The 72089-nt window shown below is 37.9% G+C and overlaps 3 protein-coding genes across 4 annotated transcripts; 2 read left to right on the top strand and 1 right to left on the bottom strand.

The window, feature by feature from the left end:
- The first annotated feature begins 23933 nt into the window (after positions 1 to 23933).
- LOC104086103 (pentatricopeptide repeat-containing protein At3g06920) lies at positions 23934 to 28790 on the top strand. Its single transcript, XM_033653379.1, has 3 exons — positions 23934 to 24250; positions 25126 to 25239; positions 25975 to 28790. The coding sequence occupies exons 2-3, from the start codon at positions 25215 to 25217 to the stop codon at positions 28710 to 28712; spliced, it is 2763 nt and encodes a 920-aa protein (XP_033509270.1). The 5' UTR covers positions 23934 to 24250; positions 25126 to 25214; the 3' UTR covers positions 28713 to 28790.
- Positions 28791 to 46776: 17986 nt separating this feature from the next.
- Positions 46777 to 48625, top strand: LOC104090802 (uncharacterized). Its single transcript, XM_009595985.4, has 5 exons — positions 46777 to 47130; positions 47462 to 47568; positions 47684 to 47831; positions 47933 to 48127; positions 48235 to 48625. The coding sequence occupies exons 1-5, from the start codon at positions 46915 to 46917 to the stop codon at positions 48463 to 48465; spliced, it is 897 nt and encodes a 298-aa protein (XP_009594280.1). The 5' UTR covers positions 46777 to 46914; the 3' UTR covers positions 48466 to 48625.
- A 336-nt stretch (positions 48626 to 48961) lies between these two features.
- On the bottom strand, positions 48962 to 52938 carry LOC104110711 (DEAD-box ATP-dependent RNA helicase 42). Of its 2 annotated transcripts, XM_070186136.1 has the most exons (5): positions 52422 to 52938; positions 51291 to 52310; positions 50737 to 51032; positions 49767 to 49970; positions 48962 to 49464 (listed from the first exon to the last, which is right to left on the bottom strand). In XM_070186136.1, the coding sequence occupies exons 1-5, from the start codon at positions 52900 to 52902 to the stop codon at positions 49333 to 49335; spliced, it is 2133 nt and encodes a 710-aa protein (XP_070042237.1). In that variant the 5' UTR covers positions 52903 to 52938; the 3' UTR covers positions 48962 to 49332. The 2 variants fall into 2 exon arrangements, with proteins under 2 accessions (XP_070042237.1, XP_070042238.1); XM_070186137.1 differs by lacking the exon at positions 48962 to 49464 and having other exon boundaries at positions 49802 to 49970; positions 50793 to 51032.
- Between the last annotated feature and the right edge of the window lie 19151 nt (positions 52939 to 72089).

Raw genomic sequence — 72089 nt, 5'->3', positions numbered from 1 at the left:
AATGCAGTAAAAGAAAACCCACTCGACTCCGCAACATCCATAGTATAGAGAATACGGTGACACTCCTCCAAAAAACCCTGGGCATCCTCTGATGCTAATCCACTAAAGGTAGGAGGGTGGTACTTCTTGTACCTCTCAAGTCTGAGCTACTCCACCTCAGAAACTGTTGCCCTAACCTCGGGCTGAGCTGGAACTACCGGCTGCATCGGTAAAATCTCTGGAACCTGGTCGACCTGAACTCACTGCTATGGAGTATCGACGACGGGAGTCTATGCTCCTCCCTCGGCCTGAGATGTGGCAGGAGCAAGTGGAATCAATCAAGCCTGAGCTAAGGTCCTGAACATACTCAGAAACTGGGCTAGAGTCTCCTGGAGGGCTGGTGCAGCAATAGGTACCTCAGGTGTCTTCCCTCCAACTGGAGCTACTGGGGGCTCATCTGTAGCAGCTCATGTGGGTTCTCTGGTTGCACTATGTAGACGTCCTCGGCCTCTACCCTGGCCCCGGACCCGGCCTCTCACAGCTCTAACAAGGGGTGCGGGTGCCTGGTCATCAGATCCGAATGTATGTGTCCTCAACATCTGTGAGAGAATAGAATACAGAAGTTTAGAATTTTTGATGTTAACAAATTTTGCACGACAAGGAATCAAAGAAGTATAATTTTTCCTAATAGTTCCATAGCCTCTCGAAGATAAGTACAGACGTCTTCGTACCGATCCACGAGACTCTAATAAACCAGCTTGTGACTCATGACACCTATGAACCTAGAGCTCTGATACCAACTTGTCACGACCCAAACTCTCTCCGTATAATGTCATGACGGCACCTAGTCTCTACGACTAGGTAAGCCTAACAAATTGCGGAAAATAACAAAACGAAAGTAAAACTTGGCAACTAACAATAGTGGATAACTGAATAACTAGTAACAATACCGCTCGGCATGTACAATAACCAATACTCTATAAATATACAGTCTTCCCAAAACCCGAAAAATCGTAAGTAACAAACTACAGAAGGAAACTAGTATCTCTATAAACCAAAGTCTAACAAAAGAAGTACGGAAGGTAAATAACATAGGAGAGAATAGAGGGGGACTCCAAGGTCTGCGGATGTAGAAGATGAACCTTGAAATCTTCGTACAACAGCAAGCACTCTCAACTAGTAGCGGGGCTGATAAGAAGTACTTGGATCTGCACACAAAAACATGTGCAGAAGAGTAGCATGAGTGCACCACAACGGTACCCAATAAGTGCCAAGCCTAACCTCGGTCGAGTAGTGACGAGGTCAGGTCAGGCCCACTGGTATATAACAAATAAAGCAGGGTAATATAATAGTATATTAAGAGACTGGAATTTAACAAAAGGAAAACACCGCAAAAATAACAGTACAACACAGGGGTAAACAACATGGGATCTCCCAAGATACCGTCTCGTAATCCCAAAATAATTATACAGGGAGAACTCCCGAGGTACCGTCTCATAGTCTCAAAAGTAAATATACAGGGAGAACTCCTGATGTATCGCCTCGTAGTCTCAAAAGAAAATGTGTAGGGAGAACTCCCGAGGAACTGCCTCGTAGTCTCAAAAGTAAATATACAGGGAGAACTCCCGAGGAACCGCCTCGTAGTCTCAAAAGTAAATGTACATGGAGTACTCTCGAGGAACCGCCTTGTAGTCTCAAAAGTAAATATAGAGGGAGAACTCCTGAGGAACTGCCTCGTAGTCTCAAAAGTAAATGTGCAAGGAGAACTCCCGAGGAACCGCCTCGTAGGCTCAAAAGTAAACACACAGCTCAAGCAGATAAATACAATAGTTAACAATAAGATTTCTATAGTTATACTAATAAAGAATAAGGAAAAGCAGGAAAAATCAACTCGGCAGGCTTCACAAAGTTCAAATAAGCAGTTAAAGCACGTAGACATGAGATATTAGAATAAACAGGATAACTACCCATATTGGAATAGCTTAATTAAGAATGAAAATAGACTAATACTCATTTTTAACGGTATAATTCAAATTAAAGGAAAAACAGGTTGCTACTCAGTAAAAATAAATCGGGTTTTACAACAAATAGCCCGTGTATGTACTCGTCACCTCACGTACACGACGCTCACATAACATAAGAGTACCAAATCCTAAGGGGATTTCCCCCCACACAAGGTTAGGCAAGCCACTTACCTCGAACTAAGCTCAATAAATCGGTAACAATGCCTTTTCCATGATTATCCGACTCTGAATGGATCAAATCTATCCAAAATCAATTACATACCATAAACACAACTATAAGAAATTAATCTAATTAATGAAATCAAAGCTAAAGCAAGAATTTAGAAAATTTCCCCAAAAAGTCGACCCGGTCCCACGTCTCAGAATCGGGTAAAAGTCACAAAATATGAACACCCATTCACTCACGAGTTCACTCGTACCAAAATTATCCAAATTCGATGTCAAAATCCCAATCAAAACTCAAAAACTTAGTTGAAGAACTCCCATTTTCCCCATATTTTTAACCCAAATCCGAAATTAAAGGATGGAATTAATGATAGATTAGTGGGATATAACCAAAATCAAGTGAAGAATCATTACCCAATCGATCTCTCTGAAAATCCCTCAAAATATCATCCAAATTCGAGCTCCCTATCTCAAGTTTTGATAAAAATGGACAACCCTCGTTTTTGGAAACTTTAATACTGCCCAGACATTTCCTTTTTCGTGAACGCGACCACACCCTCGCGTTCGCGAAGCACAAATTTACTTCGGCCCAAAATCCTCCATCGCGAACACAATGCCCTTGTCGCGAACGCGAAGACCACTCAGCTTGACCATACGCGAACGCGGGACATACGTCGCGAACGCGTAGGTAAAAAGGGCATAGGGACCCAGTTGGCCAATACCTCTATGCGAACGCGGGACCTCCATCGCGAACGAGTAGACCAAGTACCTCAGTGCTTCGCGAATGCAGGACCTCCATCACAAACACAAAGCACAAAATCTCGCCTGCCTCCAGTTCCTCTTCGCGAACGCGAGTCTCCCCTCACGAACGCGAAGAAGGAAACCAGAACTGAAGATATCAAACCACGAGGCCCCCGGGACCTAGACCAGACATACCTACAAGTCCTAAAACAACATACAAACTTAGTCGAGCCTTCAAATCACATCAAACAATGCTAAAAGCACGAATCACCCTCCAATTCAAACTTAATGAACTTTGAAACTTCAAACTTCTACAACCGATGCTGAAACATATCAAATCACGTCCTATTGACCTCAAATTTTGCACATAAGTCATAATTGATATTACGGACCTACCCTAACTTCCAGAATCGGAATTCGACCCCGATATCAACAAGTCCACTACCGGTCAAAATCTAAAAAAATTCAACTTTTACCATTTCAAGCCTAAATGAGCTACAGACCTCCAAAACACAATACGGGCATGCCCCTAAGTCCAAAATCACCCAACGGAGCTAACGAAACCGGCGAAACTCTATTCCGGAGTCGTCTTCACACAATTTTGACTACGGTCAAAATTCTAAGGCTTAAGCTTCCGTTTAGGGATTAAGTGTCCCAAAACACTCTGAAACAAAAAATAAAACCTCCCGGCAAGTAACATAAGCAGAAAACGATTCGGGGAAAGTAAATAGGGATCGGGGCTAATTGTAATGACCCGACTTGTCATTTTAAGAAACTATGCCCCATTCAGCTACTTAAGGTCCCGAGCAATTTCGTAATACGTATTATGACTTGTGTGTGCGGTCGTTAGATTTTCAGAAGATTTAGAATTTAAATTGAAAGAACAATTCTCATTTTTGAAGCTTAAATGAAAAGAGTTTACCGGAGTTTGACTTTTGAGCAAATGACTTTGAAATGAAATTTTGATAATTCCAATGGGTCTGTATGATGACTTCGGACTTGGGCATATGTTCAGGTTGAGTATCAGGTGGCCCGGGAGTATTTCGGCGCCTATTACTAAAGGTTGGAATTTTTAAAGTTTAAAAATTTTCTAAGTTTGGGTTGAAGTGGATTTTGATGTTATCGATGTCCGTTTGGGATTCTGAGCTTGGGAATAGCTCTGCATGGTGATTCTGGTCGTAGGGGAGTATCCAGAGGTCAATTCAAGCAAGAAGGCTATTTTAGAATATCGGCCTAACTTCAAACAGGTAAGTATCTTGCCTAACCTTGAGTGGGGAACTTACCCCTTAGGCATCGAGTCTTATGTGCCATTTGTGAAATGTGAAAAGCCGTGTACGCGGGGTGACAAGTACGTACTCGGGCTTATATGTGCAAAATTAATTGGGTTAAAGTCTTAGGCATACTGTGTAGTAAATTGGATAATTGTTGGCATTTATTAAATCATCTATTTGCCATACCTCAATTCGCGTTTGTTGAATTTGTTTTTATATAACAATTTGATGTGGTTATTGCTTGTATATTTATGCGAATTCCTTGAGTATGGTAATTTGATGTGTCCTGGAAATAATGATATTATGGATTTTCCATCTGGAAATAATTAATGAAATAAGTTTAAACCGAGGCGTTATATAATTATCAAGAATTTGGATTAATGAAGGTGTTACCCTATACTGAGTATTTTCCATCTCTATTGTTGTTTTGAGGTTTTATACACATTGTGTGGAGTTTTGGGCTATTTGTTGTGAAATTAATTGATTTTGTTATATCTTTGAAATTGGTTGTGGCCATTGGGTAAATTGTGATATGAATTGATTTTGTTATGTTACCGTGATAATATTCCGTGTAAATTGTTTTGTTATTTGAGTTATTATTTTGAGGATATAAGGGTGGCATTTCACTGTTGATATTATGTGGGTATAAGGGTGGCATTTCACTGGTGTTATGTGTGTAGGGATATTGTCTGGGCGGAGCGATAAAGGTGGCTATAGGAGAGATAAGGGTGGTTATATAAGCGATAAGGGTGGCTATTGATATTGTCAGGGCGGAGGGATAAGGAAGGATATTATAGGAGTGATAAGGGTGGCTATAGGAGTGATAAGGGTGGCTATTATCAGGGATGATATGTAATGATGTGGGGTTATTGCGTTGGTAATTTTCATGTGATGTTGTGATTTTCCTTATGTTTATTTTTTGTCAAGGCCCAAAATTCTACCACATGCGTCGTGATGGCACTTAGTCTCTAAGACTAAGTAAGTCGATTATAATTACAATTCAATCCAAAAAAAAAAATCAATATAGGTGTCAAAACCAACAGCGGAAATATTCAAAAACGACCTCCCAAGACTGGTAATACTGAGTCACGAACTCTAACCGAATATATGAAATGATCTATAGGATCGAATACTCAATATTGTTTGATTAATAATTAATAGTACCATACAATGGAAAGACTCCAAGGGACTGCGACGACCAAGCAACTCTACCTTGAATCCTTGTGATCACAATCTAACTTTGCCCGAGTCCGATATCTCCGATACCTGGCTCTGCACAAAAATGTGCAGAAATATAGCATGAGTACACCACAGTCGGTACCCAGTAAGTATCAAGACTAACCTAAGTGGAGTAGTGACGAGGTACAGTCAAGACACTCACTAGTCTAATAACATATGCAATATAATATACAAAAATAATAGGAAGCAAATAACAATGATGGCAACACTAATCAACCAGTGATATACACAACATGGCAACAAGAACACCATTAATATTTCTCAACAAATAACGAATACAAGTACAATCAATAAATCAAGTCCTTCAAATATAAATCATTTGCCTATATGCTTTTCAAATAATAATCTTCAAGATATAATACTTTCCAATAAATCTCTTTCAAATATAATTCCTTCAAATAAATATCATTCAAATATAATTCTTTCAAATAAATCTCTTTCAAATATAATTCTTTCAAATAAATATCACCATGTGACACCTCATTTAACCTTCCTGGTGTGAGAAATATATTCAATATATCACATCAAATGGCACGGCAATACCTTCATGCACTTTTCTCATTCTCACCCAATGTATATATGTAGATCAAATCAATTGGCACGGCAACACCCTTCGTGCATTTATCTCTTTCTCACCGTGCATACATATAACAATACCAACTAGGTGGGAGAAAAGTCAATAACAATAAAAGAAATAAAATGGGAGGCACACAGTAAGCAACAACGATTACAAGTCACATAGAAAACCTAGGTGCACAATAACATCTCAAGATAAAGGCCTGAATAAATACACAACGAAAAGATATCACAATATAATGTATGTCTCTTATCCTCGCCTGCACGGAAACACCCTTCGTGCCATGAACATATAATAATATAAAAATAATGGCACGGCATCACCCTTCGTGCTTTTACTCTCATCCTCACCTGATAATATAAACGAAATGGCACGGCAGCACCCTTCGTGTTTTTACACTCTCAATGGCACGGCAGCACATCACCCTTTGTGCTTTACACTCTCAATGGCACGACATCACCCTTCGTGCTATACACTCTCTCTCACATGATAATATAAATCAAATGGCACGGTATCAACCTTCGTGCTTTACACTCTTCCTTACCAAGCACATGTATATCATTAACAAGTAAGGTAGGAAGCATAAATAACATCAAGGAGAGTGTTTAAGCGACAACACAATACAATAATTCATATCACAATTTACCCAATGACCACAACCAATTCCAAAGATATAGCAAAATCAATAAATTTCTCAACAAATAGCCTAAGGATCCACACAACGTATATAAAACCTCAAAACAACAACAGAGATGGAAAAGTAACTCAACATAGGACAATGCCTTCTTTAATCCAAAATTTTGATAAATATATTAACGCCTCTTTTTAAACTTGTTTAATAATTATTTGCAGATAAGAATTCCATAATGAATTTAATTCCAAGAAAATTATCAAATCAACCACACACGGAATTCACATAAAAATACAAGTGACAATAATACCAAATTATCATATAAAATACAAATTTGACAAATAAGGAATGGGGCATGACAATTCAAGAATTTACTAAGTTCTAACAATTTTCCAATTTAATACATAAGGGCGTCTAAAAATTTCAACCAATAATAATTGCACATATAAACCATGTACGTACTCGTCACCTCGCGTACACAGATTTCACATTACACCAATGGCACATACAACTCAATGCTTAAGGGGTAATTTCCCCACTCAAGGTTAGGCAAGATACTTATCTCAACGAAACGAAACCGATACTTTAAATGATCTTCGCGAGTGAAGCCACCTCCGGACGGCTCAAATCTGAAATTCGCCCCTTCATAATACTACGATGGTCCACCACACTAAACAATTTTCAGTCTACAACAATGCAATTCAATTGCGCCAATATTAGCAAGATTTCTATACTTTAAATCATTTAGACATTTTATCAAATATCTAATGTGCATATTTTTCTACAACCTCCTTCAATGGAATTTCTTCACCTAAAAATCACCTTCCACACAAATGATTGATCTCACAATCGTCTCTAGGTCATCCACAACTTCCCTTAGAACATGCATGCCCAACAATTCACTCCCAACCTACAAATCTTATCAATTAATTCATTTTACAATCTCTACAATACCAGCACATCTAGGTTGGGCTTTTATTGCTTCCAATCACCATCCCATAAGTCCTAGCATATATTTCGTGCATAAATAATCACCATGAATTAGTTAGAGGTTCATACCTATTGTAGACCAAATCGTGAAAGATAACTTTTGGGGTGTTCTTGAGATTTTGAAGAAATACTATGGAATACAATCAAAACCATGTTGTAACTAGTGATTGAGAAGTGAAATCATCATAAAAACTCACCTTGGGTGTGTATTGGAAGCCTTGGCCGGATGGGTGATGGAGAGAAAGCCCTAGTATTGAAGAAATGTCTTATCCCCTCTCTCTACCCATCCTTGGGGTTATTTAATGGGCTCCTACGTGCGCGGACGTGCACCTGGGCAAGTGGTCGCGCATCCGGCCGCGCACCTGAGGCAGAAAGTCTCAAATATGCGCAGTCGCGCACCTGGGCGTGCATATGACACATGTCCAGTAAAATATCCATAACTTTGTGTATACTAATCCAAATGACGAACGGTTTCATGCATTAGAACCTAGACCCAAAGGGCTTTGATTTAATAGGTTATACATCATATAACTCTTCATATCCTGAGAGTTGTGCTCATTTGAAGTTATATCTTGTGAGAACTCACTTGAAACTTTATCCCATCATATAATTTTTCAACTTGACTAAGCCTTAGGGCTCTTCTTAGACCATAAACCATTCTTAATGCACTTAATACATATATTATCATGATCAACTGATATCATTCAAATTATCAATCTTGTTCATACCCGAATTGATATAATTAGCACCCGTCAATCTTCTTAATGGTCTTAAAACACTTAAACATTTTTCCGGGTGTTACATTTTTATACCTTGTGCAATTTGTCTTATTGTTGGTAAATTGATAATAGTCTGATCTATGTTGAAATTGGGAGCCTGTGGTTATTTCCAGGCGGATTATGAAATGAAATGTGGGCATGAGGTGCCGTGAGTAAATAATGATAATATTGCCACGTGAACTGTCCGTGCAGTTGTGATATGAAATATGGGCACGAAGTGCCGTGAGTAAATAATGATGATATTGCACGTGAATTATCCGTGCAGTTGTGATATAAAATATGGGCATGAGGTACCGTGGTTAAATGATGATGATATTTGGCACATGAGTTGTTCGTGCGGTTGTGATAGAGAAATTTGCATGAGGTGTCGTGAAAATATGAAAGTGGAATGAGACCCGTATTTTTATGATTTTGAAATGTTGTGTCACATGGTGACTTTTATTCGAAAGAGATTTATTTGAAAGAATTTTATTTGAAAGATATTTATTTGAAGGAATTATATTTGAAAGGGATCTATTTGAAAGATATTTATTTGAAAGTATTATATCCCGAAGATTTCTATTTGAAAAAAAAACATATAGGCGAAATATTTATATTGGAAGGACTTGATAAATTGGTTGTACTTGTATTCATTATTTATTGCGTAATATTTATGGTGTTCTTGTCGCTCTGTTGTGTATATCACTGGTTGATTATTGTTGCCATCATTGTTATTTGTTTTCTATTATTTTTGCATACTATATTGCACATGTTATTAGACTAGTGAGTGTCTCGACTGTACCTCATCACTACTCCACTAAGGTTAAGTTTGATACTTACTGGGTACCGACTGTGGTGTATTCATACTACACTTCTGCACATTTTTGTGCAGAGCCAGGTGTTGGAGATATCGGACTAGGACAGAGTTAAAGTGTGATCGCAAGGATTCAAGGTAGAGTTGCTTGGTCGGCGCAATCCATTGGAGTCTTTCCATTTTATTGTACTGTTAATTATTAATCAAACAGTAATAAGTATTCGATCCTTGAGATCCTTCCATGTATTCAGTTAGATTTCGTGACTCAGTATTACCAGTCTTTGGAGATTGTTATATTTGTTATTATTTCCGTTGTTGGTTTATATATATATATATATATATATATAGTGTCTTGAATTGTTATTATAATCAGCTTACCTAGTCTTAGAGACTAAGTTCTATCACGACGCCTATGGTGGGATTTTGGGTCGTGATAAGTTGGTATCAGAGCTCTAGGTTCAAAGGTTCTACGAGTCACAAACGAGTTTAGTAGAGTCTTGTGGATCGGTATGGAGACGTCTGTACTTATCTTCGAGAGGCTACAGAGCTAGTAGGAAAATATTTCACTTCTTTCATTCCTTATTGTGTGGTATTTATTCAGCTTGAAGTATATATCTTATGTTCTTTTGCATCCATTCGTGTATGAAATTGCGCAATCGGTATCAACATGCGTCAATGGTTCGTGATACTACAGAGGGGTTATAAGGGAGCCAGAGTTGCTCAACCATTTCTACAATGTGTCGTCCAGATCGAGGATGCGGAAGTATTGAGAGATCATTCAGCAGGTTTCGATATCTGTTTGATAAGTACTATCTTAAGAAGGTTTAATTAGTTTCCTAATCATCACAATCGTGGTAGGGTCACGAGGTGGAAGTAGATTTGAAGATAGTTGGTGATATTAGAGACTATGTGGTTCGTATGGGACTTCTATTTAGCGAAGGGTACATACTATCAGCTAAGACACTGGAGGAAGTGAGTTTAACTGTCACGAGGATGACATCCGCCAAATAAATGGTTTGAGGTTTCTTATGACCGGTGTCGTACAAGCGATGAAGGTTAGTATTGTGGATCATCGGAATGTGTCCTATGGCTTCGGGCCAAGTGAAGGGAGTCCACTATCAACGATCAGATTACGGGGGTCATGTCTTATATCAGTTTTGGCCTGAGATGTATTTATGTGGTATTGAAAGGTTCTCCGAAACTTGTATATGATTAAGAGCTGAGATTTGTATGGGATGGTGTTAGGATTTGCAGTATTCCGACGTCCTTAATATTTCTACATTACAGTATCAGCGGGGTCAAGGAAACAATTTCAGAATACTCGGGGTGATCTAGTAAGTTTTTTTAATGCACCACCGTCACGGGGTTCCTATAATGGTTATTCCAGTTATCCGGCACAGACTCACTATGAGCAGTCGAACCCACAGAGGGGTTGTTATCAGTATGGTGATACTAGGCACATCATGAGAGATTCTCCCAGACTTGGGAGAGGTGGATTTCATCAGAATACTCAAGCTACAGGCTCTATTCCAATTATTACCCCACATGCACAGTCAGTTAGGGTTAGAGGACAGGCGGGTAGGGGGCGCCCTAGAGGGGGAGGCCCGACCCATTGATATAATTGATATGGTATGGCTGAGTCCGCTACACAAGATAGTGTCGTTACAGGTATGATTTAATTTGTAATAGAGGAGCATTGTTCTTATTTTGATTCAATTCCAATTATTGGGGTGAGACCTCCTATCATGCTCCATGTATGGTGAGTTAGTGATTTTGTACACCACTCACGTGTTTATCCCTATTGGGAGATTTGATGATGTTAGCCCGTGTCTATCATTTTTATTTTTGTTCACTATTGAGGGCTATAAGTCCAAAAATGACTTTCTATTACTCACTATAGTGCATTTTGATATGATTACGGAATAATTGGTTTCAATTTTATGAATTATATGCCCTATTGGTATGGGGGTTCATTATGTGTTGTGAAAAAAAAATGTTTACGAAATTTATTGAAAAGAAGAAAGAAGGGAAATTGAAATTTTCAGTTGGCACAATGTGCAAAATACTTGTGATTCGGAGTTGAGGACGAGATCCTCACATTTTTATATGATGTGAAATATTTAAACTAGGTTACAAGCCACGGTGGAAGTTATATAAGGATGAGGTCCTTGTGGTGAAATATTTATGAGTTTAAATTCTCATTTTGTGAAATTTAATTTGTACTATAGTACTAATAGGGAGTCATGTCTGATAGGCTTATATGATAATTCTTTTATGTCTTTATGTGCCATAATTGTGTTGTAATTATTGAGCTTTAGCCTACGAGGCGAGTGCCCAGATGGCGTTAAATGTGACTCGTTAACCCGAGTAAATAATTATGAGGTCTTCATGTCTCGCGTGTTGCCGTCAGTATTATGAAAATTAGATATGAGATTTTGGTTCAAATGAGATTAATTGAGGATGCTGAAATTAATTATAAACAGCTATTATGACCAGAGATGTGGTTATGGACATAAGTATGATGTGTGAGTAGGAACGAGTTACTACAGCCGGTTGAGACTAATATCGAGTCTTCATGTAAGGAATTTGAAATTGATTGGAGTGTAAGGAATTGGCTTTAAAGCTTATAAGTGTGAATAAAAGAAATAATCTCCACTAAGATGATGTAGTCGGACCCCTGTTAAATTTACGGTGACGTAGAATCACCCGTGAGTATGTGTGAAATAATGCACTCAGTAATTTAATGTCATCAGAATAATTCTTGGCACGTTCGAGAACGAATGTATGTTTAAGAGGGAAAGAATGTAACGACCCGACTTGTTATTTTAAGAATCTATGCTACATTAAGCTACTTAAGGTCCCGAGCAACTTCGTAATACGTATTATGACTTGCGTGTGCGGTCATTTGATTTTCGAAAGATTCAGAATTTAAATGAAAAGAACAATTCTCATTTTTGAAGCTTAAATGAAAAGAGTTGACCGGAGTTTGACTTTTGAGAAAATGACTTCGGAATAAAATTTTGATAATTTCAATAGGTTTGTCTGATGATTTTGGACTTGGACGTATATTCAGGTCCAGTATCAGGTGGCCCGGGAGTATTTCGGCACCTATTACTGAAGGTTGGCATTTTTAAAGTTTAAAAGTTTTCTAAGTTTGGGTTGAAGTGAATTTTGATGTTATCGATGTCCGTTTGGGATTCTGAGCTTGGGAATAGCTCTGCATGGTGATTCTGGTCTTAGGGGAGCTTCCTGAGGTCAATTCAAGTAAGAAGGCTATTTTGGAATATCAGCCTAACTTCAAAAAGACAAGTATCTTGCCTAACCTTGAGTGGGGGACTTACCCATTAGGCATCGAGTTTTATGTGCCATTTGTGAAATGTGAAAAATCGTGTACGCGGGGTGACGAGTATGTACTCAGGCTTATATATGCAAAATTGATTGGGTTAAATTCTTAGGCATATTGTGTAATAAATAGAATAATTGTTGGCATTTATTAAATCATCTATTTGTCATGCCTCAATTCGCGTTTGTTGAATTTATTTTTATATGACAATTTGATATGGTTATTGCTTGTATATTTATGTGAATTCCGTGAGTTTGGTCATTTGATATTTCCTGAAAATAATTATATTATGAATTTTCCATCTACAAATAATTAATGATATAAGTTTAAACTGAGGCGTTATATAATTATCAAGAATTTGGATTAATGATGGTGTTGCCCTATACTAAGTATTTTCCATCTATGTTGTTATTTTGAGGTTTTATACACATTGTGTGGAACCTTGGGCTATTTGTTGTGAAATTAATTGATTTTGTTATATCTTTGGAATTGGTTGTGGCCATTGGACAAATTGTGATATGAATTGATTTTGTTATGTTACCGTGATAATATTCCGTGTAAATTGTTTTGTTATTTGAGTTATTATTTTGAGAATATAAGGGTGGCATTTCATTGTTGATATTATGTGGGTATAAGGGTGGCATTTCACTGTTGTTATGTGTGTTGGGATATTGTCTGGACGGAGTGATAAGGGTGGATATAGGAGAGATAAGGGTGGCTATAGTAGTGATAAGGGTGGCTATTGATATTGTCAGAGCGGAGGGATAAGGGAGACTATTATAGGAGTGATAAGGGTGGCTATTGTCAGGGATAATATGTGATGATGTGGGGTTATTGCGTTGGTAATTTTCATGTGTTGTTGTGATTTTTCTTGTGTTTATTTGTATACCTTGTGCAATTTGTCTCGTTGTTGGTAAATTGATAACAGTCTGATCTATGTTGAAATTGGGAGTCTGTGGTTATTGTCAGGCAGATTATGAAATGAAATGTGGGCACGAGGTGTCGTGAATAAATAATGATGATATTGGCACATGAATTGTCCGTGCAGTTTTGATATAGGTGACATGAGTAAATAATGATGATATTGGCACGTGAACTGTTCGTGCAGTTGTGATATAAAATATGGGCACGAAGTGCCGTGAGTAAATAATGATGATATTGGCACGTGAATTATCCGTTCAGTTGTGATATGAAATGTGGGCACGAGGTGTCGTGGTTAAATGATGATGATATTTGGCACGTGAGTTGTCCGTGCGGTTGTGATAGAGAAATTGGCACGAGGTGCTGTGGAAATATGAAAGTGGGCTGAGAACCGTATTTTTATGATTTTGAAATGTTGTGTCACAGGGTGACTTTTATTCGAAAGAATTTTATTTGAAAGATATTTATTTGAAGGAATTATATTTGAAAGGGATCTATTTGAAAGATATTTATTTGAAAGTATTATATCCCGAAGATTTCTATTTGAAAAAAAAAATAGGCGAAAGATTTATATTGGAAGGACTTGATTAATTGGTTGTACTTGTATTCATTATTTGTTGTGCAATATTTATGGTGTTTTTGTCGCTCTGCTGTGTATATCACTGGTTGATTATTGTTGCCATCATTGTTATTTGTTTCCTGATATTTTTGCATACTATATTGCACATGTTATTAGACTAGTGAGTTTCTCGATTGTACCTCGTCACTACTCCACTGAGGTTAGTCTTGATACTTACTGGGTACCGACCGTGGTGTACTCATACTACACTTCTGCACATTTTTGTGCAGAGCCAGGTGTTGGAGATATCGGACTTGGACAGAGTTAAAGTGTGATCGCAAGGATTCAAGGTAGAGATGCTTGGTCATCGCAGTCCCTTGGAGTCTTTCTATTTTATTGTACTGTTAATTATTAATCAAACAGTATTGAGTATTCGATCCTTGAGATCATTCCATGCATTCAGTTAGAGTTCGTGACTCGGTATTACCAGTCTTGTGAGGTTGTTATATTTGTTATTATTTCCATTATTGGTTTATATATTAAAAAAATGGCTTGAATTGTTATTATAATCAGCTTACCTAGTCTTAGAGACTAAGTGCTATCAGGACGCCTGTGGCGGAATTTTGGATCGTGACATTAATACACTCAAAACGACCGGCCGAGTCGTTACACGGTGGAAACTAAAAAGAAAAAAGAAAAGAAAAGTCTTAAATTAGTAAGGCATAATTTGGAAATATAAATTTATGGCGATGATAATTTTGTCTTGAATAAATTAATTTTCTGCTTCTGATTCTTAGAAGAAGCTACAATTTTCTGCTTCTTCCTAAAAGCAGAAAAACTGCTTCTGTTGCTCGCCAAAAGTACTTCTCCATCTGGGCCAAACAGCTTAATTTTTTAAATAAGTATATTTTTTTGGGGAAAAGGTATTTTTTACCTTCTAGAACCTTGGCCAAACATGCTCTTAGTCATTATCAATAAATCAAGACTGCATCTTTCACAAGAGTCAAACACTTATTATGTCACGACCCAAACTCACTTATAGGTCGTGATGGCGCCCAACACTATAGTTAGGCAAGCCAACTATTAAATTAAACATATATCGATAAAATTTAAATCCAAAAAAAATAATAATACACCAAATTCTACCAATGTGTATGCCAAGACCTGGTGTCACACGTGTATGAACATCTAGTAGATTATACAAAACTCCAAATACTGTCTGAAATAAAAATAGACAGAACTAAAAAAAAATACAAGAAGAGGCACTGGTAGCTGCAGGACGGCTCAGAAAGGCAGCTCACCACTACGCCCCTAGATAACGAAGATGTGCGATGATATGTCCTCCACTAGTATCTGTCTCAGATCCTGCACAAAAAGTATAGCAAGTGTAGCATGAGTACGTAAAGAACGTGTACCTAGTAAGTATCAAGCCTAATCTCGAAGTGGTAAAGACGAGATGGCCGACTTTGACACTTACTAAGGGTCAACAATAATAAATAGATTAAATTATATTTATTTAAATAAGCATAATTCAAAGAGTTAACAATAATTTTATTCCGTTAGCAGAAATAATAAAAATCCTTCCAAATGCAACAATTTCCAATCTATTAATTAAATCCTTCAATTCCAATAAATTTTCAATTTATCAAATAGCTTTACAATCAGCAATAAACTGTCCAAGTATCGTGTAATTATTATTATTATTAAGCACTATTTATGCCGAGGTCTTACGGCCCGATCCAGAGTGTCGTGTACAAAGCCAAGGGGCGTGCGGCACGATCCATAGATGCATCTATTCTGCCGAGGCATTCGGCCCGCTCCACAAGAAAAGAGGATATTTTCTTACTAACACTGGTGTTGTAGTCAATGTTGTCTTGAGCTTCTGAAAGCTCGCCTCACAATTATCGGACCATCGGCACGGAGCACCCTTCTGGGTTAATTTGGTCAAAGGTACTGCAATAGATGAAAAATCCTCCACGAACCGACAATAATAACCTGTTAAACCCAAAAAACTCCTGATCTCAGTCGCCGAAGTGGGATGATGCCAATTCTGAACTGCCTCAATCTTTTTGGGATCAACTCTAATACCTTCGCCCGATACAATATGTCCCAAAAATGCTACAGATTCTAGCCAGAACTCATATTTGGAGAACTTAGCATATAGCTTTTGTTCCCGCAATGTCTGAAGCACTACTCTCATATGTTGCTCATGCTCCTCCTTACTGTGCGAGTAGATCAAGATGTCATATATGAAGACAATGACAAACGAATCAATATATGGGCTGAATACCCTGTTCACCAAATCCATAAACGCTGCCGGAGCGTTAGTTAAACCGAAGGACATCACCAGAAACTCATAATGACTAGTCCGAAAAGCAGTCTTCGGAACATCCGAATCCCAAATCTTCAACTGATGGTACCCCGACCTCAAATCGATCTTAGAGAACACCCTAACACCTTGCAACTGGTTAAATATATCATCAATGCGTGGCAATAGGTACATGTTATTAATAGTGACTTTGTTCAATTGGCGATGATCAATACACATCCGCATTGTTCCATCCATCTTTTTCACAGATAATACCGGTGCACCCCAAGGCGATACGCTCGGTCTGACGAACCCTTTGGCTAGTAACTCCTCAAGCTGTTCTTTCAATTCTTTCGGAGCCATGTGATACGGTGGAATATATATAAGCTGAGTATCTGGAGCCAAGTCAATACAGAAATCAATATCACGATCAGGTGACATACTTGGAAGATCTGAAGAAAATACATCGGAGAACTCTCGAACTACATGCACTGAATCAATAGCCGGAGTCTCTGTAGTAGTATCACGAACATACGCTAGATAAGCCAAGCAACTTTTCTCAACCATGTGTTGAGCCTTCATAAAAGAAATACCCCGATTAAATGCACTAACAGACGAACCCTTCCACTTCAGCCTAGGCAATGCTGGAATAGCCAAGGTAACAGTCTTGGCATGACAGTCTAGAATAACATGATATGGAGATAACCAGTCCATGCCCAAAATAATTTTAAAGTCAGTCATCTCAAGCAGTAGAAGATTTGCTCTAGTTTCGTAACCACAGAATGTAATAATACAGGACTGGTAGATCCGGTTCACAATAACAGAATCGCCCACAAGAGTAGACACATAAATAGGAGTACTCAAGGACTCACGAGAAACACCTAGGAATGGAGCATATAAAGATGACAAATATGAATACATAGATCCTGGATCAAATAATACTGAGGCATCTTTTCCGCAAACAGAAATAATACCTATAATCACGGCATCTGAGGCCTCTGCATCTGGTCTGGCCGGAAAATCATAGAATCGAGCTGGAGCGCCAATTGGCTGGCCTCCACCTGGCTGACCTCCACCTCTAGGACGGCCCCGACCCACCTGTCCTCCATCTCTAAGTGGTCGGACTACTGGTGGAGCAACTGGTATAGTAATCATAGGTTGTTGACCCTGTTGCACTAATTTACCCCGAAGCATGGGGCAAAATCTCTGTATGTGACTGGGATCCCCGCACTCGTAACAACTCTTTGGTGAGATGGGCTGCTGACTAAGAGTCTGGCCCTGGGGAACTGAATACCCACTGGGAGGACCCTGAATAGCTGCTGGGCGATAAGAACTCTCTGGTATAGCACTGCGATAGGGTCGCACTGGAGCACCTCGAGGAGGCGGTAGTGCTAGATATGGGGGGCCTGCTGGACTGCCCTCTCACAAACTGACCTTTGCCCCCAGACGGAGCACCTTTAAACTCTCCAGAATGCCTAAAACGCTTATCTCTAGTAATCTTCTCTCGGCTCCACTGACGTACACCCTCAATCATGCGGGCTATCTCCACTACTAGCTCATAAGAAGTACCCATCTCAACCTCTCGAGCCATAGTGGCCTGAATGCCAGTATATAAACCCGCAACAAAGCTCTGCACTCTCTCCGCCTCAGTAGGGAGTATCATAAGTGCATGGCGAGATAACTCAGAGAACCTTGCCTCATAATCGGTCACTGACATTTGACCCTACTGGAGTTGCTCAAACTGAAATCGCAACTCTTCCCTCTGAGAGGGTGGAATATACTTGTCCAGGAAAATACGGGTGAACCTGTCCCAAGTTATGGGAGGAGAATCTGCTGGTCTGCCAAGAACATAAGACTGCCACTATCTACGGGTTGTGCCCTTTAGCTGAAAAGTAGCAAAGTCTAATTCTTGAGACTTCAATATCCTCATGTTGTACAGTTTATCCTTGCACCGATCAATGAAATCCTGGGGATCCTCATGTCGCTTACCCCCAAAGACAGGAGGATGTAGTCTAGTCCATCTGTCTAATAGTTTTTGAGGATCAGCAGCTGTAGCTGGCCTGGGCTTAGGTGTAGCTGCTGCCACTGGCTGGGCTCCACCCATGGGTAGTGCACTTTGGGTCTGATATACAGCAGTTGCATGTCCGTGAGCCTGTGCGGTAGGGGTCTGTGCTCCCCCGCCCACCTGAAATGTGGCTGGGTCTGCCGGAAATAAACCGGCCTGAGTCATATTGTCCATGAACCGCAGCATACGACCCATGACATCCTGAAATCCCGGTGCAGATGTGAAATCCACAGGAGCTGGCTCTGTCATATGTACCTCACCATGTTCCTCAACAATGGGGTTCTCTGCTAGACCCACTGGCTCCTTAACTGGAACAGTCATGGGACGTACTCGCTCTCTACCACGGGCTGTAGCCCTCCCTTGGCCTCTGCCTTGACCTCTAGAAACTGGGGGAGTAGCTATTCCTTGGTCTGGAACCTCATTAGAGTGTGTTCTCACCATCTGTGAGAGAATAAGAGAAGGATATTTAGTACTACATCAATTCCATAATGGAATATGAAGAAAGGTAGTTTCCTAACACCCTATAGCCTCTCGAAGATAAGTACATACGTCTCCGTACTGATCTGTAAGACTCTATTAGGTCTGCTCATAACTTGTGAGACCTACGTGAACCTAGTGCTCTGATACCATGTTGTCATGACCCAAACTCACCTATAGGTCGTGATGGCGCCCAACACTATAGCTAGACAAGCCAACTAATCAATTAAACATATATCGATAAAATTTAAATCCAAGAAAAATAATAAGACACCAAATTCTACCAATGTGTATGCCAAGACCTGGTGTCACAAGTGTATGAGCATCTAGTAGATTATACAAAACTCCAAATACTGTCTGAAATGAAAATAGACAGAATTAAAAAAAATACAAGAAGAGGCACCGGTAGCTGCAGGACGGCTCAGAAAGGCAGCTCACCACTACGCCCCTGGATAACGAGGATGTGAGATGATAGGTCCTCCACTAGTACCTGCCTCAGATCCTGCACAAAAAGTACAGCAAGTGTAGCATGAGTACGTAAATAACGTGTACCTAGTAAGTATCAAGCCTAATCTCGAAGTGGTAGAGACGAGATGGCCGACTTTAACACTCACTAAGGGTCAACAATAATAAATAGATTAAATTATAATTATTTAAATCAACATAATTCACAGAGTTAACAATAATTTTATTTCATTAGCATAAATAATAAAAAATCCTTCCAAATGCAACAATTTCCAATCTATTAATTAAATCCTTCAATTCCAATAAATTCTCAATTTATCAAATAGCTTTATAAGCAGCAATAAACTGTCCAAGTATCGTGTAATTATTATTATTATTAAGCATGATTTCTGCCGAGGTCGTACGGCCCGATCCAGAGTGTCGTGTACATTGCCAAGGGACGTGCGACACGATCCATAGATGCATCTATCATGCCGAAGCATTCGGTCCGCTCCACAAGAAAAGAGAACATTTTCTTATGTACCTCCAGAAAGAGAGTATATTCATTATAAGATAAATTCGGGAGGATGAACAAATTCTTTTTAACAATTAATTAATTTACATAGAAAACTAAGCATATGAGATTTCCATCCTTATATATATATATATATATATATATATATATATCAAATAATATTAATTAAACAAGGAAAACAATTTACACAAGTAATTCATGCTTTGAGTCCTAAACTACCCGAACTTTAGCATTTATAGTAGCTACGCACGGACTCTCATCATCTCGTGCGTACGTAGACCCCACAATTAGAACCAATTATTGCTTTAATTACCTATGGGGTAATTTTCCCCTCACAAGATTAGATAAGAGACTTACATCGTCTTGCTCCAATATAATCTACTAGTAGACCCTTTCCTCGATTATCCAACTCTGTCTAGCTCGAATCTAACCAAAATAATTCGATACAATCATTGAAATTTATAGGAATCAATTCTATAAGAAAATACTACATTTTCAATAAAAATCCCGAAATTAATTAAAAATTCATCTGTGGGGCCCACGTCTTGGAATCCGGCGAAAGTTACAAAATCCAACAACCCATTCAATTACGAGTCCAACCATACTAGTTTCACTCAAATCCTACTCAGAATCGATACTGAAACCTCGAAAATTCGTTTCTATGAGATTTCAAAATTTTTCCAAATTTCAATCTTAAAACACTAATTAAATGGTGAAAACAATAATATATTTGTGTATATAGACCAAATCCGAATTAGAATCACTTACCCCAATATCTTTCCTTAAAAATCTATCCAAAATCGCCTCTGCTCAAGCTCCAATTTGTTAAAAATGGCAAATGGCCGAATGCCCTCTTTTATAAATCTGCCCATGCAGCCTTCGGAACTGGGCCTCGATCGTGGCTTCGATCACAGGCTCGAGCCTGGACCTCGGTCATGGCCTCGATAATGGTATCTAGCCTGGTCCTTCGATCATGGCCTCGATCCTGGCATCAAGCCTGGGCATTCGATCATGGCATCGAGCCTGAGCCTTCGATCATGGCTGTCGACCCGGGCTCGATCCTGAGCCTCATTCTTGGCTTCGACCCTGGCTGTCGACCTTGGGCTCGATATCTGGGCTCGATCACAGCACAGAATATTCAGCAGAAGAGAAAAATTGCAATAGTTTTTTAAGTCCAATTTTTGATCCATTAATCATCCGAAACTCACCCGAGGCCCTCGGGACCTCAACCAAATATACCAATAAGTCCTAAAATATCATACGAACTTATTTGAAACCTAAAATCATATAAAACGACGCTAAAATGACGAATCATGTTCTAATTCAAGCTTAATGAAATTTAGAATTTCTAACTTCTACATTCGATGTCGAAACCTATCAAATCAAGTCCGATTGACCTTAAATTTTGCACACAAGTCATAAATGGCATAACGGAGTTGTGAAAATTTTCATAACTGGATTTCAACTCCGATATCAAAAAGTCAACTCTCCGGTCAAACTTCCAAACTTAAATTCTTATTTTAGCCATTTCAAGCCTAATTTAACTACGGACTTCCAAATAAAATTTTGAACACGCTCCTTAGTCCAAAATCACCATATGGAGCTGTTGGAATCGTCAAAATTCTATTTCGGGGTCATTTTCTCAAAATATTGACCGAAGTCAAACTTGGCCTTTTTAAAGCCAACTTAAGGAACCAAGTGTTCTAATTTCAACCCGAACACTTCCAAATCCCGAACCAACCATCCCCGCAAGTCATAAATTATTAAAAGCACATATGAAAAGTTTTATTTTAGGGAACATGGTTCTAAAAGTCAAAATGATCGGTTGGGTCATTACATATTAAGTAAGCACTAGTAAATATTTGTAAAGCAATGTCTAAGATTCTCAAGTTGTAATCAGAAAGCCAATTTTTGAAAGACTAAATATTTGAAACTAAGCCTCAATAGTTTCTTTAGAAAAATGAAGATTGAAACTATTTTCTTATTAATCTGATTCAAAAAGATTGACACGTTACTATATTTTCTTATGGAAAGCTTTTATAGCCACACAAATGCTACTGTTTATTTAAGGTCATCTCCAACCCACCTCCATTGTTACCTCCAAACTCCATTTTGGAGTAAAAAATGGAGGAATTTTGCTCCAAACCAGTTGCGAATTTGCCTCCATTTTCATCCACTCCATCACTATTTCCTATTATTATTATTATTATTATTATTATTATTATTTATTATTTAACCCTTTTAATTTATCATATTATATGTACATAATTATGTTTAGGTAATATCTTTATAATATTAATTTTATATCTTAATTTTGGAGTATAATTTTGATAAATTAATTTTCGAGCATATATTATTTTTATGTAAAATTATAAGTTAAATTTTATTATAAGTTATAATTGTATAAAAAAATATATAATAATCCAAAAATAAAAGGTGCAAATATAAGATACAAGATGTTGCTAAAATTGAAAAGTGAAAAGTGAAAATTAAAAAGGAATATTCGTTTTGGAGTAAAAAATAGAGTAAAAGTTGGAGTTAGTTTACTCCATTTTGGAGTAAAAATTTGGAGTGAAGGGTTGGAGATGACCTAAGACCACAAATTTTAAAAGTTTTATAGCCTCACAAATATTATGGTATATTTAAGACCATAAGTTATAAAAACTTTTGGAGTAAAAAATAGAGTAAAGGTTGGAGTTAGTTTACTCCATTTTGGAGTAAAAATTTGGAGTGAAGGGTTGGAGATGACCTAAGACTACAAGTTTTAAAAGTTTTATAGCCTCACAAATATTATGGTATATTTAAGACCATAAGTTATAAAACTCTTCTTCCCTTTATTAAACTTTGTGTCAAATCAACTAAGACAAACAAATTAAAAAGAGGGGAGTATTTTTTTCAATTATATTTTGAAAAGTTTAATTTTTTATCCTTATAAATGGTATCAGAGCCAGGTATACTTAGGACAAGTTAGGTTTGATGATGTCTTTAAGCTCTTTTTCTTAAAATAGATTAGATTTGTCTGCAAAATTTTAATGTATTGAATATAAAAGTGTTGCTACAACATCCTGCTTAATTTGTAGTTTGACTAAAAAAAATTTATTAAATTACTTGAATACCTGATGTTGCATTTATTATTATTTTCGTTAGTGAGATACCTCATCCCATTAATTTTTTCTTATAAATTCTGTTGATATCATTAGAGTTGCCTCTTGGTTAGAAGGATTTATATAAATTCTATTTTATAGGCAATTGCAGCTTTATCTCAATCACGCCGAAATAAGTCAGTTATTTTTTTTTTCAAAAATATAATATATTTGAAATACTTTTAAATTTATATAAAAATTGGTGATCCTTATACAAATAATGGCCTTATAACCATTTTTATTTCTTTATTTGACCTTCAAATAGCCAATTACATATTGATTGCTTTAGCTTGCTACAATTAGTGAGACATTAAATTATGTAATATTTTCTCTTACCAAAAAGTGTGTGCTCGATAGAATTTTTCACCATTCAATATTTACTATATTCATTTATTTATATTAATCTTACTTTAAATTTCTCTTCCATTATAGATTTTGTATTTAATTTTGTACTGCCAATTTAATTATCTAGATGAAACGATTCATTAAATACCATCCTAAACAAGCACACTAAATTTAATTTAATTGAGCGACTCAAAATTGGTATGCATGGCAAAGTTAACAAAGAAGTATCTTAAGTTATTCACAATTAACTAGAGAAGAATTTGTAGATTTTATACTTTAAAACATGTTAAATATCGTAAATTAAAATTTTAAAAGTTTACAACAACAATAACATATTAAGTGTAATTCCTCAAGTGGGATCTAAAAAGGTAGTTATACGCAGACCTTAAACCTACCTTGTGAAAGTAAAATACTGTTTCTGATAAACCCTCAACAAAATTTAAAAAGTTTATTAAAAAATTATCATACTCTAAAAAATTTAACTAATAAGTATATATAATACACATAACAACAAAATGTGATGTATTGACCATGTCATTTTTTATGGTAAATGGAATATACATTATGGACTTCACTTCGCCACCCCTAAAAATTAGATTGAACACAACATAAAACACTTGGTTTAGTACCAATAGTTGGTAAAAACCAAGATCTTACATCGGACTCCAGTTTATGTTTTTACACTAATCACTCTCAACTAGATTTTGACCAGATTATTGAAGTGAAAAACTCCTCACCTGGTAACTCTATTCATTTAGCTCCTTAGAGCATAAACCCTAACATTGCTAAAACCCCTTTCTGATATAACTTCATGGTCCATTTAGTTCTTGGGGTGTTAAAGTTCTTCACCCCAAAATCCAAATCTTTGTGGTTTTTCATTTTTGGCTCCTAACCAGCAACTATTTGAGCTATCAATCAGAGGTATAATATGTAACAAGTTTGAGTCTTTCTTCTCCAATTCTTGCTTTTTATTTTTCCTTTGTTTTTATCTGATTCTCTATTTGACCCAGGAAAAACCATCTTTTTTTTTATAGCCATACACCTAATAAATTAGTCTTTTGTAAATTTAGTTGCAACCCGATTCTTGTTTTTCTTTGTACTCTAGAATTTTCAAAGCTTCTTACTTGGAAGCCAGGTATATAATAGATTAATCTCTTTGTTTCAAATATTTAGTTTTAATTCAGTTCTTGTTTTGCGGTAGATTCTCCATTGGAGCCAGGAAAGTTTGGAACTTTGATAGCCCAGCAGTGTTGTCAAAGGCTCATTTAAGGCGCGCTTAAGCCCTGAAGCTCAGAAAAGCTCAGGGAGGGCGCTTTGCCTCGCTTAAGCTGCGCTTCAGTGTAGGCAATGCACTATGGGGTGTGCCTCATTGCCCATGAGTTCTGTCTTGAATCTAGTGGTACTAAACAACAAATATTTTTGGCAAATAAGTGCATTAGTTGTTGAAGAAAAATTAGGAATGCGTTTGTTTCCTTCTTCTTAAATGAAATATGTATTTTTATTTTTTTCCTTAGTTGCACCTTTTTTACTAAAGTCCGCACTTTAATTGCTTGTTGTGCTTAAAGCCCCAATCGACCTGGAGCGCTTTTTGGAGCTTTCACTTTTGACAACAATGTAGCCCAGAACATAAAGAATTGGTCTTTTGTGTCAAAACTTTAGTTGTAATCTATGTTAAAACACTTCTGCGGGACTGTTGAAGGATAGTTTGATTAATTACCTACAAAAAATAGATTTTATTTGCAATCTGTTTGTTGTCTAATACCTAGTTTTATATGTTTTATTTGTTTTTGTTTCAGGTTGAGATAATTTTAGGTCAAGACTTTTCGATTTGTCTATTTGGCAGGTTGAGAGAATAATGACATAGCCTCAGCTGCAACACACTAGGATGAGGTTGCAATTGATTAACAAAGGTAACCCAATTACATTTTTTGTTATAAGTCAGATGTAACCTAATTTTTTGACTGCTGTTCCTTGGAAAACTGGAAAGATTAGAAGCATTTCTTGTCCAGTGTTGCTTATTACCTTCCATTGATTGTGAAACATTTTCTTTGTTGCTGTAAAACCTTGTGTGTATCTCAGCTATAAAATTTTGATCTTCAAGTACCTACATGATGCATTAGTTGGGATTAATCTATCGTAAGCAGTTTTTAGCACATAAGTCGGAGCAGTACTGATTGCTGGCAGTTCTGCTGATCTTCTTATAGACTCCATTCATGTAAAAATTACCAAAGACAACTTATTGAATCCAGTTGAACAGAATGCATATAAGGATTCATATAGCCAACCTCAACTAGATAAGGATTGAGCGTAATTATTGCTGTTGTTGTTTAAGTATCTGCATGATGTTATTGATTAGCTTTAAAGATTACTTTTTTGTTCAAATTTACTTAAAGAACTTACCTACATGATGGTTATTGATTATGATTTAATGATACTTTTTATTCACTTAAAGAACTTGGAAAAAAAGAAACAAATTACATGGTGAAGGAAGGGAGGGGGAGGGGTGAATGCGTTCGTCTAGATGCTTTTCCAATAGTGAGTACTTATCTTTCTGACAGCCGGGAGTATTTATTTCTTTGTAGCCTTCTTTTCTTTGATTGCAGCACTATATCATAGTTGCTTACTCTTTTTATATTCTGCTTTAGGATTGCGATCTCAGTACGATTTAAAAAGCACCTCTGTATTTGCTAATTGCAAGAGGTTCTCCGTTTCCAATAATGGATATTCCAACTTGGATAGACCTGTCAGTTCCTTCATTCCAGAGAGGAACCCTGAATTTCCAAACAGATCGGAGAATGTGCAAAATGGAGTAGATAACGTGCATGGGTGGAGCGAGGCCTTTTCAAGCAAATTGGAGGGTGTAAGGCAAGCAGTGGATAATGTTTGCAAGATCTTGCAGAGTGGTCCTTGGGGACCTTCCGTGGAGATTGCTTTATCTAAATGTGATGCAAATCCTATCACTGAGTTGGTCACTGGAGTATTAAGGCGGCTAGACGATGTCAATGTTGCATTAAACTACTTCCGATGGGCTGAGAAGAAAACTCTCCAAGCACATTGTCCAGAAGCATATAATTCACTTCTCATGGTAATGGCCAGGAGTAGAAATTTTGAATATCTGGAACAAATTCTGGAAGAAATTAGTCTCGCTGGATTTGGCCCATCTAACACTGTATCGATTGAGTTGGTTGCAGGCTGTGTAAAGAAGCGAAAACTGAAAGAAGCTTTTGATATAATTCAAACCATGAGAAAGTTTAAGATTAGACCTGCATTTTCTGCATATACAACTCTAATAGGTGCGCTCTCTGCTGTTCAAGAACCTGATCTCATGCTCACCCTCTTTCATCAGATGCAGGAATTAGGATATGAAGTAAATGTACATTTATTCACGACAGTAATTCGAGCTTTTGCCAGGGAGGGCCGAGTTGATGCTGCTCTCTCCTTATTGGATGAGATGAAAAGCAATGCTTTTGATGCAGACATTGTCCTCTATAATGTTTGCATCGACTGTTTTGGTAAGGCTGGCAAAGTTGATATGGCCTGGAAATTGTTTCATGAGTTGAAGGCGCATGGTATTTTGCCTGACGACGTGACATATACCAGTATGATTGGGGTTCTTTGCAAAGCTAATAGATTGAATGAAGCTGTAGACTTGTTTGAGCAGTTGGAATTCAACAGGACCGTTCCATGTGCATATGCTTATAACACCATGATCATGGGTTATGGATCTGCCGGAAAATTTGATGAAGCATATAATTTGCTCGAGAGACAAAGACAAAAAGGATCCATACCAAGTGTGATTGCATACAATAGTCTTCTTACTTGCCTTGGGAAGAAACAAAGAGTTGACGAGGCATTAAGGATATTTCAGGAAATGAGGAAAGATGCTGCACCTAATCTTTCGACCTATAATATTCTCATAGACATGCTCTGCAGGGCAGGGAAGCTTGATGGTGCGTTAGAAATTCGTGACACCATGAAGGCAGTTGGCTTGTTTCCTAATGTATTGACTGTGAATATAATGATCGATCGTCTATGTAAGGCTCAACAACTTGATGAAGCTTGTTCTATCTTCGAAGCTATGGATCATAAAGTTTGTACACCGAATGAATTCACATTTTGTTCTCTGATAGATGGCCTGGGTAGGCAAGGGAGAGTCAATGATGCATACAGACTCTATGAACAAATGTTGGATTTTGATCTTACTCCTAATGCCATTGTCTATACATCTCTCATTAGGAACTTTTTCAAGTGTGGAAGAAAGGAAGACGGCCACAAAATTTACAAGGAGATGGTTCGCCGAGGAACTTCTCCTGACCTTACCCTCCTTAACACTTATATGGATTGTGTTTTCAAAGCAGGTGAAACAGAGAAAGGTCGGTCTATTTTCGAGGAAATCAAGACTTGGGGATTCACTCCAGATGTACGGAGCTATTCTATACTAATCCATGGCCTCATAAAATCCGGCTGTGCTCGTGAGACATATGAGCTTTTCTATGCAATGAAGGAACAGGGGTACGTGCTGGATACTTTTGCTTATAATACTGTTATAGATGGATTTTGCAAATCAAGTAAAGTGAATAAAGCTTATCAGCTGCTTGAAGAGATGAAAGTAAAAGGTCTTGACCCGACTGTAGTAACATATGGTTCTGTCATTGATGGGCTTGCCAAGATTGACAGACTTGACGAAGCTTACATGCTTTTTGAAGAAGCAAAATCTAAAGGTATTCCATTAAATGTGGTTATATATAGTAGTCTAGTAGACGGATTCGGTAAAGTGGGTAGAATAGACGAAGCATATCTAATTATGGAAGAATTGATGCAAAAAGGCTTGTCACCAAATGTATACACATGGAATTGTTTGCTTGATGCATTAGTGAAGGCTGAGGAAATAGATGAAGCCCTTGTCTGCTTCAAGTCGATGAAGGAGTTAAAGTGCACTCCAAATACTTTTACTTATAGCATCATCATTAATGGTCTCTGTAGAGTAAGAAAATTCAATAAAGCATTTGTATTTTGGCAAGAGATGCAGAAAGAAGGGTTAAAGCCCAATATGATCACCTATACAACCATGATCTCTGGACTTGCGAAGGCGGGAAATGTATCAGAGGCTGATAAACTATTCCAGAAATTCAAGGGTAAAGGAGGTTTACCAGATTCTGCTTGTTACAACACTATGATAGAGGGGCTAAGCATCGCAAACAGGGCGATGGAGGCATATGAGCTATTCGAAGAAACACGATTAAGAGGATGTAATATATATACCAAAACTTGTGTTATTCTTTTAGATGCATTACACAAGGCAGAATGTCTTGAGCAGGCTGCAATTGTGGGTGCTATATTGAGAGAAATTGCAAAATCGCAGCATGCTTCAAGATCTTTATAATGTTTAACATAGGTACTTGTCACAATAAATATTTTTCTGGTTTCATAATTCAAGGATTTCATCTTCTTTTATTTCTTATTTATTGGTCAAACAGTTGCCACATTACATGTTTCTTTTTTTCTTCTACACACAGCACACACACACACATGTACACATATATAATTATATTTTATTGTCATTCTCTCTGCTGAAACTCCAAAGCCATTGCCGAACTGGAAATCAGAGTCGCAGAACTACTCCTGTATCTGTAGTAGCTTGACTACCTGCACACTTGGTTGGCATTTTTAAGTGCCTGGTTCTTGTTTGGTTTAGTCTGACATTGATTCTTAGTATATATTAAGGACTTTGACTTGGTTGAATGATTACTTGTTTCAGTCTTGAGGCGACTTGGATGCTTTTATCTTGGCTTTTGCTTATTATATTTGTGAAAATTATGTGTTTATCTTGGCTTGCTTATTATGGATAATCATGTCTAAGGAGATTTGAAAGGTCTTTTTCCTCACTTGAATGGAAGAATGAAAGAGAGAGTCAATTGTATTGTTCCTTCTCATACTACCGATAGGGAAATTCTTACATAAGCCTAAGGAGACCTTTGTTACTGGGGAGTATCTAATTTTACAAAGGGGCAGTACCACTAAAATAATCTTGAAACATTGACCGAGTTTTTTTTATTTTTATGAAGAAATAAGTTTTCATTAAAGGCATCACAAAAATTTACAAGAGTGAAAAAGGTGACTGCTCAGATACAAAGATTAATTTATAACTAGAGAGCATACACCTTCCAAAAGTTGTTCACACCTAGATACAGGAGATTGGTTAAGCCAGCTAAATAAATCCATTAAACATTTAGAGAGTATGATTTGAAGTTGAGATCCCATCAAAACACCTACGGTTTCGTTCATTCCATATACACCAAAAGATTGAGGCAGGTACACCATTAACCATGTCTTTTTGATGGGTTTTCCAACTTTCCAAGAGCACCAACTTTCAGAGGCATCTTTGATGGAGCTAGGCATGACCCAGGCTATCCCAAAAATTGTAATGCAAAAACAAATGTCTCACACTCTCGAGGTTCATTCTGCACATGTAGCATCTATTTACAGTCGGGATGCATCTCTTACTTAGATTGTCTTGGGTAAGAAAATCTTCATACAAAGCTAGCCAGCAAAAACAGATCACTTTGGGAGGTAACTTTGTCTTCCAGATTAGCTTCCATGGCCAGTTATCAATCAGTTCTTTGTTGGAGCACAAGAGAGCATATCCTTGCTTGACTGTAAAATCACCCTTGTCCGAGTTTTATACCCCCTCATAACTAGATAATTCTTTCATATTGGATAAATATTGTATATTTGGGATCTTACATAATATTTTGGACATTAAAATCAACTTTAAAATCAATTAGAATTGATTCTTTCTTTTAAAACCCTATTCCCCCACAAACTCTTTAAGATACCAACAACTATATATCTAGTGTAGTGTATTTTCATAAATGGGGTCCGGAGAGGGTAGTGTGTATGTCATGTGTCCTTCATCGCCGAAAAGATGGTGTATTCTTCTTCAGTTTATTAAACCTAATTTTTCTTTGGATCTCGATTGAAGTACACTCCTTTACTCTTTTCTATAATTTTATGTTTTACATCTTTAGGAAATAAATTAAGTAATATATATACATCTAAAGTTTCTTCTTCTCTTTTTCTCAATGTCTGATGTGTCGTGAAGCTTGGGATTCAGAGTACTTAGAGAGAGCAATATATGGTAAATTTTCAATCCTAGAACAATTATATGGTGTTATTTTAGAATATTGTATTGGTTCATCATAGGTAAACCTTTGTTCGTACTTAAAACTTTTGTTGGTTTGACAAGATTTAGTTAATGCTGTGTATGGAGGGGTATATGTTAGTGAAAATTTCTTACTTGATTAAAGTCGACATTCTTCACTTGTTCGATTAGTAAACAGTATCAAATAAAGATCATCAAAGTTGGTTTTACTCTATGCCCATTATTCTTCCATGTGTGAAAAAGTGAACAATTTTCTTTTGTTTTGTTATTATTTTTAGTGACATTGTACTCAAAGAAATTGCAGTATCGCAATGAGAATACCAAAAATGAAGAAAAATACACTTGCTACCACATTTGTTAGTACGTAGATGATCTACGCTTTGTCATTTTTCACATTGCTTTATATGCAACTTTGTAGATGATCTTATAGTATAAATTTTTTTTATACTGCCAATGCTCTATGCTTTATGTGGGTCCCTCCTTGCCAAGGCATACGCTAATTTAATCATTTTAGTAACACAAAATATTCTATTACTAGATTCGAAAAGAAATCAAGATTAATTGTGGTGATGAAAAACGTGGCAGACAACCCTTCGGGGTTGCCCAGTTGGTTTGGAGGGCGGTCATCCATACGGATGACCTGGGATCGATTTCCCCTCAATGCCTTCTGCGTTGAACCTGTCGCACAGGGCTTGTCTAGTGCGGTTTACCTTCCCTGTATGGTTTGCAGGCTATTACACAGGGGGCACAGGGAGATTTACTCAGTGCTCACCCGAAGGGCAGAAGCTGATTGTAGCGGCTGCGGGTTTCCCCTCTTGACCAAAAAAAACGTGGAAGGCTTGGTCAAGTTTGCACATAGTTTCCTCAAACCTTGGTCATGTCCATTACATTTTCCATAAATACGAACCTTGGTTTCAAGAACTACACAATGTCCATGAATACTTCAAGTTCGTTTATTTCTCGAATCTTATAATAAGATATTTGTGTTACTAAAACGATTAAATTCGTTGATGCCTTGGCAAGGAGGGCTTCATAATAGAGTACAAACCTTTTTAGTTTGAGTTTAGTTCCGTGTATTGAAACTATAAAAATAATAATACTATAGGGTCACCTACAAATTACAACGCAGTAGGTAAAGCAATGTGGAAAATAATTAGGCAAGCGACTAAAACATATGATACTGACAAGTATAAAATTTCTATTTTTAGTCATTGCAATTTCTTTAATTGAGTACAACTATAATTTGTAATGCCGTTGACATCCGTTAGTTGCATAAATGATAAATGATGTTGTATGTCATATTTCATCAAATATTTCTAGGAAAAATACATAAAAACCCTCCTAACTATGACGTTTTTTCAAATATAGACACGGAAACTTTGCAAAGGTCCTAGTACCCCTTGAACTAGTTGAAAATGAAATTAATAACCCTTTTATGTTTACGTGAGATGCATGAAATGAGGGTGGATTGGAAGAAAGGAAGATTAATAGCCCTTTTTTATTCCATTCTTATTTTCTCAATCTTTTACTATTTAGTTTTTCCCTTGTTCTTCCTTCTTTCCCTTAATCCATCTTCTTCCCAAATTCTTGGCATTTTTATAAGCTTCACGGTTATGGCAGAATTTTTTCAGTTCACAAATGTCCAACACACACACACACAAACAGTTCCGTTATTAAATGCTAGCTAAGAGTCCTATCACCATTATTTTCCAAGTAAAAAGCCTCAATATTATCTTCCAAATGAATAGCAGAAGAACAATTTTTTTGGACCTATATATGCAAAAAGGAAAATAACGTGTCAAAACAGGATTGGTTCGTGAAACTTGTTTTGGATGTGGAGGGTTCTATTAATTCCACTTTCAACTAGTTCAAATCTCGGCTCCCTTCAAGGAAAAAGCGGGATACTTAGCTGAAAGGGTAAACAAGGCCGAGCGCCTTCAAAGGTTGCTCCAGATGCCTGAAGCCTTGTGGAATGATTGTGGAGAATTTAGGCGTGTCACGCCAACCATCTTCCAGTTCCTGAATAATCATTCCCGGATAATGCTTGTGTACTAGGATTTTTGCAAAGTTCCAGTGTCTCTTTGAAAATAAAAGGTCATACTTTAGGATGGTTCCTATGTATTTCCCAATTATTTTACAAAGCAAAGGACTTTGCCTTTATTCCTTTGGTCATTTTTTTCTATAAGAGGGATCGGAGGGAATGGAACTTCAATTTTTAAGATGAGGTGCTTCTAGTCCGTTCAGAAAAAGAATGCAATATTTTTATATTTTAAAATAATTTAATTTTAAATTTTATTTATTTTACTTTTAATAAAAAACTTTTATAGCAACACAAAAATTATGAAATATTTAAATTCACAAATTATAATTTTTTTTATAGCCACACAAATATTATGGCATGTTTAAAGACAATAAATATCAAAAGTCTTTTCTTTTCTTCTTAATCAAAATATATCCCATAAATTAAGACGGGGGATTATATCATTTTCAACAGCTTTTTTTTTTTGGTTCGCCTTTTATCTTAAAACTTAGAGATATTACTTAATAATACTTGTGTGAATTTTTAACTCAAAATATTGTTCTACTTTTTATCATTTTAACATAGATTTAACATTAGAAAATATTTTTATTTAATTGTTTTCCATTTATTTAGGACTTTGAATCGACGTTTAATTATTAAATTTCTTATTTGAATTATGTACAATCCTAAATTTAGAACTTTAATATCAAATAAGATTTTACTTTATATAAAATCTTTATGTATTTGAGCTATGTAACATAATTATATATTCTATGATATCACTTTTTCTAATATTTAGGATCTTGAAATTAATTGCTCATAAGAATTTCAAGTCGCTTGCTCAATCACACACTTCTCCTATAACTAGGAGTGTACATAGGTCGGGTTGGTTCGGATTTTTCAATTGTCAAGCCAAACCAATGGTGTCAGATTTTTAAATTTATAAACCAAACCAAACCAACAAAGTTGGGTTTTTCAATCTTGGTTTTTCTCGGATTTTTGGGATTTTTTCGGGTTTTCGAAATTTTTTCCGGTAAAGTCTTCATAGCATAAAATATGTAATTTGTACTCTAAATATTTCTTAAGTCCTAGTAAAATACAACTATATAATGTGTTTTCCAAGAAACTAATACAATAATATGAGATAAGTCATAGCATTATACTAAAATATTCAATAACAAAGATAAAATAATAAAATTACATAAAATAAATATTTCTAATTAATAAGCCATAATAAAAATTAACATAATCTAAAAATACTATATAGGTCATGCTAAAATAAGTATAGCTAATAAGTACTAATATTAATTACATAACTTAGCACTAAAAAAAAAGATAAACTAAGTTATGCATTTTCATTATAAACCAATGTAAAACTAAAATAATTATCCAACACTATTGTCATTCCTAGTATTGAATTGAATTTCTTTTGTTAGCATTAATATTGATTTGAACTTTGTTTGAGTTACTATATTTATGGGCTATAAAATTTATTTACCATTCAAGAATGTTAAATCTAAACTTGAAATAATACGTTAAAAGATAAAACTGTGAAAACGTTTAAGAAATATTTATAAATTACATTACAATAAATATTTATATGTATAAAATATTTTTAAAAATTATATAAATGTACTATCGGGTTGGTTTGGTTTCGGTTTGACTTTTGTTTAGTTAAAACTAAACCAAACCAATTATTGTCGATTTTTATTTTTCAATACCAAACCACATCGGGGTTTTTTTTCCGATTTGACTCGGATTATCGGTTTGATGCGGCTTATCGGTTTTCTTTGTATACCCCTACCTATAACACTAGAACAAACTGAATAAAGAACCATAGAACGAATCCAAACCCCTTCACATGATTAACATTTATCACTTTGGAACTACTAATTTTTATTTAATTTTATTTTGTAACAGATACATCTTTAATTTGAATATTATTTATGTTCTTAAAAACTTTGTTGCCATTAATATGGAGGTAATCTTTATTTGCTATGCAGGAGAAGTCATATACTCCCTCCATTCACTTTTGATTGTCCATTTTTGACTTTGTACTCCCTTTAAGAAAAAATAAATGAAGTATGTATTTTATTATTTTACCCATAATAATAGCATTTTCATAAGTCTTGGAAAATTATTTGGAAAATGAGTAGTTAATGATAAGGGTAAAAAAAGATTGTCTCTCTCTTGATTTAGCATAGTGAACAAGTAAAAATAAAAATGTATTTTAGTATAGTGGACAAGTAAATTAAAGTAAACGAAGGGGGTACTAATAGCTTATTAAAGTGAATGAAGGGAGTACTAATAGCTTGTTTGGTTGTCACGACTCAAAATCCCAACCTGTTGTGATGGCGCCTATCTCGATACTAGGCAAGCCGAAAATCTCAATAAACCAAAACTTCTCTTTAAGGTTGAAAATATAATATTTAAATACAATACAAACACTCCCCAAAACCTGGTGTCACTGAGTACATGAGCATCTAATATGAATACAAGTCTGGAAAATATAGTCTATAATGGTCTGAGACCAAATACAGTAAACAAAGAGATAGAGAAGGAGATACAAGATCTGCGAAACATGGTAGCTACCTCAAAATCTCCTGAAAATCAACCACTCGAAAGGATCAACACCCCCTATGTCCGAGAATACCTAGATCTGCACACGAAGTGCAAAGTGTAGTATGAGTACAACCAACTCAGCAAGTGACAATAATAAATAAGGAAATAAAGATAGTAACGAGCTACACAGTTATGGTTCATTTTCAGTAATTCCAGCAAGAATAGACATGCTATCAAATCTGGCAGTTTAATGTCAAATCAATTTTTATACAGTTTCTGTTCATATAATTCGTATATCAACAATCTTTCAGAGATTTCACAATAATGACAGATAGCAACTAAGTGCAACAACAAATGAAAATCAAGTACAACCTCTTAGGACAACAATCACTCACAGGGATCCCGGCCCTCATCACTCCCTGGGCTCTCAGCCCTCATCACTCACTCTCAATGGGTACCCGCACTCACTGGGGTGTACAGACTCCGGAGGGGCTCCTACAGCTCAAGCGCTATAATCTGCACGGGCAACTCACGTGCCATAATATAAATATCTGGATCCGCACGGTCAACTCACGTGCTGCACGGCCAACTCACGTGCTATAGTATAATATAAGGATCCGCAGGGCCAACTCACGTGCTGCACGGCCAACTCACGTGCTATAGTATAATATAAGGATCAGCACAGCCAACTCACGTGCTGCACAGACAACTCACGTGCTATGATATCAATATCTCATAATAAGATCCTTCGCCTCTCTGAGTCATAAATCTCTCCAGTCTCTCGGGCTCTCATTAATCATGAAATCAGCCCAAACAACAATGATATGATGTATCAATAATAATAACAGAGACTGAGATAAAATGTGCAAGTAAAAACTGAGACTGAGTACATATAGCATTTAGCAGGCAATTCTACAAGTACGCGATCTCTGTGGGTCCCAACAGTACTATCACATAGCCTAAGCATGATTTCTAACATGATTTACAGTCAAATTTTTATCAACACATAGAGAGCATATAGCTAACAACAAATTATTCGACTTTACAGTTTCCCTGGATGGACCAAGTCACAATCCTCTCGGTGCACGCCCACACGCCCGTCACCTAGCATGTGCATTACCTCCAAAATAGTCACATGATACCAAAATCCGGGGCTTAATACCCTCAGGACCAGATTTAAAATTGTTACTTACCTCAAAATGTGAAACTCTTTACTCTGCTATGCCTTTGCCTCGCAAATCGGCCTCTGAATGCCTCGAATCTAGTCACAAATAATTCGTTTCAGTCAATAAAATTTATTGGAATTAATTCCATAAGAAAATACTATTTTTTCATAAAAATCCGAAATTTAGCTCAAAAATCGCCCGTGGGGCCCACGTCTCGGAACCCGACAAAAATTATAAAATCTGAAAGCCCATTCAACCACGAGTCTACCCATACCAATTTTACCAAAAATCCGACCTCAACTCGACCCTCAAATCTACAAATCATATTTCTAAATTTCTAAGTTCTAATCTCCGATTTACACCTCAAAATCATGTAATCTAGTTGGATTATTCGATGATAATTCAATATTATGGAGTAGAAATGATCACAAGGGACTTACCTCAAGGTTTCCTTGAAAATATATCAAAATCGCCTCTCCTCAAGCTTCAATTTGTCAAAAATAGCGAATGGGACGAAGTCCCTATTTTTATAATTCTGCCCACACAACATCGGTTCTGCCTCGATCTTGGCCTTCGATCGAGGTCCTTGATCCTGGCCCTCGATCCTGCACCTTGATCCTGGCCCTTGATCCTAGGCCTCGATCCCGGCCCTCGATTCTAGGCCCTCGACCCTGGCCTTCGATCATGTCTTCGACCCTGCCTTCGATCGTGGCCCTCGACCCTGGGCTCGATCTGGGCTCGATTTCTGGGCTCTATTCTGAGAGATTTCTGGGCTCGATTTCTGGCAGAAGAAATTTCCAACAGAAGGAAATTGCAGCAGTTGTTGTAGTTTAATTTTTGATCTGTTAACAATCTGAAACTCACCCGAGGACTTCGGGACCTCAACCAAATATACCAACATGTCCTAAAATATCATACGAACTTAGTCAAATCCTCAAATCACCTCAAACAATGCTAAAACCATGAATTACGCCCAATTCAAGCCTATTGAACTTTGAAATTTCTAATTTCTACAAATAACGCTGAAGCCTATCAAATCACGTCCGATTGACCTCAAATTTTGCACACAAGTCATAAATGACATAACATACCTATTAAAATTTTTAGAATCGAATTTCGACCCCGATATCAAAAAGTCAACCCCTCGGTCAAACATCCCAAAAATTCAACTTTCGGCATTTCAAGTCTAATTCCTCTACGGACCTCCAAAAATTCTTTCGGACATGCTCCTAAGTCCTAAATCACCATACGGAGCTATTAAAATTGTCAGAATTCGAATCTGAGGTTGTTTACATATAGGTCCATATCCGGTCCATTTTTCTAACTTAATTTGTTTTTAATTATGAGACTAAGTGTCTCTTTTCACTCCGAATTCCTTTCGGACCCGAATCAACTAACCCGATAAGTCATAAATCAATAGCAAGGCATAAATTGAGCAGTAAATATGAAAATGGAGTTATAATATTCAAAACGACCGGTCGGGTCGTTACATTCTCCCCCATCTTAAACAAACGTTCGTCCTCGAACAGGTTTAGAATAATACCTGGAGTCTCAAATAAGTGTGGATATTTATTCCGCATCTCCTGCTCTATCTCCCAAGTAGCTTCTCCGACTGGCTGGCCTCTCCACTGCACCTTCACTGATGCTATGTTCTTTGACCTCAGCTTTCGAACCTGCCGATCTAAAATAGCCACCGGCTCCACATCATAAGTCAAATTACCGTCCAACTGTACTGTACTGAAATCCAGAATGTGAGACGGATCCCCGACATACTTTCAGAGCATGGATACATGAAACACTGGATGAACACCTGATAGACTAGGTGGCAAAGCAAGTTCATAAGCCACCTCCCCAATTTTCTTAAGTATCTCAAAAGGCCCAATATACCGAGGGCTCAACTTGCCCTTTTTCCCGAACCTCAACACACCCTTCATGGGTGAAATCTTGAGCAGAACCTTCTCCCCAACCATGTGAACAACATCACGAACCTTCATGTCGGCATAACTCTTCTGTTTAGACTGTGTCGTGCGAAGCCGTTCCTGAATTACTTTGACCTTCTCTAAAGCATCCTGAACCAAGTCAGTACCAAATAGTCTAACCTCACCAGGCTCAAACCAACCCACCGGATACCGACACCGTCTCTCATATAAAGCTTCATACGGAGCCATCTGAATACTTGACTGGTAGCTATTATTGTAAGCAAACTCTGCGAGTGGCAGAAATTGATCCCAAGAACCCCCAAAATCAATGACACAAGCACGTAGCATATCCTCCAATATCTGAATAATGCACTCGGACTGTCCGTCCGTCTGAGGGTAAAATGTTGTACTCAACTAAACCTGTGTGCCCAATTCTTGCTGCACTGCCCTCCAAAAATGTGAGGTAAACTGCGTAGCCCGATCTGAAATAATGGACACCAGCCATACCGTGTAGGCAAACAATCTCGCGAATATAAATCCCAGCCAACCGCTCCGAAGAATAATTAGTACCGACTGGAATAAAATGCGCAGATTTGGTCAACCGATCTACTATCACCCAAACAACATCAAACTTTCTCAAAGTCCGTGTGAGTCCAACTACGAAGTCCATGGTAATACGCTCCCACTTCCACTCAGGAATTTCAAGTCTCTGTAGCAATCCGCCAGGTCTCTGGTGCTCGTACTTTACCCGTTGACAATTTAAACACCGAGATACAAACCCAACTATATCTATCTTCATCCGCCTCCACAAATAGTGTTGTCTCAAATCCTTATACATCTTCGCGGCGCCTGGATGAATAGAGTACCGCGAACTGTGAGCTTCCTGGAGAATCAACTCACGCAAACCATCTACATTAGGTACACATTGCCTGCCCTGCATCCGTAATACACCGTCATATCCAATAGTGACTCCTTTTGCATCACCGTGTTGAACCGTATCCTTAAGGACAAGTAGATGTAGATCATCATACTGGCGCTCTCTGATGCGATCATATAAAGAAGACCGAGAAATCACACAGGCCAAAACTCGATTCGGCTCGGAAACATCCCATCTAACAAACTGATTAGTCAAGGCCTGAACCTCCAAGGCTAAAGGCCCCTCTTCTACCGGTAAGTATGCTAAGCTTCCCAAACTCTCTGCCTTATGACTCAAGGCATCGGCCACCACATTGGCCTTTCCGAGATGATAGAGAATGGTGATATCATAATCCTTAAGCAACTCCAACCACTTTCGCTACCGCAAGTTAAGATCCTTCTGTTTAAACAAATGTTGTAGACTCTGATGATCGGCATATACCTCACACTGGACACCGTACAAGTAATGCCGCCAAATTTTCAAGGCATGAACAATAGCTGGTAACTCAAGATCGTGGACTGAATAATTCTTCTCATGTACCTTTAACTGTCTGGAGGCATAGGCAATCACCCTACCGTCTTGCATAAGTACTGTGTCGAGACCAATCCGCAACGCGTCACAATACACAGTATAAGACTCTGAACCTGTAGGCAACACCAATACTGGAGCTGTAGTCAAAGTTGTCTTGAGCTTCTGAAAGCTCTCTTCACATTCATCCGACCACCTGAACGGAGCATCTTTCTGGGTCAATTTAGTCATAGGCGATGCAATAGACGAGAAACCCTCCATGAAATGATGATAATAACCGGCCAAGCCGAGAAAACTCCGAATCTCAGTAACTGAGGATGGTCTGGGCCAATTCTGAACTGCCTCTATTTTCTTCGGATATACCTTAATACCTTCAATGGACACTATATGTCCCAAGAATGCCACCGAACTAAGCCAGAACTCACACTTAGAGAATTTGGCATAAAGTTTCTTCTCTCTCAGCCTCTGTAATACAATACCCAAGTGTTGTGCATGCTCCTCCTGGCTACGTAAGTACACCAGAATATCATCAATGAATACCACGACAAATAAATCAAGATATGGCTGAAATACACTATTCATCAAATGCATAAATGTTGCTGGGGCATTGGTTAGCCCAAAAGACATCACAACAAATTCATAGTGGCCATAACGAGTCTTGAATGCCGTCTTTAGAATATCTGAATCCCGAATTTTTAATTGGTGATACCCAGACCTCAAATCAATTTTGGAGAACACCCTCGCTCCCTGAAGCTGGTCAAATAAATCATCAATACGCGACAATGGATATTTATTCTTGATTGTAACTTTGTTCAACTGCCTATAATCAATGCACATCCGCATAGTACCATCTTTATTTTTCACAAACAGAACCGGTGCACCCCAAGGTGACACACTAGGCCTAATAAACCCCATTTTCAAGGAGTTCCTAAAGTTGCTCTTTCAATTCTTTTAACTCAGCTGGTGCCATACGATACGGAGGAATAGAAATGGGTTGAGTGCCCTGTACCAAGTCAATACCGAAATCAATATCCCTGTCGGGTGGCATACCCGGCAGGTCTGCAGGAAATACATTCGGAAAGTCTCGCACGAACGGTACCGAATCAATAATAGGAGCATCTGCATCAACATCTCTCACAAAGGCCAAATATGACAATCATCCCTTCCCAACCATACGTTGGGCCTTCAAATAAGAAATTACCCTGCTAGGAACAAGGTCTAGAGAACCCTTCCATTCAACCTTTGGCAACCCTGGCATCGTCAACGTCACGATTTTTGCGTGACAGTCCAGAATAGTATGACATGGAGACAACCAATCCATACCCAGGATTACATCGAAATATACCATACCGAGTAATAAGAGATCAACTCTAGTCTCCAGTTCCCCAATAGTTACCACACATGATCGATACACACGATCCACAATAATAATATCATCCACCGGTGTAGATACACAAACAGGTGAAACTAAGGACTCACATGGCATATCCAGATAATGAGAAAAAATATTATGATACATATGAATAAGTGGAACCAGGGTCAAATAATATAGAAGCCTCCATGTGGCACACTGAAACAATACATGTGATCACTGCGTCTGAGGCAACAACATCTGGCCTGGTAGAAAAAGCATAGAACTGAGCCTGTCCGCCTCCTGATCGTCCTTCCCCTCTTGGGCGACCCCTAACTTCCTGGCCCCCACCCCGAAATGGCAGGGCGAATGGTGTAATTGCTGGTGCCGATGCCGTCGGTCGAGAAATCTACTGTGAAACCCCACTCAACAGCCTAGGACACTCTCTCTTGAAATGATAAATTCTCCGCACTTGAAACAACCCCTCCTCTAACGGAACTGCTACTCCTGATAACCCGAGGAATGACCTTCAGAAGCCTGTGCGGATGAGGCATGATGAGAACTCTGTGCTAGTAATGCACTGAATGAAGACTGGCCTGAGTGAGCACTGTAAGAACCATGGCTAGCTGATGCACCACGATGAGCTGGACGACATGTCTGAGCGTGTCTGTAAGAATGACCCCTACCATAGTGAAACTAGCCCCCTGAAGGAACACCGTTGTAATCACCCGGACCACGAGGCCTCTTAGTCTCTCTCTCTCCACATTCCTGGCTACGAACCATCTCTATCTGCCGAGCAATGTCCACTACCTCATCAAAAGTAGCACCAGATACTCTCTCCCTAGTCATAAGTAACTGCAACTGATATGTGAGGCCATCAATGAACCTCTTAATCCTTTCCCTATCAGTGGGAACCAACCAGACTGCGTGACGAGCCAACTCAGAAAATCTCATCTCGTACCGCATCACGGACATATCACCCTGGCGAAGCTGCTCAAACTGTCTGCGCAGCTCTTCTCTGCGGGACTGAGGTACGAACTTCTCCAAAAAGACCACGGAGAACTGATGCCAAGTAAGGGGTGCTGCGCCAATAGGCCTATATCTCTCGTAAGTCTCCCACCATCTAAGTGCAGACCTAGAAAACTGAAAAGTAGTGAATGAGACCCCACTGGTCTCCAGAATACCCGTTGTCTGAAGCATCTGTTGACACCTATCCAAAAAATCCTGAGCATCCTCTGACTTAGTACCGCTAAATTGTGGAGGTCGAAGCCTCTCAAATCTCTCAAGTCTCCTCTACTCATCATCTGCCATAACAGGAACTACCGGGGCCTGAGTAACTGTAACCGACTAGGCTGGTAGTGCCCCCGGTATCTGAAGTCCCTGTACTACCTGGTCTGGAGTACGGGCAACGGGGGTATGAGTACCTCCCCCAGCCTGAGAAGTGGCAGGTGCGGCCTGAGCTGAAACCACCTGAGCAAGGCCAGTGAAGGCTGCCATCATCTGGGCCAAAGTCTCCTGAATGCCTGCAATCTCAATGGGCACAGCTGGTGCCTAAGATGATTTTGTTGGATCAACTATATCTGGAATCTGCTCCTGTGCTAGAACAACTGGTGGTACTACGGGTGTTATTCCAACTGTGGTACGAGCTACACCTCGACCTCTACCTCGCCCCGGCCTCTACCACGGCCCCGACCTCTCGCGGCCCTAACGAGTGGCACTGGTGGCTGACCGTCTGATCCGGTAGTATGTGTCCTCACCATCTGTGAGAGAATAGAATAGCAGAAATTTAGTTTCCAGGATCAACAAATTTGTATGACAGAATACAAAAAAGTAAAATTTTCCTAAGGGTTCTGCAACCTCTCGATGATAAGTACAGACATCTCTGTACCGATCCGCAACACTCTACTAAACCTGCTCATGACTCATGAGACTTATGTAACCTAGGCTCTGATACCAACTTGTCACGACCCAAAATCCTAACTTGTCGTGATGGCGCCTATCTCGATACTAGGCAAGCCGAAAACCTCAATAAATCAAAACTTCTCTTTAAGGTTGAAAATATAATATTTAAATACAATACAAACACTCCCCAAAATATGGTGTCACTGAGTACATGAGCATCTAATATGAATACAAGTCTGGAAAATATAGTCTATAATAGTCTGAGACCAAATACAGTAAACAAAGAGATAGAGAAGGAGAGACAAGGTCTGCGGAACAAGGCAGCTACCTCAAAATCTCCTGAAAATCAACCACTCGAAAGGATCAACACCCGCTATGTCTGGGAACACCTAGATCTGCACACAAAGTGTAGGGTATAGTATGAGTACAACCAACTCAGCAAGTAACAATAATAAATAAGAAACTGAAGATAGTAACGAGCTACACAGTTATGGTTCATTTCCAGTAATTCCAGCAAAGAATATACATGCTATCAAATCTGGCAGTTTAATGTCAAATCAATTTTTATACAGTTTCTGTTCATTTAATTCGTATATCAACAATCTTTCAGAGATTTCACAATAATGACAGATAGCAACTAAGTGCAACAACAAATGAAAATCAAGTACAACCTCTTAGGACAACAATCACTCACTAGGATCCTAGCCCGCATCACTCCCTGGGCTCCCAGTCCTTATCACTCACTCTCAATGGGTACCCGCACTCACTGGGGGTGTACAGACTCCGGAGGGGCTCCTACAGCCCAAGCGCTATAATTTGCACGGACACCTCACGTGCCATAATATAAATATCTGGATCTGCACGGCTAACTCACGTGCTGCACGGCCAACTCACGTGCTATAGTATAATATAAGGATCTGCACGGCCAACTCATGTGTTGCACGGCCAACTCACGTGCTATAGTATAATATAAGGATCTGCACGGCCAACTCACGTGTTGCACGAACAACTCACGTGCTGCACGGACAACTCACGTGCTATGATATCAATATCTCACAATCAAGCCCTCGGCCTCTCTCAGTCATAAATCTCTCCAATCTCTCGGGCTCTCATTAATCATGAAATTAGCCCAAACAACAATGATATGATGTATCAATAATAATAACAGAGACTGAGATAAAATGTGCAAGTAAAAACTGAGACTGAGTACATATAGCATTTAGCAGGCAATTCAACAAGTATGCGACCTTTGTGGGTCCCAACAATACTATCATATAGCCTAATCATGATTTCTAACATGATTTATAGTCAAATTTTTATCAACACATAGAGAGCATATAGCTAACAACAAATTATTCAACTTTACAGTTTTCCGGGACGGACCAAGTCACAATCTTCTCGGTGCACGCCCACACGCCCGTCACCTAGCATGTGCGTCACCTCCAAAATAATTACATGATACCAAAATTCGGGGTTTAATACCCTCAAGATCAGATTTAAAACTATTACTTACCTCAAAACGTGAAACTCTTTACTCTGCTATGCATTTGCCTCTCAAATCGACCTCCGAATGCCTCAAATCTAGTCACAAATAATTCGTTTCAATCAATAAAATTTATTGGAATTAATTCCATAAGAAAATACTAATTTTTCATAAAAATCCGAAATTTAGCTCAAAAATCGTCCGTGGGGCCCACGTCTCGGAACCCAACAAAAATTACAAAATCCGAAAGCCCATTCAATCACGAGTCTACCCATATCAATTTTACCAAAATCCGACCTCAACTCGACCCTCAAATCTACAAATCTTATATCCAAATTTCTAAGTTCCAATCTCCGATTTACACCTCAAAATCATGTAATCTAGTCGGATTATTCGATGATAATTCAATATTATGGAGTAGAAATGATCACAAGGGACTTACCTTAAGTTTTCTTTGAAAATATATCAAAATCGCCTCTCCTCAAGCTCAAATTTGTCAAAAATGGCAAATAGGACGAAGTCCCTATTTTTATAATTCTGCCCAAAGAACCTCGGTCTTGGCCTTCGATCTTGGCCTTCGATCGAGGTCCTCGATCCTAGGTCTCGATCCTGGGCCTTGATCCTGGCCCTCGATCCTAAGCCCTCGACCCTGGCCTTCAATCATGTCTTCGACCCTGCCTTTGATCGTGGCCCTCGACCCTAGGCTCGATCATGGCTTCGATCGTGGCCCTCGACCCTGGGATTGATCATGGCTTCGATCGTGGCCCTCGACCCTGGGCTCGATCTGGGCTCACATCTGGGCTCGATTCTGAGGGATTTCTGGGCTCGATTTCTGGCAGAAGAAATTTCCAACAGAAGAAAATTGCAGCAGCTGTTGTAGTTCAATTTTTGATCAGTTAACCATCCGAAACTCACCCGAGGCCCTCGGAACCTCAACCAAATATACCAACAAGTTCTAAAATATCATACGAACTTAGTCGAATCCTCAAATCACCTCAAACAACGCTAAAACCATGAATTATGCCCTAATTCAAGCCTATTGAACTTTGAAATTTCTAATTTCTACAAATAATGCTGAAACCTATCAAATCACGTCCGATTGACCTCAAAATTTGCACACAAGTCATAAATAACATAACATACCTATTAAAATTTTCAAAATCGGATTTCGACCCCGATATCAAAAAGTCAATCCCTCGATCAAACTTTTCAAAAATTCAACTTTCGGCATTTCAAGTCTAATTCCTCTCGGCCGGGTCGTTACATTGGTCAAGCTTCTCCAAACTCCAGAAATACTTCTTTGAAAAGCAGAAGCAGTTTTGGAGAAGTAGGGAAAAGTAACTTCTCCCCAAAAATACTTTTTTGAAAAATACTTTTGAGAAAAATACACTTATAGCCTGTTTGGCCAAGCTTCTCCAAGGCCAAAAGCATTTTTTCCCCGCCAAAGTTGAAGTGTTTGGGCAAGCGTTTAGAAGAAAAAAAAACGCTTTTGAGTAGAAGCAGAAGTAGTTTTGGGGAAGCAGAAAAAAGTAGTTTCTTCCCAAAAATACTTTTTTTAAAAATACTTTTGAGAAAAATACACTTAGAAGCACTTTTTAAAAGCTTGACCAAACACTAATTACTGCTCAGAAGTGGTTTGCAAATTAATTAGCCAAACACAAACTGGTTTGAGGAAAAAAAAAATCTCAAAATAAGTTGATTTAGAAGATTGACCAAGCAAGCTATTAGAAACATTTTAAAAAAAAAATGGTTAAACACTAGTTGCTGCTCAAAAGTATTTTTCAAATTAATTAACCAAACACAAACTATTTCTACCAAAATTACTTGTCCTGATTTTTAAAGCTTAGTAAAAGAGATAGATTGGGTAAGTGGGATCTAGACCTGTCCTCTATGCAAATGTGAGGATGAAATAGTCTACCATCTCTTCTTCAGTTGCTCTTACTCCCAAAGTGTCTGGAAAAAATAAAAATTACTTCAATGGCAAAACATCGGTAGACCAGTTATGAATTGTTTGAATGGCCAGTCTCCGAAGTAAAGGGGAAGAATGCAGTTGCAAATCTATATACAATGGTATTGGCAAGAAAGAAATGGTACAGTAGATGTTAGAATATCTCTGGTCGATTTTACTTTATTAACCATAAAGAAACCTCAAAAATAAGTTTTACTTAGTTATAACGTTAGAAAAATCATAAAACAGTTATTCGAAAACTAGATTCAAAATACACTGTTAATATATATAATTATAAACTTAAATCCTAAAAGAAAAAAAGGAAAACCCCGCCTTTACTTTTTCAAAATGAAATTATCAACGTTTATTTAGGATTCCTTGTCACAAAACCCAAAAGAAGGTGACCGTTACACAAAAGTCCCCTCCCTTTTCTTATCTCCTACTACTAATTCATTATCCCTTTTCATTTTCTTTGATTTTCAAATTCAAAACTGACCGTTGCAAAACTCTTTCCTTTTTCTATTACACCCAAACTCCAAATCCCATTCATAAAATCACTCTTTTGTTCATTCTCCAAAACTCACAAACCCTTCCAAGAAAAAGTGTGAAAAAAATCTGAATTTCTCAAATGGCACTCAGATCACTCGATAACGCTCTCCCGGTTGCACTTGAAAGACCCAAAAAACAAGCAAAAGTCATAGCAGCAGTAAACCAAAATCAGAATCAGAAACAGCCTGAAATTGTTGTCAATGATGAAAACAAGGCTCCTGTGCCAGATTCCATCGTTGATTACATCCCATCTGAAAATCTTGAACCTATTGCTGACCCAGATAGCAAAATCCAGGTAACTCTATTTTTCTGTGGATTTAAGTTATCTACACCATCAGTGTAAAGATTTTTTACACTGTCAGTATAATTTAACTTGTTACAACAGGTTTTCACTCAATTTTTCAGGTTATCTATTATACCCCATCCACGTCTTATATACTTGTTAAAAGATTCACTAATTAATCAATTTGAATTAGACATGATGTGGTAGAATTCTGAATCTGAATTTATGAAGTTTAAATCCCGGATCTGCTTGTGGGGAGAACCCTCTTGTTGTTTCTTCTCTTTTTCTTGAAATTAAAGATTTTATAACCATTTTGATTGACTTTTTCTTTTGTAAATTTCAGGGACTTGTTGAAGGGTTGGAATCTAAAGATTGGTTGGAAATTTGTCACTCACTGAATGATACTAGGCGATTTGTGTTGTTTCACTCTGCTCTCTTGCTGCCAATTTTGTGAGTTCATTTTTGAATTTATGGAAATGTGTTGTTTGATTTTAGCTGTTTGAATTTGTGGGATGAGAGATGGGGTTTCTTTTTTACTTATTTTTATGTGGTTTTGCAATGGTAGGGACAAAGTTATGTTGGTGATTGTTAAGGCAATGAAAAATCCAAGAAGTGCTCTTTGCAAGACTTCTGTCATGGCTTCAGCTGATATCTTCAAAGCTTTTGGTGATAAGTTATTTGAATCACCTATTTCTGATGCATTTGAAAATGTGGTATGTATCTACCCTTAAGGATCTTGTCAGAACTATTGAGTCGGTAACGTTCTAGTGCACTGTCTAATGATGATTTAATTGGATTGTATGGCTTTTTACAGCTTTTGCAGCTGATGCTGAAGGCTTCTCAAGACAAAAAGTTTGTTTGTGAAGAAGCAGATAAGGCACTTGAGGCAATGGTGGAGTCTATGACTCCTCTTCCTTTGCTCCATAAGCTTCACACCTATGTGAAACATTCCAACATGAGAATCAGAGCAAAAGCTGCAGTCTCAATTTCAGATTGTATTTCTAAAATGGTTGGTTAACTTATACATTCCCTTGAACTCACAACTCATTTCTTTCCAGAATGTAGCTGATGCAGCATTTTGCTAACACAAACTAACGGTTGGCATTTCTATTCTAGGAACGGAACGGAATGGAGGAGTTTGGATTCGTTTCGTTGGTTCAAATTGCTGTAAATTTGCTCAATGATCGACTCCCCGAGGCAAGAGAAGCAGCTAGAGGTATAGTGGTTTCAGTATACGAGGCGTTAACACAGAATGAAGAGCAGAGACAAGATACATGGCAAGACTTTTGCCAGTCTAATCTTCCAGCAATTCATGCACAAGCCATGGTTAAAATTGTTTCTTCTTAGTAGACTTTATAAAAGACAGAGTAGTAGCAGTAAAAGCTCTTGTTTAGTGAGCCTAGGAAGCAGCAGCATGCTGCAACTTCATGTATTATCATTTTGTTCCCAAAAACTTGTTTGAGAAGTATTTTAAATGAAATAATAGTCTTCACTCACAAGTCTTCAACCTTTCTTCCAAGTGAAATTCATGTCAAGAACAATTTCAACTTCACCAACAAATACTTTTGTTCAACTGAACTTAAAATACTCATTTCTTTTCAACTTCACTCAAATAAATAGGCTCCATTTTTCATTTTTTTCAACCATAATCAAAGATCACAGAACTCTAAAAATGCTGATGATAAAAACAATGCCTCGTGAAATAGTTCATAGAGCTTGCTGCAATGACTGATTGAAATCTTCTTTCAGCTTAGCAATCCATAATAGGTAACTGACATCATAGCAATCCGCTGCAACAGTTTTCTCACCCAACAATGATGCAATAGAAAAGTACAACCACAAATAAAAGGGAAAATTGTTTAATTATATATGCACACAAATAATGTGGGGTTGTGTATGTTTTACATTGATGTATTCTCAACAAATGCACATTGTGCATGAAATCTCCAAGCCTCATAAATAGACAGAAAAGGGTAGCTCCTAGTAAAAGAATGAGGAAATAAAAAGCTCTATTTGATCTTTCAAGTAAAGCAAAACAAGATTGTATCCCACAGATAAAATGCTCTATGTTGGTCCATTGATAAGATAGAGAGACCCTCATTTCTTGTATCTGCTGCAATCAAGGACGGGCAGCTTCAATCTCATTAGCATAGATGCCAAGATATCACCAAAATTTCTCCGAGACACAAAGGATCTAGTCTTCTTCAACACAGATTATTCTGGTTCAACCAATGAGCGCAAGGCCATCTCAACATCAGTTAATGGTTGTCCAGCATAAAGTTTCAGTTTCCCCTTCTTCACAACGATTGCCTTCATAGCATGTGATCTAATTGCCTCGATAAGTTCCTGAAAATATAAGTATTTTATGCCTTCTTAATAAGTGAATGATCAGAATTAAAAAATAGCATGGTACATACACAAGTTGAAAATTCGGTTACGCATGCAAAGGTTCATAGATACTGTCACTCTTTCAGAGTAACAAATTAACCAACTTTTCTTTAGTGGACTTTCAACAGTACTAATAGTCCTTGAAAGGGTAGTAGGGTGGTTGTTATCAAAAACTTAATAATGTCCTCAAAATGCAATTGGAATAGAATGCAATACATGGAAATAACCTAAAGATACTCAGACAAGCTTAATATTCTTACTTTAACAGGAAAAGGGACAATTTCAGCACTGAAGTCTCCTAAATCGTCAAAGAAGGACTCCAAGAGATAACAAAAATTGGTGGCATCACCACGATCTTCAAATGCAACTGTATGAGATGAGCTACCATTCGCATTAGAGCTACTTTTTATGGCAAATAATCCTTCTGGTCCTTCATCTTCATGACCTCTCTGCATGCGTATAACCTGCATATTAACATGCACGTTAGTAACAGAAGCATGAAGCAAAAGCCACAGCAAACACATTTATTCAGACTTTGGAAAATTGGAAACAGACAGGACAGGAAACAAAAACATATCTATCTGACATAGGATTAAGATTTGTCCATTCAAAACGCATTAACATATAAATTTTGACTGTGAATATCCAATATAAGGTCAATGAATCACACAAGAGCATTGTCAAGTATCTTTCTTGCTATACTGAATTACTGGTACTTAAACAACCGGATGTCAGCAATATACCAACTAGAAAAGTTCTCTGATCTTAACACAAATATGCAAGTGCCTCAGTAAGGGAATCCGTGAAATATATGAAACAAAATTATTGAGGAGAGCAACAACCAAAGGAAGAGGGTAAGGTTATACAATATGCAAGGGAGATAAAAATGGCTGGTTAAAGCACTTCTAGCACGATGCTACATAAAATCTGATAAATATTTCTCACATGATAAGACAAGGATCACAGTTATCCCCCCCCCCCCAAAAAAAAAAAAAGAGACAAGGCAACGATCCCAAGTTCAAGTAAACTGCAGTAACATCACATGGTTTCAGTTCAACAAATTGGCTTCCTCCCAGACTTCCCACCTTTCAAAATCTAAACAGGGCTCAGATCATTTTTTTTTCTTTTGACATCACCAAGTTTGCTGTAATACTTAGAACCACAAATAGTGGGAATACAAGCTGTCGAAAACAAACAAGTAAGAAGTGATCATAGATCCCATATACATACAAGAACATAAGGAAGACTGAACCACCACAAGTCAGTATCATTTCCTGATTTCATACCCCCGTTTGGTTTCACTACTTTTTTATCCTTAACCTCCTCCATCTTTGAAGCTCCATTTCGATTTGACTTCTTGTGTCTGTTCATTGTTGTAGTACTCTTCATACTATGTGATTCTTTTGAGTCCACAACTTCAACCAAAGTGTTTCCAGTATTTGAAATAGTTCCTGTCTCCTGAATTGGTTTTTTTGAGTTTGCAGCTTCAAACAAACTGCTCCCATTATTTCTATCTACCGAAATATCTGTAGGTTACAACCAAACAGTGCAGTACATTAAAATGCATCTCTCGCTGATAACAGAAACTAGTGTAACAAGAGACAAAATTGGTTCCAAGATTTCTCTCATTGTTTTTCAGCAGTTACTCAATAGGTGAAAGACATAAAGGTTTAACACTATAAAGTACAATTTCAGAAGGTAATCAATAGATACAAACCTTGGGCAGCGATAAAGCGTGTCATTACATAAAAATGAAGCCAGTTAAAAGGGTTTTAGAATGTTACCGATTCCTGGTTCACATTCCTCCAAGTCTGATGCAATTCTTTTTTTCTTCCGCCCTCTCGTCTCCAATGAGTTCTTCTTGACAGATTTGACAACATCAACTTTTCCACCTTCAACTTTTTTAATACTCCTTCCTTTTTTCCGCCTCAGGTTGTTTTCGGATGATTTCTTCATCTGTACAGGTGTTTCGGATTCTGCCTCTTCAGTGTTCTCTTTTCTCTCTATGCTTTCACCAAAATTCATGATAGCACCTCTGTGAGAATCAAGGGTGAACAGGTCTACCTCATCATCGCCTGACACATCGACCCCACCTTCTCCATTTCCGTTCTTCAGTACTTCAGTGCTGCCTTCCGCGGTTTTTTCTCCAATTGTACCAGCACTTGGATGTTCAGGGGGCACAAAACCCTTTGGTTTATTACTTGGCTTACTGCCGAAATCTCTAAATTTATGCTTTCTTTTAAATATTAAAGCAGCATTAAGCTCTTTCTCATCCAAATCAACACCATCTTTCCTGCCATTTTTATCAACATCCACCCTTGGATAAGTAACAGAATTTGCAGGCTGCTTGTCGCTACCCTTCTCCAGTCTCTTTCTCATCTTGATTAATCGTTCGTCAACTTCCTTCTTTATTCCAATTTTAACATCACTATCTTCTTCATCCTCGCTCTCCTTATCGACGTTACTTCCCTTCGTCTTCAACCTCTCCTTCTCTCTTGCCTCCCTTGCCATATGTCGAATTTCCTTTATCTTTTTCTCCATTTCAGTCTCATCCACAAATACAATACCCCCATTTTCACCATTTTGCTTTCCGTCTCCATTCACAAACATTCTCAATTTGTGCTTACTTTTACCTTCCAAATCCAAATCCAGGACTTCATTTTTATAGCCATTACGATCCGAAGTTCCATTTTTTCCACTATAATCAGCTGAACCAAGTACCCAAACAGCACAAACCGTTTGAAATACAAAGGCTCCAACTACCCACAACCCAAATTTCAGTAACGAGCTTTTAGTAAAGACACCTGTAGTTGCATCAACAACTCATTTTTACAGCCATTAAGGTCTTTAAAAAGTTTTTAACTTTTATAGCATAAATCATCAAAATTCACTACAGGGGTTTTAGAAAAATATACCTGCAGATGCATTAACAACTCCGGCAGGGCCTGAAACTTCTGACAGCCGGAGTTCTTGATTTCCCGACGTGTTCAGCTCATTTCCGGCGGCTAGGTCGAAGGAAAAAATGTGGGTTTGTTGGAGTGGGGTTTCATAGAAAGTACCTGCAGTGTCATTAACAACTCCGGCGGGCTCTGAAACTCCCGGCAGCCGGAGTTCTTGATTTTCCTGCAGTTTCAGCTCGTCTCCGACGACTTGGTCAGAAGGCAAAATGTGGGTGTGTAGAATTGGGGTTTCAAGGGGACTTATTATTGGTTCAGTTCGGGGGTTTATGTAGGGTTTAGTTAGGGTTTTAAGTATTTTTGGACGGAGATAGTTTTTTCTCTTTGTGAGTTTTCTTGGGCGCGGTGTAATCACGGCACATGCTAGCAAAAGGGGTTTCCTTGAAAGGAGAGCGTGAGGTCGAACGAAACATGGTGAAGTACTGTAAGCTCCCGCCATGGTTGTGGAGTTTGGACCTCAACACTCAAATGTGACTGCAATTTATTTTTTATTTTTTATAAATCATTATAGCATTATGCTTTTTATTAAAGGATAAATTAGCAAGAGCATTTCACTTTACTACCCACCTCTTAGACTTGAACTTTTCTTTTGACTTATTGGTTAGTAATATTACAATTTTTTTTACAGTGTTAAAATAAATACCTTTTCTAGAGCCGTCAAAATGGGTTTGGTCAAGTCAGCCCAACCCAACTCGCTATTTGAATAGAGTTGGGTTGAATTATTTTAGCCAATTTAAAACTAAGGCTTACAAGTCCGACCCAAGTTAGTCCACTGACCCTTGAGGCTTGACCGAGTCTATGTCTAGGTCAACCCATAGGCCAAAAATTAATTAAATTCAAATTTACATATTTAATATTTAATAAAAGTAAAAACTAAAAAAATTAATAACTATAATCCCCATTCTCCAACCTAGTTTGCTCATTTACCCTTCCATATCAATTAGAATTTAGATTTTTGATATGCATGTAATATGACAAGATTAGTTTTTATTTTGCTTAATTAACAACGAACCAAAAAAGTTTTAAGTGGCCAATGATCAGTTTGGTTGCTTTAATATATTATTAATAATTAAACTATTTTTCGGTATAGAAAAAGGTTAAGTTTTAATACCCAAAGAAAATTGACAACACTAGCAAACTTCATGCATTTTAAATATTTTATGGACTATAATGATGAAATCAGCAAATGATGTTAAACCTAAAGTACAAAACCTCAACATATAAACCATTGAAGCTATCCCTGAACCTGAGAAAAGTGAAAGAAAAGTACAGCAGCAACAACAACAATAACATACCCAGTATAATCCCACAAGTAAGGAAAAGTATTAAAAAAAATATTCATGTAACGTTAAAAAGAAGAGTTAGAAATATAGAGAATTTGCTTTTTAATTACGAGATTCATTATTCATATGATTAAGAAACTATGTCACGAAGACATATTTAAAGATTAGGGGGAAAAATCCAAAAATTGAAGGGTTGACCCGCCCTAGTCCACGACCCTACACGAGAGGAAACTTATGCTTAGAGCGGGCGAGGAGATGGTGACTTTTGTTATGAGTGTAGAAAAGGGGGCACAAAAGGAAAAAAATAACTCTAAGTGTTGAATGGAAAGTGAAGGGCTCAAAATAGAAGGCTGCATTGAGTGAGAAAGATAAGTGTGGGGTGTACCCCAGGAAGGTTGTGAAGAAGCTGTCTGCCTAGATGTGCACATTAGTCCGAAGGCGAGGAATGAAGCCCGACTTTGACTTAGACCCCGACTAGATGTTCAGGGAAGCTTCCTTTCCCTTATGTTTTTTAATTGTGTGTCATGGGAACATGCCACAACTTAAAGTGTGGGGTGGAGGATATATTATATGTTGTATGTATATGTGTTAGTTTTGTTAGTTGTAGTAGTTGGAATATTGAAAAAACCATAAAAATTAAAAAAAATTCGATTTTTCCCGACGATGGATATCATTCGACGGGTTTCTTGAGGGATTAAAGTCGAAAGAAAAAGACAAAAAGATTTTCTTTTGTTAGGTAGTGTATTAATTCCCTCTTGGTTTTTCTTTGTGTCGCGGTTCTTTTCTAAGGGTTTTGTTTGAACCGGGTGTAGTTAGTTTTTATTTTTGTTAGGAGTAGGAAACTTTGTGCTATGATTTGAATTGAAGGCGATATATCTTAACTTTATTATGCCTTGATAATAGTAAGTGTTTTAGTTATGATACTGAGGCTCAGTTTGTGACTTTTGTATAAGTACCTTAAATTGGATGATCTTAACTTTGCTTAACTGCTTTGACTAGAGTGTCTTGATGAGTCCAATCCTGAGTGAGTTATGTGCCATGTGTGTGTGAGGTTTTGTATTATTCAATGCATTGCATTTGGTGTCTAGAACTTGTCCCGTGTATTTGTATAGCAAAATAATAGTTTTGTTCAGTCTTGGAAGTGATATAGGCATTTCTTTGTTGAGCCAGTTATATGCTTTTACCCACCTAATTGTTATGTATCTTAGTTAACCCCTTTTAGCCTGTAATCATATTTTTTTGGTAACCACATTACAAGCCTTATCAAATTGTTTTAATTGACCATCTATTTGAACTATTTACCTCTCGTGAGCACTTGAATTTGATATGAACTTTGCAAAAGTTGAAGTGTGGGGTGATTGGGTTGGCGTTTGAGTGGAACTAATGAAATAAGGAGAAAGGTGTACTATTAAAATAAAAGTAAGATCCACTTGAATTGAATAAGAAAAGAAAAAAAAATAGTTGTATTATTGTGAAAAAATATTCTTGATAGCGGTAACTCTTGATGTAATTGTACTTAAAGAAGTAGGGAGTTAATGTATATTGATGTGAAGGTGGAGTGTTGGTTTTACATAAGTGTGGGGTTTTGAACAATGAAATGTATGTATTAAAGTGCTTAGGAAGGTGTAGTCACTCTTATATCTAAATGTATCCTACCCATCCCGTAGCCTACATTACAACCAATTAAAGTCCTACTTGATCCTCGACTGAATGAACTCAATTAGTAGAGTAGTACATTACGACCAAGGCCTATGGTACGTCTTTTGTGGCATATGAATGTTATTTCTGAGAGTGAACGGATTCTTTCTATCTCGAGTTCCTAGTTGTTCTTAATTTCTATTGTGTGTGAAACTACTCTCTATTGTTATGTGAGGGCATTTGATTCATGAAGGAAAGGTAATGTCATTGACTTCTGTTTTAGAGTAAGTGAGCGGGTTGTGAAAAATGCATGGTGATTTTGAGTCAAATCTTGAGGCTAGGATGTTACGGTATTGTACTTAATCTGTTTTAAATATTCTTGGTGTGATGAGTTATGAGAGTTGTTTAAAAAGGTCGTGCCTATGTGAAGTGTAGTTTGATTGCTCGAGGACGAGCAATGGTTTAAGTGTGGGGTGTTTATGGTAGGCTACAATTATGTATTTTAGTTGCTTAATTCACTCTAATTCACTGCACTTTACATGTTTTGAGCTTTAATTGATAGTGTTTTGCATTTATTTTGTGTTTTATGTCTTGTTGGAGTGATTCCGGGTGATGTAGATGTGATGGAGCTAAATCGAGTGATTTGGAGCTTTGAAGTCTGAGTAAATGCCCAAGGGATTAAGCCCAGATCGTGTTCGGTGGTCGTGAACCACATCTTGACATAAAAAAGCAAGGAAAATTCCGTACTCTGAGAAAGCCCCACTACCGCAGCGCGTGGTGCACCGCGCGTGTACAATTTCCTGCTGCCTATCAGAAACAACTCTCTAAATTTCTCCACTAATGCCCCGCATAGCGCGTCGCCCCATGCGGTGCGCTTATGCAATTGTTTCAGAGTAGATGTCCTATTTTGGCTAGGAGAAGGTGATTTCATCTAGACCTGACCCTACTTGGTATATATACATAGAAAGGAGGAGTTATAAGAACACGAGCACGAGGATTTCATCATTCCTTCCTCACTCAAGACACGAGTTTGGATTGAATTTATGTTTTAATATACTTTAACTTTATTTTTGATAAATTGCTCCATATCTATGGAGTAGTTCTCTTTAGAGTTTGATGGATTTAGTGTATTGATGATTGTTTGTGGATTATAACTATAGTTTTATGTATTGAAGCATTTTTGGATGAATTAACTGTGTTATCTATATTCACTTGTTTATGTAATCGAGAAAGGTATAACTTTTTACATATAGTCCCTAAGTGTGAAGTTTGAGTTGTAAGAGTTGATCGTAGTTCGAATTGTGTAAAAACAGCCCCGGAATGGAGTTTTGACGGTTCCAATGGCTCCGTATGGTATTTTAAGACCCATTTAGATGGTGGGCCCGCCCGCCGCAGTACACCAAATTAAAAAACCCGCGAGGCTTGGGCTGGGTTGGACTAGGCTGGCCCATTTTGACAGGAGGCATAATTTTATATGAGGGGATTAAATATGATTAGAGTAATTTTTGAAATCACTTTGCTAAATGTCAAAGAAATTCAATAAATGTATAACCTAAAAAATTAATTATTACATATATTAATAGAATAATTTTATATTATTGAATCTCCTTTCTCCAAGCTAGCTTTGTTGTTGCACAAAAAACAGTTTAAAACTTCATTATAGAAGAGATATTAAAAGTAAGAATAAAGAGATAAATGTTGATAAGAAATAAAATATGTATTTAAAAAATTAATTAAGATAGAAGGGATAAAATTATTTAAAGTTTGCGGGTAAATTTGATTTTTAAGTAAATTTGAAGGAGTAAAATGACTTTTTAAAATCACAAACTAATAATAATAACTTAATTATAAGGTATAATAAAAGGCAAAACATGAAGTGGTCTTAGGGTTTATTATTTGACTCTTTATTCTCAAATATCTGCTACGACTACTGTGACGACCCATCCGGTCGTTTTGAGTATTACAGCCTCATTTCCTCATTTACTGCTCAATTTATGCCTTGCAGTTAATTTATGACTTATCGGGTTAGTTGGTTCGGGTCCGGAAAGATTTCAGAGTAAAATGAGACACTTATTCTCATAATTAAAAACTTAAGTTGGAAAAGTTGATCGGATATTCACTTATGTGTAAACGACCTCGGAATTAAATTCTGACCATTCCAATAGTTCTGTATGGTGATTTTGGATTTAGGAGCGTGTCCGAAAAATTATTTGGAGATCTGTAGTGGAATTAGGCTTAAAATAGCGAAAGTCGAATTTTTGAAAAGTTTGACCGGGGGTTGACTTTTTGACATCGGGGTCAAAAATCCGATTCTGAAAATTGAAATACCTTTGTTATGTCATTTATGACTGTGTGTGCAAAATTTGAGGTCAATCAAACGTGATTTTATAGGTTTCGGCATTGTTTGTAGAAATTTAAAATTTCAAAGTTCATTAGGCTTGAATTGGGGTATGATTCATGATTTTAGTGTTGTTTGGGGTGATTTGAGGGTTCGAATAATGTGGCGTGTCAGTGGGATAGTTGCATTTAATAATGTAAGGTCATTGGACCTAGAATGGGTACTATCATGTTTGATTACAATATATTAAAAAAGGATAATATTGAAAGTCGGCTTAGCAAGTGCTTATGGTTCTGGTTGGGGCGAGAGAGCTCCATGACTTGTTGATCTGATAAGGGGTTACGCGATTCTGCGTGTTTCTTTATTATCAACAGTGTACGAAGGTGTTGGGATGAGGTTTTGTTCGATATAGGGTTTAATGTTAGTACTTGATTAGTTTGGAGTAGTTACTGTGATCAGGAATGGTGCTACGAGCGGGCGAGTTGTGTAATATGCTGGGTGATTATATCTGTGATTATAGTTATAGATCGATGCAGCTTGTTCAGACTCATATAGTGCGTAAATGTAAGATTCGTGTCTTGAAGAGAAATTCTGAAGGTTAGGAATTGAATGCCAAGGTTTTCGGGCTAAGGTTAAATTAAGGATTTTCAGTTGTATTGTGTTGTGAGACCTATGTGGAATAGGGTGACGTGAGATCACCCTCGGGTACGTGCGTGGTAAGATGAAATAGTGATTTGATGGCTTGAAAACAACTCTTGGCACGTTCGAGGACAAACATATGTTTAAGTGGGGGAGAATGTAACGACCCAGCCGATCGTTTTAAGTATTACAACCTTATTTCCTCCATTTACTGCTCAATTTATGCCTTACAGTTGTTTTATGACTTATCTGGTTAGTTGGTTCGGGTCCAGAAGGATTTCGGAGTAAAATAAGACACTTAATCTCATAATTAAAAACTTAAGTTGGAAAAGTTGATCGGATATTCACTTATGTGTAAACGACCTCGGAATTGAATTCTGATGATTCTAATAGTTCCGTATGGTAATTTTGGACTTAGGAGCATGTCCGGAAAATTATTTGGAGGTCTGTAGTGGAATTAGGCTTGAAATGGCGAAAGTCGAATTTTTGGAAAGTTTGACCGGGGGGTTGACTTTTTGATATCGGGGTCGGAATCCGATTCTAAAAATTAGAATACTTCCGTTATGTCATTTATGACTTGGTGCAAAATTTGTGGTCAATCGGACGTGATTTGATAGGTTTCGGCGTTGTTTGTAGAAATTTGAAATTTCAAAGTTCATTAGGCTTGAATTGGGGTATGATTCATGGTTTTAGCATTATTTGAGGTGATTTGAGGGTTTGACTAAGTTTGTATGATGTTTTGGGACTTGATGATATGTTTGGTTGAGGTCCCCGGGGGGCTCGGGGTGAGTTTCGGGAGGTTAACATATCATTTTTGGACTTGGCATGTTGGCTGAAGACTGCTGGTGAGTTTTTCTGGTTTCCTTCTTCGCATTTGCGAGTGGGCCCTCACGTTTGCGAAGGGGAATTTGAGGCAGGCAAGATTTTCCCTTCGTGTTCGCGAGGGGGTCTCGCTTTCGCGAAGAGGAGTTGGTGTTAAAGCTTCGCGTTCGCGAAGAAGAGAAGACAGTTGGGGATCCCATGCGTTTGGCCTTCGCGTTCGCGTGGGGTGTGTCGCATTCGCAAAGCGAGGGGACATCAAAGCTTCGCGTTCGTCAGGCTTGTGTCGCGTTCGCGAAAGGTTAATTCTGGGCAGTAGAGTATGTGCTTCGCGAACACGAGGCTCCTTCCGCGTTCGCGATGAAGGTATATCTGGGTAGAAATAAAAGTCCCAAAACGGGAGTTTTGAGTTCTTAATACAAAATTAAATTGGGAGCTCGGTAGAAGGCGCTTTTTGGAGATATTCTTGCGTGGGTATTTGAGGTAAATGATTCTTATCTAATTTTGATTAATTTTCATGATTATGCCTTTGAATCCATCATTTAATCGGTGAATTAAGTTGAAACTTTTAGAAAGCCCTCTCGGTTTAATTTGAATATTTGAAGGTCGAGTTGAGGTCGAATTTTGGTAAAATTGATATGGTTAGACTCGTGGTTGAATGGGTTTTTCGAATTTTGTAACTTTTGTCGTGTTTCGATACGTGGGTCCCACGGACGATTTTTGAGTGTAATTTCGGATTTTGTGGAAAAATTAGTATTTGATATGGAATAAATTCATATAATTTGTGTTGGCTGAATCAAATTAATTGTGACTAGATTCGAGCCGTTCGGAAGTTGATACACGCAGAATGGAATTTCTAGAGCATTGTTTAGCTTGCTCGACATTGGATTCGGCTTGTTCGAAGTAAGTAACTCTTCTAATCTTGGAGCTGAGGGTATGAATATATATATATATATATATATATATATATATATATATATATATATTATGTGAATTATTTGGAGGTGACGCACATGCTAGGTGATGGGCGTGTGGGCCTGCACCATAGAAATTGTGACTTAATTGTTTCGTGGAATTTTGTAGTCAAATAATCTTGGCATTTTCCATGCAGTTTTATGTGTTAAAGAAATTGAGCTGAGAATCATATTAAAAATCATGTTGAGGTTATGTGCCAGTATTATTGGGACCCACAGAGGTCATATTGCTTTGAATTATTTGTTTTAAATTTAAAATTTATATTCACTTATATTCATTTCATTACAAATTATATCTCAGTCTCTGTTGTTATTTATTGATACATTATATCATCATTTTCGGCCTATTTTCATGACATTGTGAGCCCGTGAGAGAGAGACTTGAGAGATTGATGACTGAGGGAGGCCGAGGGCCTGACTGTGAGGATATATTTGGGATCGAACTAGGGCTGCTTATCGGGCGGATTGGGCGGTTAATTACTCTTAACGGTTTGGCTTAACGGTTATCGGCTTTTAAATGTATTAATCCTCTAGCCACCCGATAAGATATCGGGCGGATTGGTATCGGTTTAGCTCTTATTGGGCGGATTGGTATCGGTTGAGCTCTTATTGGGCGGTTATCGGGTGGTTATCGGCCTAATTCAATCTATATTGTGTGCGTTAATTATTTGCTGACCACCTAGCATACAAATTCAGAATAGAAAATTACACATTGAGTCCAGACATACATGTCTGTTAACGCCTACATAAGAATGATGTAGTGTGTGATGTGGTGTAAAGTGAAAAAAGCATAACACATTGTAGTCTATATTACATCCCAAAGCAGACTATGATATGATGTAATTAAGGAAAAAGTAGTTCTAATGGATATGCCACTGTAACTCTTGCTAGCTATAACATGGATCATACAAGGATATCAAATTTCATTGAGATAACTATGTGATTGCCTGGGTTTAGATGCAAAGGAACAATTTCAGTAGTTTAGCTCATTAAATAAAATGGTATCTAAGCTTTTATTAATTTATTCATAGCACAAACGAAGCAAAATTACTATAAATGTGCGGTCCTTCCCTTTGTTTCTTATTCATTTCTCTTAGAAATGTAACAATATATTAATAATTAACACAAAGGCTGTGCTGGAGCCATATTTAATATTTTAAAAAGTAAAAATATGAGCTTGCTCTTCATACTAGGGCACTAAGATAGAGTGCTGAAAACCTGAAAGTCGACGAGATAGAGTATTGCGGGTGGCTGCTGGAGTGCTGGTTGAATTTCTACTGAAGCTGGTGAATTATGGTCGAATAAAGAGAACCATAATTCTGTTGGTGGCTGCTGGCTGAAGTTTAGGCATTAGGGTTCTGATTATTTAGAAATTAGACGTTAGAACTTAGAGATAGAGTACTAGAAGAAGTGGAAGGGTTTTTGATATTTAATATATATATATATATATATATATATATATATATATATATATATATATATATATATATATTCTTAACGGGTTAACGGATTATCCGTTAAGAAAATTGAATAATCCGCTCCCAAACCGATAAGCCGTTAATAAAAAAAATTCAATCTGTTCCCCGTCCGTTAAACCGTTAACCCGATACCAATAAACCATTAAGTTTCGGTTTCGATTCGATTTTTGATTTCGGTTCGATTTTGAACACTCCTAAATCGAACTGCATGACGCAGCAGGCCATGTTGGCTTTATATATATATATATAGTGAATCGGGGTTGCACGCCTGCAGCAAGCCTTATAAGCTTTATATAGATCGTGAGTTATTCGTGCGGATCTAGATATTGATACTATAGCACATGAGTTGTCCATGCAGATTATAGCGCTTGGGCTGAAGGAGCCCCTCCGGAGTCTGTACACACCCCCAGTGAGCGCAGGTACCTACTGAGTGCGAGTGCCGAGTGATTTGGGAGGATTGAGTGACTGTGAGGATTGAGTGATTGGGAGGACTGAGTGACTGGGAGGATTGAGTGACTGGGATAACTGAGTGAATTGATACTCTTAGAGTATGCATATGGTTTTATCACTATGTTGCATTGCATTGGCATGCACATTGACATATAGGCATAGAGATGTACTTTCCTCATGCTATTTGAAAATGAAACTTCCTAATGTAGAAGAAAGTTTTTGGGAAAAATCACAGCCTTCAGACTTACTCATATTTTGGTAATTTCAGTGAAAAGAATTGAGTTTTACTATTATACTTGAAAATAAAATGCTTATTTTTCCAGAAACTGTGAACGAGCTGAGCATTTTATTATTAAGTTATTCTTTGTGTTGCCTTAATTTTATTGTTATGAGATGCTATTGGATATTGCTGTGGACCCTGACCTTTGTTCTAGCTCGTCACTACTTTCAACATAAGGTTAGGTTTGTTACTTATTGAGTACATGGGGTTGGTTGTACTCATACTACACTTCTGCACCTTGCGTGCAGATATTGGATGTTGATGTTGATGTACTCGACGTTAGCTGAAATTGAAGACGTACCTGCGTTCCGGTTGTAGTTGCCTTTTGTTCATGGTAGCCTTAGATTTATAAGAATTTGTTTATGTACATTTCGAATAGATGATGTATTTATTTCATACCAGTTTTGTAAATTCTAATCTTAGAAGCTCATGATTTGTACTACCAGTTCTTGAGAAAATGTGTTGGTTTTATCTATTTTCTTTTAATTAATTACCTTATTAATTTCATTGGAATTGGATAGTTGGTAATTGGCTTACCTAGCAAGTTGGGTTAGGTACCATCACGACTAGTTGGATTTTGGATCGTGACAAGGTGGTATCAGAGCTATAGATTCATATGTTCTACAAGTCATGAGCAAGTGTCTAGTAGAGTCTTGCGGATCAGTATGATGACGTCCATACTTATCTTCGAGAGGCTACAGGGCATTTAGGATAATTTACCATCTTTCTTTCCTTATCATGCGGAATTGATTCAGATTGATACATAACTCTTTGGATTCCTTCCACGCATTCGTGTGCGCAGATGAGCGCTCGGTATCAGTCGCGTATCGTTAGCTTGTGATTCTATGAACGAGGTTCGAGATGTGTATTCCACGTTTTGGTGATGGGCCAGCCTGGAGGACTTGAGGCCATGGTTAGACCGCAGCTTAAGGTCGGTAGCTTCAGTTGTAACTTGTATATTTGGACTCATATGTCCGGTAATGTCCCTACGAGTGGAATTTGTGGCTTGATGAGCGGTGGAACGGTTTTATGATGAGTATGATGCTACTGCGGGATGTGTTAAAACGATTTGAATGTGACGAGAAGTGTTTCCTTGGAATTTAAAGGAAAGGCCATTGGGTGCTCGATTTTTGTTTCGATGTGACGTACAGTCTCGAGTATGAATGTTTTGAAGGATCTTTTGCTTTGTTAAATTTTGGGACAAATTAAATTCTCATGTCTGGTTAATGAGTTTGGACTCAGATAGACTAAGTGATTATATAGTAATTTTGACTGCGAAAGTGTATAACAAGATACCAATTTGAGGCTAAGTAAGTGGGTCATCCCCTGCAGAGTAATCTACGTAGGTGTGTTCCTTATAATGTGAGTGAAGGGTTTCATTTCTGCCAGCGGGGCGTATGTGTTGAGATTTGAATTTGAATCTGGGTGAGAAAGTTGACCTGAGTGTTAAGAGAATGAATGCGAGCTTAGTGGACGATTGAGGTATTTTTTTATGGTTGGCGTTGTATGAGCTTGAGAAGAACTTTTCGTTGAACTAACTACATTATTATGGCAGTAATAAAGTATGGGTATTGTGAGTCATTGTCTTTTTAAATCTATGGCTTTGGGCCAAGTGGGGGAGCCTGCTATTGACAATTCAATTGATGGTTATATGTTAAATTTTAGTTTGTTCTGAGGCATACTTGTGGATTAGTTTTGACTTGCTGTCTCCTATATTTGAGTACACTATTTGTGCAAATGTTACTGCAGTTATATTGATGTGGCGTGTCCATGGGATAGTTGCATTTAATAATGTAAGGTCATTGGACCTAGAATAGGTACTATCATGTTTGATTACAGTATATTAAAAAGGGATAATATTGAAAGTCGGCTTAACAAGTGATTATGGTTCTGGTTGGGGCGAAAGAGCTCCATGACTTGTTGATCTGATAAGGGGTTACGAGATTCTACGTGTTTCTTTTATTATCAACAGTGTACGAAGGTGTTGGGATGAGGTTTAGTTCGATATGGGGTTTAATATTAGTACTTGATTGGTTTGGAGTAGTTACTGTGATCAGGAATTATGCTACGAGCGGGCGAGTTGTGTAATATGATGGGTGATTATATCTGTGATTATAGTTATAGCTCGATGCAGCTTGTTCAGACTCATACAGTGCTTAAATGTAAGATTCGTGTCTTGAAAAGAAATTCTGGAGGTTGGGAATTGAATTCCAAAGTTTTTCGGCTAAGGTTAAATTAAAGATTTTCAGTTGTATTGTGTTGTCAGACCTATGTGGAATAGGTTAAGGTGGGATCACCCCCGGGTACGTACGTGGTAAGATGAAATAATGATTTGATGGCTTGGAAACAACTCCTGGCACTTTCGAGGACAAACGTATGTTTAAGTGGGGGAGAATGTAATGACTCAGCAGGTCGTTTTAAGTATTACAGCCCAATTTCCCCATTTACTACTCAATTTATGCCTTACAGTTGATTTATGACTTATCGGGTTAGTTGGTTTGGGTCCGGAAGGATTTCGGGGTGAAATGAGACACTTAGTCTCATAATTAAAAACTTAAGTTGAAAAAGTTGACCGAATATTCACTTGTGTGTAAACGACTTCGGAATTGAATTCTGATGATTCCAATAGTTTCGTATGGTGATTTTGGACTTAGGAGCGTGTCCGAAAAATTATTTGGAGGTTCGTAGTGGAATTAGGCTTGAAATGGCGAAAGTCGAATTTTTGGAAAGTTTGACCAGGGGGTTGACTTTTTGATATCAGATCGGAATCAGATTCTGAAAATTGGAATACCTCTGTTATATCATTTATTACTTGTGTGCAAAATTTGAGGTCAATCGGACGTGATTTGATAGGTTTCGGCGTTGTTTGTAGAAATTTGAAATTTCAAAGTTCATTAGGCTTGAATTGGGGTATGATTCGTGATGTTAGTATTGTTTGAGATAATTTGAGTGTTCTACTAAGTTCGTAGGATGTTTCGGGACTTGATGATATGTTTGGTTGAGGTCCCGGGGGGGGCTCGGGTGAGTTTCAAGAGGTTAACGGATCATTTTTGGACTTGGCATGTTGGCTGAAGACTGTTGGTGAGTTTTTCTGGTTTCCTTCTTCGCCTTCGTGAGTGGGCCCTCGCGATCGCGAAGGGGAATTTGAGGCAGGCAAGATTTGCCCTTCACGTTCGCGAGGGGGTCTCGCATTTGGGAAGAGGAGCTGGTGTTAAAGCTTCGCGTTCACGAAGATGGGCTCGTGTTCGCGAAGAAGAGAAGGCCGTTGGGGATCCCATGCGTTTGGCCTTCGTGTTCGCGTGGGGTGTGCCGCATTCGCGAAGTGAGGGGACAACAAAGCTTCGCCTTCGCGAGGCTCCTTCCGCATTCGCGATGAAGGCATATCTAGGCAGAATTAAAAGTCTCAAACTAATGAAGGAGTAAAATGACTTTTTAAAATCACAAACTAATAATAATAACTAAATTATAAGGTATAATAAAAGGCAAAACATGAAGTGGTCTTAGGGTTTATTATTTGACTATTTATTCTCAAATATCTGCTCCGCCTAGTGTGACGACCAGTCGGTCGTTTTAAGTATTATAGCCTCGTTCCCTCATTTACTGCTCAATTTATGCCTTACAGTTGATTTATGACTTATCGGGTTAGTTGGTTCGGGTCCGGAAGGATTTCGGAGTGAAATGAGACACTTAGTCTCATAATTAAAAACTTAAGTTGGAAAAGTTGACCGTATATTCACTTATGTGTAAACGACCTCGGAATTGAATTCTGATGATTATAATAGCTCCGTATGGTGATTTTGGACTTAGGAGCGTGTCCGAAAAATTATTTGGCGTTCTGTAGTGGAATTAGGCTTGAAATGACGAAAGTTAAATTTTTGAAAAGTTTGACTGGGGGTTGACTTTTTGATATCGGGGTCGGAATCCAATTCTGAAAATTGGAATACCTCTGTTATGTCATTTATGACTTGTGTGCAAAATTTGAGTTCAATCGGACGTGATTTGATAGGTTTCGGTGTTGTTTGTAGAAATTTGAAATTTCAAAGTTCATTAGGCTTGAATTGGGGTATGATTCATGGTTTTAGCGTTATTTGAGGTGATTTGAGGGTTCGACTAAGTTTGTATGATATTTTGGGACTTGATAATAAGTTTGGTTGAGGTCCCGGGGGGCTCGGGTGAGTTTCGGGAGGTTAACAGATCATTTTTGGACTTGGCATGGTGGCTGAAGACTGCTTGTGAGTTTTTCTGGTTTCCTTCTTCGCATTCGCGAGTGCGCCCTCGTGTTTGCAAAGGGGAATTTGAGGCAGCCAAGATTTTCCCTTCTTGTTCGCAAGGGGGTCTCGCTTTCGCGAAGAGGAGTTGATGTTAAAGCTTCGCGTTCGCGAAGAAGAGAAGACAGTTGGGGACCCCGTGCATTTGGCCTTCGCGTTTGCGTGGGTGTGTCGCTTTCGCAAAGTGAGGGGAGAGCAAAGCTTCGCGTTCATGAGGCTTGTGTCGCGTTCACGAAGGGTTAATTCTGGGCAGTCGAGTTTGTGCTTCGCGAACGCGAGGCTCCTTCCGCGTTCGCGATGAAGGCATATCTGGGCAGAATTAAAAGTCCCAAAATGGGGTTTTTGAGTTCTTAACACAAAATTGAATTGGGAGCTCGGTAGAAGGCGCTTTTTGGAGATATTCTTTCGTGAGTGTTTGGGGTAAATGATTCTTATCCAGTTTTGATTAATTTCCATTATTATGCCTTTGAATCCATCATTTAATGGGTGAATTAAGTTGAAACTTTTGGAAAGCCCTCTCGGTTTAATTTGAATATTTGAAGGTCGAGTTGAGGTAGGATTTTGGTAAAATTGGTATGGTTAGATTCGTGGTTGAATGGGTTTTCGAATTTTGTAACTTTTGTCGTGTTTCAATACGTGGGTCCCATGGGCGATTTTTGAGTGTAATTTCGGATTTTGTGGAAAAATTAGTATTTGATATGGAATAAATTCCTATAATTTGTGTTGACTGAATCAAATTAATTGTGACTAGATTCGAGCCGTTCGGAAGTTGATACCCGTAGAATGGAATTTCTGGAGCATTGTTTAGCTTGCTCGACATTGGATTCGGCTTGTTCGAAGTAAGTAACTCTTCTAATCTTGGAGCTGAGGGTATGAACCGTGAATATATATATTGTGTGAATTGTTTGGAGGTGACGCACATGCTAGGTGATGGGCGTGTGGGCCTGCACCATAGAAATTGTGACTTAATTGTTCTGTGGAATTTTGTAGTCAAATAATCTTGGCATTTTCCATACAGTTTTATGTGTTAAAGAAATTGAGTTGAGAATCATATTAAAAATCGTGTTGAGGCTATGTGCCAGCATTATTGGAATCTACAGAGGTCATATTGGTGTGAATTATTTGTTTTAAATTGAAAATTCATACTCAGTCATATTCATTTCATTACAAATCATATCTCAGTCTCTGTTGTTATTTATTGATACATCATATCATCATTTTCGGCCTATTTTCATGACATTGTGAGCCCATGAGAGAGAGACTTGAGAGATTGATGATTGAGGGAGGCCGAGGGCCTGACTATGAGGATTTTTTGGGATCGGACTGCACACCGCAGTAGGCCATGTTGGCTTTATATATATTATTATTATTATGTGAATCGGGGTTGCACGCCTGCAACAAGCCTTATAGGCTTTATATAGCACGTGAGTTGTCCGTGCGGATCCAGATATTGACACTATAGCACGTGAGTTGTCCATGCAGATTATAGCGCTTGGGCTGAAGGAGCCCCTCCGAAGTCTGTACACACCCTCAGTGAGCGCAGGTACTTACTGAGTGCAAGTGCCGATTGCAAGTGCCGAGTGATTTGGAAAGATTGAGTGACTGTAAGGATTGAGTGACTAGGAGGACTGAGTGAATTGATACTCTGAGAGTATGCATATGGTTTTGACATGTAGGCATAGAGATGTACTTTCCTTATGCTATTTGAAAATGAAATTTCCTATTGTGGAAGAACGTTTTTGGGAAAACCCATAGTTTTGAGACTTATTCATATTTTGGTGATTTCAGTGAAAAGAATTGAGTTTTACTATTATACTTGAAAAGAAAATATTTATTTTTCTGGAAACTGTGAACGAGCTGAGCATTTTATTATTAAGTTATTCTTTGTGTTGCCTTAATTTTATTGTTATGAGATGTTACTGGATATTGGTGTGGACCCTGACCTTTGTTCCAGCTCGTCACTACTTTTAACCTAAGGTTAGGTTTGTTACTTATTGAGTACATGGGGTTGGTTGTACTCATACTACACTTCTGCACCTTGCGTGCAGATATTAGATGTTGATGTTGCTGTACTCGACGGGAGCTGAAATTGAAGACGTACCTGCGTTCCGGTTGTATTTGCCTTTTGTTCATGGTAGCCTTAGATTTATAAGAATTTGTTTATGTACATTTCGAACATATGATGTATTTATTTCATACCAATTTTGTAAATTCTAATCTTAAAAGCTCATGATTTGTACTACCAGTTCTTGGGGAAATGTGTTAGTTTTATCTATTTTCTTTTAATTAATTGCCTTATTAATTTCATTGGAATTGGATAGTTGGTAATTGGCTTACCTAGCGGGTTGGGTTGGGTGCCATCACGACTAGTTGGATTTTGGGTCGTGACAAGGTGGTATCAGAGCTATAGGTTCATAGGTTCTTCAAGTCATGAGCAAGTGTCTAGTAGAGTCTTGCAGATCGGTATGATGACGTCCATACTTATCATCGAGAGGCTACAGGGCATTTAGGATAATTTTCCATTTTTCTTTCCTTATCGTGCGGAATTGATTCAGCTTGAGACATAACTATTTGGATTCCTTCCACGCATTTATGTGTGCACATGAGCGCTCGGTATCAGCCGTGCATCGCCGGCTTATGATTCTATGAACGAGGTTCGAGATGTGTATTCCGCATTTTGGTGATGGGCCAGTCTGGAGGACTTGAGACCATAGTTAGACCGTAGCTTAAGGTCAGTAGCTTCAGTTGTAACTTGTATATTTGGACTCATATGTCCGGTAATGTCCCTACTAGTGGAATTTGTGGCTCGATGAGCGGTGGAACGATTTTATGATGAGTATGATATAACTGCAGGATGCGTTAAAATGATTTGAATGTGACGAGAAGTGTTTCCTTGGAATGTAAAGGAAAGGCCATTGGGTGCTTGATTTTTGTTTCGATGTGACGTACAGTCTCGAGTATGAATGTTTTGAAGGATCTTTCACTTTATTAAATTTGGGACAAATTAAATTCTCATGTCTGGTTAATGAGTTTGGACTCAGATAGACTAAGTGATTACATAGTAATTATGACTGCGAAAGGGTATAACAAGATACCAATTTGAGTCTAAGTAGGTGGATTATCCCCTGCGGAGTAATCTACGTAGGTGTGTTCCTTAAAATGTGAGTGGAGGGTTTCTTTTCTGCTAGCGGGGTGTATGTGTTGAGACTTGAATTTGAATCTGGTTGAGAAAGTTGACCTGAGTGTTAAGAGAATGAATGTGAGCTTAGCGGACGATTGAGGTATTTATTTATGGTTGGCGTTTTATGAGCTTGAGAAGAACTTTTCGTGGAACTGACTACATTATTATGGCAGTAATAAAGTATGGGTATTGTGAGTTATTGTGTGTTTTAATTTATGGCTTTGGGCCAAGTGGGGGAGCCTGCTATTGACAATTCAATTGATGGTTATATGTTAAATTTAGTTTGGTCTGAGGCATACTTGTGGATTAGTTTTGACTTGCAGAGGTTGAGATCGAGGATGACTCGGGTATTGAAATTTCTAAATACGGAATATATTGCGCTTTATGAGTATATGAAAATCACGGGGTGAGTGAGTTGTTATTTGTGAATAGTGTAGTGCACATGGAGTTTGAATTTGATCAGTGGTATTAAGGCAGGATTACCTCTTTGAGTGTTGTTGTGCTAATATGGCACGTGTCTTTCAGCCCATTTAGGCGGTGCAATTTAGATTTGAGAAAAGTAGGTGACTCTCGAGAAGGTGCTAACAAATTCAAAAATGTATAAGTGGTAATTAAAATTTTTTTGGATTGGTATATCGCTAGAATCGGATAGTTATATTGGATGGTGTCGGGACTTGCGGTAATTCTATATGACTATGGATTCTACATTTCAGTATAAGAAAAGGAAAGAGGAACAATTTTAAATTCACATAAGGTATTTTCAGAGTGGGTGTTTCGGTTGTGATATTTATAGGGGTAATTATGATGTGATGAGACTCTACAGATATTTTGGTGGCAATATTCTTGGGTTTTGGTGACCTACGTGGTTTGGTCGAGTTAGAGGAATTTAGTTCTAATAGCTTGGTCATGTGCAGATGGATTTCAAAGTGTTCTTGATGGTTTCTACCATGGTTTGAACTTGATATTTTCTACTGGTGTGGGAAACGTGTTATGTATTGTGATTTCTCCTGGAAGGAAGCAAGAGGAAGGTTTTTACCTAACTGGGTATGTATTTTGTTTGTGACTCAGAGTGTTAATGAGGTTCTCATGTTTTCATTGGATGGCCTAATAGAGGCTGTGCGTAGAGTGAGATTGGGATTTACATGTGCAAGTATACGATTCAGTTCCAAAATAAAGGTCATGAGTTTATGGAGCACAATCGATTTCAGATATTGGCACTAGTGGTATTACCTGAGAAGTGTGTACATTCAAAAGCGTACACTGTGTTTTGACTTACGGATGTTTCGTTGGTATTGCGGTATTCGTCTGGTTGATTGACTGCTGATATTCAGATTTTTGCTACGTGGCATGGGAGATATAGAAGTATTCCTTGTGGGATGATCGTGCATGAAAGATGTGTTAGTCATTCTAGTGATGGAGTTGGGATCAGTTACGGTGATTCATGTGCTCGATGAATTTGGAGATTGGGAGTTCTTAGAAGCATATTGTTTCGGGCGGCATGTTTGAGGTGAGTATTTTATTTAAACTCAGTGGAGGCGCTAGTTGCGTTAATTATTTGTGATAGTTACACGCTATAAGTGTGCATATATGTGAGGTTTGAGCCAATGTGCGGGCATCGAGGCAAGTATTTATACTCGAAAGAATGCTTAGGCTATGATATGCCCAGAGTTGATTGTTAAGCGTAAAGTTATAACATTTCTCGTGTTCTTACCTTTGTTGAGAACTATCTGGGCTACACTTCAGGTTACAAAGAGGCTAATTCCCTGAATAAACGGGGTAATTATTATTTCTGCGTTAAATTGCCGATTTGAAGTATGATAGCAGACTTTGCACATGCTTACACTATGGCGTGTTATTTATATTAGTCCAAGAGCATGAGAATCTTATTGCATTATCATATACAAGTGTACTTGTTTAATTACTCTTATATGATATGCTGGGACTGGAGGCCTGGGACCATGCCGGGTGATTCATATTATTGGCACGTGAGTTATCTGTGCCATGTGTAGAAATTTTATTTCTATGATAATTTATCTGATTCATTAATTTCCTTCCTCTACAATTGTGCACATGCGCTTACGATTATCCTCTTCACGAAATGTGAGGAGTTGGTTGTAAAATTTTGGTTGTGGTGGTGCTTGTTGAACTTGCAATACAGTTCTCTTCCTTGAGACATCTCCCATATTTGAGTACACTATTTGCGAAGATGTGACTTGAGTTATATTGATCTGGCTTGTCCGTGGGATAGTTGCATTTAATAATGTAAGGTCATTGGACC

Source organism: Nicotiana tomentosiformis, chromosome 9 (genome assembly GCF_000390325.3).
Source record: "Nicotiana tomentosiformis chromosome 9, ASM39032v3, whole genome shotgun sequence".
In the NCBI taxonomy this organism is placed as follows: domain Eukaryota; kingdom Viridiplantae; phylum Streptophyta; class Magnoliopsida; order Solanales; family Solanaceae; genus Nicotiana; species Nicotiana tomentosiformis.
The sequence above is the reverse complement of the archived record's forward strand: the minus strand, read 5'-3'. Positions and strand labels throughout refer to the sequence as shown.

Bases quoted from the DNA above. Each gene is read 5' to 3' on its own strand.
- LOC104086103 (XM_033653379.1), top strand. From the start codon at position 25,215: ATGAGGTTGCAATTGATTAACAAAG. The intron at 25,240-25,974 runs GTAACCCAATTA...ATTCTGCTTTAG, and splicing joins GTTGCAATTGATTAACAAAG to GATTGCGATCTCAGTACGAT.
- LOC104090802 (XM_009595985.4), top strand. From the start codon at position 46,915: ATGGCACTCAGATCACTCGATAACGCTCTCCCGGTTGCACTTGAAAGA. The intron at 47,131-47,461 runs GTAACTCTATTT...TGTAAATTTCAG, and splicing joins ACCCAGATAGCAAAATCCAG to GGACTTGTTGAAGGGTTGGA. The intron at 48,128-48,234 runs GTTGGTTAACTT...TTTCTATTCTAG, and splicing joins CAGATTGTATTTCTAAAATG to GAACGGAACGGAATGGAGGA.
- LOC104110711 (XM_070186136.1), bottom strand. From the start codon at position 52,902: ATGGCGGGAGCTTACAGTACTTCACCATGTTTCGTTCGACCTCACGCT. The intron at 52,311-52,421 runs GTATATTTTTCT...ATGCAACTACAG, and splicing joins AGTTGTTAATGCATCTGCAG to GTGTCTTTACTAAAAGCTCG. The intron at 49,971-50,736 runs GTATGTATATGG...GTTAATATGCAG, and splicing joins TCAGTCTTCCTTATGTTCTT to GTTATACGCATGCAGAGAGG.